Genomic DNA, 72,089 nt, shown 5'->3' on the forward strand with positions numbered 1-72,089 from the left:
ACTTTCCTCTCCCCTCCATCTCTTTCTCTCTGACTATCACTAGCTCTCACCCTCTCTCCATCTCTCTTCTGGGGAAGACTGAATCTCTCAGTCTGCATGTCCTAAATGGATCTTGTCTTATTTAGCAGTATCAACCCCTCTCCTCTCTCCTGCAACTCTTCCCCAGAAATTAAGACAGTTTCCACTTTCTGAGCAAACACATACACACATGCACACACACCCGCTGAACACACACACACTTTGCATGGCTCCCCAGACAGAAACTACATGCCCAACTCTCAATTTAGCAGCCAGATTAACGCCTTTTACAATCCCTCCCTCTGCGCTCTCGCTCCCTCTTTCTCTCTCAAAACCACATCTGACTGACATCTCATTTTTACGGTCAAAATTGCCATCATCAAACGTCCACTTGTTACATCCGCTCTGTTCATCATTCAGCCTTCACTCATTCCCCTGTCCACCACAGTCCACCCCTCCTCTCCTATTTCCTCCTCATCCCTTCTTTCTCCCGGAGGACAGTTGTGAGCACACACACACATACTTCATCCTAATTACTTACACCCTACATTGTCTTGTCCTCTACACTTCAACTATCTGATGATTTGAATGATTGATTTTGATAGATTTTATTATTACAGTGTTATGCACCTTCAGGATGCCCAGCCAACATGGGGTTATAAAACACTGTATTTGCTGTAGATAAATACAATAATAACGTCTATATATGCACTCATACATACACTGCATTCAGAAAGTATTCAGACCCCTTGACGTTTTCCACATTTTGTTACGTAACAGCCTTATTCTTAAATGGATTAAATGCATTTTTTTCCTCATCAATCTACACACAATGCCCTTAACGATAAAAAGAAAACTGGTTTTTATACATTTTTGCAAATGTATAAAAAATGTAAACAGAAATACCTTATTTACATAAGTATTCAGACTCTTTGCTATGAGACTCGAAATTGAGCTCAGGTGCATCCTGCTTCCATTGATCATCCTTGAGATGTTTCTACAACTTGATTGGAGTCCACCTGTGGTAAATTCAATTGATTGGACATGATTTGGAAAGGTGCACTACTGTCTATATAAGGTCCCACAGTTGACAGTGCTTGTCAAAGCAAAAACCAAGCCATGAGGTCGAAGGAATTGTCCGTAGAGCTCCGAGACAGGATTGTGTCGAGGCACAGGTTCTGGGGAAGGGTACCGAAACATTTCTGCAGCATTGAAGGTCCTCAAGAACACAGTGGCCTCCATCATTCTTAAATGGAAGAAGTTCGGAACCACCAAGACTCTTCCTAGAGCTGGCTGCCCGGCCAAACTGAGCAATCAGGGGAGAAGGGCCTTGGTCAGGGAGGTGACTAAGAATGAGATGGTCACTCTGACATACGTAGGTCCAGGGTTCCTCTGTGGAGATGGGAGACCCTTCCAGAAGGACAACCATCTCTGCAGCACTCCACCAATCGGGCCTTTATGGTAGAGTGGCCAGACGGAAGCCACTCCTCAATAAAAGGCACATGACAGCTCGCTTGGAGTTTGTCAAAAGGCACCTAAAGACTCTCAGACCAGGAGAAACAAGATTCTCTGGTCTGATGAAACCAAGATTGAACTCTTTGACCTGAATGCCAAGCTGAAATCTGGAAGAAACCTGCAGGGTAGCCTAGTGGTTAGAGTGTTTGGCTAGTAACTGAAAGGTTGCAAGTTCAAATCCCCGAGCTGACAAGGTACAAATCTGTCGTTCTGCTCCCTGAACAAGGCAGTTAACCCACTGTTCCTAGGCTGTCATTGAAAATAAGAATTTGTTATTAAATGACTTGCCTAGTTAAATAAATAAAATAAAAATCCCTATGATGAATTATGGTGGTGAAGGCATCATGCTGTGAGGATGTTTCGCAGCAGGGACTGGGAGAATAGTTGGGATTGAGGGAAAGATGAATGGAGCAAAGTACAGAGAGAACCTTGATGAAAACCTGCTCCAAAGCTCTCAGGACCTCAGACTGGGGCAAAGGTTCACCTTCCAACAGGACAACAACCCCAAGCACACAGCCAAGACAATGCAGGAGTGGCTTCAAGACAAGTCTCTGAATGTACTTGAATGGCCCAGCCAGAGCCCGGATTTGAACCCAATCGAACATCTCTGGAGAGACATGAAAATATCTGTACAGTGACGCTCCCCATCCAACCTGACAGAGCTTTAAAGGATCTGCTGAGAAGAATGGGAGAAACTCCCCAAATACAGGTGTGTCATAACCAAGAAGACTCGAGGCTGTAATCGCTGCCAAAGATGCTTCAACAAAGTACTGAGTAAAGGGTCTGAATACTTATGCAAACATTTCTAAAAACCTGTTTTTGCTTTGGCATTATGGGGTATTGTGTGTAGATTGATGAGGGGAAAAAAACGATTTAATACATTTTTCAATAAGGCTGTAACGTAACAAAATGTTGAAAAAGTCAAGGGGTCTGAATACATTCTGAATGCACTGTATATATAAACATATGTTCATACGACAGTGAAAAACAATTGAGAGAAAAAAATTATAATAATTCAATTAACTTATCTTGTTGTATCTTCCACGCTTGGGAGATCAGATTTACAACCAGGAATACTTATTTCCTAAATATCCATTCAAGTTTTTCTTCAGCTCTAATCCAGAATCGTTCCTGATTCACTTTGCAACACTTTATCAAACAGAATCGCTCTCAAATCATCATTTAAAGTACAATAAAATACCTCCCTTAAATCACAGACGTTACATGGTCGCTCTTCTTCATCTATGGCATTGAACCACCTACTTTAATTGCCAGAGGCAGTATCCCGGTTCTCAACTGGGCACACAAGGACCTATGGTTTCTGGTTAGGTGGGAGGTGACATAAGGTTCTGGATCATAGCTGTTTATGATCTTGTTGTTAGTTCAGAGTTTTGGTTTTAGCCATATGTCAGTTGACCACTTGTCTTTGTAGCGTAGGGTTAACTTGTGTTTGATCATATTGACATTGCATACTAACTTGTTTCCAAATATACAGTGGGGAAAACAAGTATTTGATACACTGCCAATTTTGCAGGTTTTCCTACTTACAAAGCATGTAGAGGTCTGTAATTTTTATCATAGGTACACTTCAACTGTGAGAGACGGAATCTAAAAAATCCAGAAAATCACATTGTATGATTTTTAAGTAATTAATTTGCATTTTATTGCATGATTTTATTGTATTTGATACTGTCACGTCCTGACCAGTATAAGGGTTATTTGTTATTGTAGTTTGGTCAGGACGTGGCAGAGGGTATTTTGTTTATGTGGTTCGGGGTGGTGATTTATGTAGTAGGGTGTTTGATTTATTATTTCTGGGTTTTTGGGGTTATGTTCTATGTTTGTATTTCTATGTGGTCTCTAGTCTTTTGTATTTCTATGTCTAGTTTATTGGGGTTGGACTCTCAATTGGAGGCAGGTGTTTTCTAGTTGCCTCTGATTGAGAGTCCTATATATGGGTATGTGTTTGGTTAAGTGTTTGTGGGAGATTGTTTCTTGTTTTGCATGTGTGAGCCTGACAAGACTGTTTTGTTGTTCGTGCGTTCTTTGTTTGTTATTTTGGTGTTCTCTTGATTTAAAATAAATACAAGATGAGCATCCACATTCCTGCTGCGCTTTGGTCCTCTATTCCCGACGACAACCGTTACAGATACATCAGAAAAGCAGAACTTAATATTTGGTACAGAAACCTTTGTTTGCAATTACAGAGATCGTACGTTTCCTGTAGTTCTTGACCAGGTTTGCACACACTGCAGCAGGGATTTTGGCCCACTCCTCCATACAGACCTTCTCCAGATCCTTCAGGTTTCGGGGCTGTCGCTGGGCAATACGGACTTTCAGCTCCCTCCAAAGATTTTCTATTGGGTTCAGGTCTGGAGACTGGCTAGGCCACTCCAGGACCTTGAGATGCTTCTTACGGAGCCACTCCTTAGTTGCCCTGGCTGTGTGTTTCAGGTCGTTGTCATGCTGGAAGACCCAGCCACGACCCATCTTCAATGCTCTTACTAAGGGAAGGAGGTTGTTGGCCAAGATCTCGCGATACATGGCCCCATCCATCCTCCCCTCAATACGGTGCAGTCGTCCTGTCCCCTTTGCAGAAAAGCATCCCCAAAGAATGATGTTTCCACCTCCATGCTTCACGGTTGTGATGGTGTTCTTGGGGTTGTACTCATCCTTCTTCTTCCTCCAAACACGGCGAGTGGAGTTTCGACCAAAAAGCTCTATTTTTGTCTCATCAGACCACATGACCTTCTCCCATTCCTCCTCTGGATCATCCAGATGGTCATTGGCAAACTTCAGATGGGCCTGGACATGCGCTGGCTTGAGCAGGGGGACCTTGCGTGCGCTGCAGGATTTTAATCCATGACGGTGTAGTGTTACTAATGGTTTTCTTTGAGACTGTGGTCCCAGCTCTCTTCAGGTCATTGACCAGGTCCTGCCGTGTAGTTCTGGGCTGATACCTCACCTTCCTCATGATCATTGATGCCCCACGAGGTGAGATCTTGCATGGAGCCCCAGACCAAGGGTGATTGACCGTCATCTTGAACTTCTTCCATTTTCTAATAATTGCGCCAACAGTTGTTGCCTTCTCACCAAGCTGCTTGCCTATTGTCCTGTAGCCCATCCCAGCCTTGTGCAGGTCTACAATTTTATCCCTGATGTCCTTACACAGCTCTCTGGTCTTGGCCATTGTGGAAAGGTTGGAGTCTGTTTGATTGAGTGTGTGGACAGGTGTCTTTTATACAGGTAACGAGTTCAAACAGGTGCAGTTAATACAGGTAATGAGTGGAGAACAGGAGGGCTTCTTAAAGAAAAAACAGGTCTGTGAGAGCCGGAATTCTTACTGGTTGGTAGGTGATCAAATACTTATGTCATGCAATAAAATGCAAATTAATTACTTAAAAATCATACAATGTGATTTTCTGGAGTTTTTAGATTCCGTCTCTTACAGTTGAAGTTTACCTATGATAAAAATTACAGACCTCTACATGCTTTGTAAGTAGGAAAACCTGCAAAATCGGCAGTGTATCAAATACTTGTTCTCCCCACTGTATGTTGTAGATCAGCTTCCTGAAATATAACACTGAGTTCCTTTGTCCAAGGGTAGCTGGGTTTTGGCCTCTTGGGCAGTAACGTCATGTTTTTAAACTACAAATTAATAAAATAATAATTTCTGCTATTGAGCGAGAGTAGTGCCTCTCTGTGTTGATGGATGGTTGTAAGGCCAGGCCTCGTGTGGGTTGTATTCTCTCTATCTGATAGAGTGGAGAGTGAAACAGAGAAATCTGAGTTTAGTGAGTATGGTCTTTCACACACACCTCCGCCCACAGAGCTATGGGGGGATGATGCTCCTATAGGAAGAACTGATGAGGGAATTATCAGGTAGGAGAATAATTAATATGAACATTCATCAGCAAACCGCTTTAATCAAACTGTGTGTGGAGGTGTTTGTTTTCCCATTATTCTGTTAATATAGGTAAGGTCCTCTCCTCGCTCTCTATCTAGAGAAGACAGCATAACCAGTAGTGGAGAGAGTTGGCCTGGGCACAGACATGGTTAGTAAACTGTTACTTGTGAGAAGAAAGGAGAATATTCACATACTGATGCATATACTCAACCAAATAGGATATCCGTTAAACAGGAGCAGAGTGGTCTGTACTGTGCTGTACTCACAAAGGCCGATTGTGTGTGTTTGGCCCAGTGAAAATCACCAGTGTTCATGCAGCGTAGAGTCAGATAAATATAGAGAAAGAGAGAGAAAGAGGGGGAATGAGTACTTTACCATCATTTGGCGTGCCCCGCACATTCAGTGCAGATGGTGCAGAGTGCAGACATAGCTCATAAGATTAGGGTTAAGTTTAGGCATTATCTCCAAAATCTTCAAGGCCATGTTTCACTTTAAAAACCCCAAAACAATAATGAGCAGTGCATATACAGTGACAAGAAAAAGTATGTGAACCCTTTGGAATTACCTGGATTTCTACATAAACTGGTCATAAAATTTGATCTGATCTTCACCTAATCACAACAATAGACAAACACAATCTACTTAAATTAATAACTTTTTCTTGTCTATATTGAATACATCATTTAAACATTCACAGTGTAGGCTGGAAAAGTTATGTGAACCCCTAGGCTAATGACTTCTCCTAAAGCTAATTGGAATCAAGAGTCGGCTAACCTGGAGTCCAATCAATGAGACGAGATTGGAGATGTTGGTCAGAGCTACCCTGCCCTATAAAAAATACTCGCAAAATTTGAGTTTGCTATTCACAAGAAGCATTGCCTGATGTGAACCATGCCTCGAAAAAAAGAGATCTCAGAAGACCTAAGATTAAGAATTGTTTACATGCATAAAGCTGGAAAGGGTTACAAAAGTATCTCTAAAAGCCTTGATGTTCATCAGTCCATGGTAAGACAAATTGTCTATACAGTTAGAAAGTTCAGCATTGTTGCTACTCTCCCTAGGAGTGGCCGTCCTGCAAAGATGCCTGCAAGAGCACAGTGCAGAATGCTCAATGTGGTTAAGAAGAATCCTACAGTGTCAGCTGAAGACTTACAGAAATCTCTGGAACATGCTAATATCTATGTTGACGAGTCTACGAGTCTACGATACATAAAACACTAACAAGAATGGTGTTCATGGGAGGACACCACAGAAGAAGCCACTGCTGTCCAAAAAAAACAATTCTGCAAAACTGTAGTTCACAAAAGAGAACCTGAATGTTTCACAGAGCTACTGGCAAAATATTCTGTGTACAGATGAAACTAAAGTTCAGATGTTTGGAAGGAACACACGATACTATGTGTGGAGAAAAAAAAAGACACAGCACACCAGCATAAAAACCTCATTCCAACTGTAAAGTATGGTGGAGGGAGCATCATGGTTTGGGGCTGCTTTGCTGATGATGGAAAAATGTATTCCCAAGTTTATCAAGGCATTTTGCAGGAGAATGTAAGGCTATCTGTCCGCCAATGGAAGCTCAACAGAAGTTGGGTGATGCAACAGGACAATGACTCAAAACACAGAAGTAAATCAACAACAGAAGGGCTTCAACAGAAGACAATACGCCTTCTGGAGTGGCCCAGTCAGAGTCCTGACCTCAACCCAATTTGAGATGCTGTGGCATGACCTATAGAGTGGTTCACACCAGACATCCCAATAATATTTCTGGACTGAAACAGTTTTGTAAAGAGGAATGGTCAGCCGAGGATGGCTAAAGTTAGTTAAGTTACCGAGTGAGTGTATTTGATAACTGCCTGAGTTTTACACTTAGCTCATTAGCTAGATAATTAACTAACTGCAATTATCATAAACAATTATTATTGTCACGTTCATTTGTAGAAACGGACCAAGGCACAGCATATGTTGAGTTCCACATCATTTATTAATAGTGAAACTTAAGCAAAGACAAAACAAACAATAAATGAATAAACGAACCGTGACTACAGAGATGCTACATGCACTAACTCAAAACAATATCCCATAACCCACAGGTGGAAAAAATTCTACTTATGTAACGGCCGTCGTTGAAGAGAGTAGACCAAGGCGCAGCGTGGTTAGTGCTCATCATTAATTTATTGAAGATAGAACACTTTAAACAAAAAAACAAGAAACCGACAGCCAAACAGTTATGTCAGGAGCAAAACACTTAACAGAAATTAACTACCCACAAACCTCAAAGGAAAACAGGCTGCCTAAGTATGACTCCCAATCAGCGACAACGATGTACAGCTGTCCCTGATTGAGAGCCATACCAGGCCAAAACAAAGAAATACAAAGCATAGAAAAAAGGACATAGAATGCCCACCCAAATCACACCCTGACCAAACCTAAATAGAGACATAAAAAAGGCTCTCTCAGGTCAGGGCGTGACAACTTAAGTATGATCCCCAATTAGAGACAACAATAGCCAGCTGCCTCTAATTGGGAATCATACCAAACACCCAAACATAGAAAAACTAAACTAGAACCCCACATAGAAAATAATAACTAGAAAAAAAACCCGGTCACGCCCTGACCTACTCTACCATAGAAAATAAGAGCTCTCTATGGTCAGCGGATCCGCTCATCCCGCAGATCCGCCAGCATCGGTGGCGGCTCTGGTGCGGGACGAAGAACCCGCTCATCCCGCAGATCCATCAGCATCAGGGGCGGCTCTGGTGCGGGACGAAGAACCCGCTCATCCCACGGATCCGCCAGCTTTGGTGGCAGCTCTGGTGCGGGCCGAAGAACCCGCTCATCCTGCGGGTCCAGCCATGGACCCAGGCTGAACACTGTGCCTGGACTGGGCACCAACGCAGAAGAAGACTCTGGCCTTGAAGCTGGAGGTCCCGAACCGTTGACCATCTCAGGAGGTTCCGGACCGTGGGCCATCTCAGGAGGTTCCTGACCGTGGACCGTCTCAGGAGGTTCCGGACCATGGGCCATCTCTTGAGGTTCCGGACCGTGGGCCGACTCAGGAGGTTCCGGACCGTGGACCGTCTCAGGAGGTTCCGGACTGTGGACCGTCTCAGGAGGTTCCGGACTGTGGACCGTCTCAGGAGGTTCCAGACTGTGGACCGTCGTTGGAGGTTCCGGACTGTGGACCGTCGTTGGAGGTTCCGGACTGTGGACCGTCGTTGGAGGTTCTGGACTGGGAACAGTCGCCGGAAGCTCTGGACTGGGAACTGTCGCCGGAAGCTCTGGACTGGGAACTGTCACCGGAAGCTCTGGACTGAGAACTGTCGCCGGACGCTCTGGACTGAGAACTGTCGCCGGACGCTCTGGATTGGGAACTGTCGCCAGAAGCTTGGTGCGTGGGGCCGGCACTGGTGGTACCGGGCTGGTGACACGCACCTCAGGGCGAGTGCGAGGAGCAGGCACAGGACGTGCTGGACTGGGGAAGCGCACTGGAGGCTTGATGCGTGGGGCCAGTACAGGTGGCACCGGACTAGTGACACGCACATCAGGGCGAGTGCGGGGAGGAGGCACAGGATGTACAGGACTGGGAAGGCGCACTGGAGGCCTGGTGCATGGAACTGGAACAGAACGCACTGGGCTATGAAGGCGCACTGGAGACCTGTTGCGTAGAACCGGTACAGGTGGCGCCAGACTGGTGACACGCACTTTAGGGCGAGTGCGGGGAGCAGGCACAGGACGTACCTGATTGGGAACACGCATTTCAGGGAGAGTGCGAGGAGCAGGCACACAATGTACCTGACTGGGAAGGCGCACTTGAGGGAGAGTGTGAGGAGCAGGCACAGGACGTACCGGACTGGGAACACGTACTTCAGGGAGAGTGCGAGGAACAGGCACATGACGTACCGGACTGGGGAGGCGCACTTGAGGCCAGAAGCGTGGAACCGGCACAGGTTGCACCAGGCTGCTAACCGGATCCTCTGGTCGGATGTTGAGCAGAACACACTTGCACAACATCTCTCTCATCTCACTCTCTCCCAACTTCGCCATTGCCTCCCTGACAGTCTCTGGCTCCTTCCTCTGCTCAGTCGCCAACTCCATGTGCCCCCCCCCCAAAAAAACTTGGGGTTGTCCTTGGGCTTTTTGTAGCCGCGAACCCTGTCGTCGTCGCTGTCGTCCATTATCTCCTTCCGATGTCCAGAAATCCTTCACCTGGTGAACACGCTGCTTGGTCCTGGTTTGATAGGATATTCTGTCACGTTCATTTGTAGAAACGGACCAAGGCGCAGCGCATGCTGAGTTCCACATAATTTATTAATAGTGAAACTTAAGCAAAGACAAAACAAACAATAAATGAATAAACGAACCGTGACTACAGAGATGCTACATGCACTAACTCAAAACAAAATCCCATAACCCACAGGTGGAAAAAAATGCTACTTAAGTATGATCCCCAATTAGAGACAACCATAGCCAGCTGCCTCTAATTGGGAATCATACCAAACACCCAAACATAGAAAAACTAAACTAGAACCCCACATAGAAAATAATAACTAGAAGAAAAAAAAACTGTCACGCCCTGACCTACTCTACAATAGAAAATAAGAGCTCTCTATGGTCAGGACGTGACAATTATCTAGCTAGCTACAGTAGCTAAATACTGTATCTGTCAGATGTAAAGAAAGCAGGATCATGGCATGTCAGAAACAATGCATGTTGGCTAGCTAGCTAATGCATACAGATGTAACTCAGAGGTGAAGTCTACTTTCAGAACTAAGCAATAGAGTAGAATTAATAGGGTTGTCATTTAGCTAGCTAGCTACCTAGGCTAATCACTCTATTTGAAGTAGTTTGGCTGCAAAATTAGCTCGGCCTCACAGGCTGCATCTGGCTAAGCTAGCAGCTAACTAAGGAGTCAATTAAGGAGTATGTTGTTGTCATAATGGAATAAGTTGTGATTGGAATTGTTTGTGAAATTATACGTGGTGCCATAATATAATAGTTTAGCTATGAATTCACATGGATGCCATGTAATTTGTCTTAAAATGTTGTGCATATTTTTTTATCAGCTCTATTGGGTTTCCACTAGTCGCCACAGTGACAAAGTCAAAATTGGCCAAATCTTACAAATTTATGAAAACAAACTTTTGCTTTTTGGTCTTAATTTAAGGTTAGGTATAAGGTTATCAGTGTGGTTAGTTTAGGCTTTGGTTTGAGGAGTATTTCTGTCTGTAATAAAGCCCTTTTGTGGGGAAAAACTCATTCTGATTGGCTGGGCCTGACTCCCCAGTGGGTCGGGCCTGGCTCCCCAGTGTGTCAGCCTGGCTCCCAAGTGGGTGGGCCTATGACCTCCCAGTCCCACCCATGGCTGTGCCCCTGCCCTGTCATGGAAAATCCATAGATTAGGGCCAAATTTATTTATTTAAATTGACTGATTTCCTTATATGAACTGTAACTCAGCAAAATCTTAGAAATTGTTGCATGTTGCATTTATATTCTTGTTCAGTACAAATATGACAGGATTTGATTAGAGCTTTGATCAGTATGAAAATTCTAACCTGAAGCTACTTGAGCCTGATGAGCCATCTATTAAATTTGAATCTTTACAATTGAAATACAAGGTGACCCCCGAAAGCCAGGTGGAGATGGGTAAATTAGACGCGCATTCAGTCTTTATATTACTGTAGCATAGGCTATGCTGCAGCAAATGTAGGCCTACCTGTCACAAGAAAAAAAGTTGATAGGTCTACATGCATTGTAAATTGCACTCCTAACTCAAATCAAGATTTTATTGGTGTTTAGCAGATGTTATTGCGGGTGTAGCGAAATGCTTGTGCTTCTAGTTCCGACAATATCTAACAAGTAATATCTAACAATTTCACAACATATAACCAATACACACAAATCTAATTAAAGAATGGAATTAAGAATATATAAATATATGGACAAACATTGTCAGAGAGGCATACACTAAAATACAGTAGAATAATATAGAATACAGTGTATACAGTGCCTTGCAAAAGTATTCACACCCCCTGGCGTTTTTCTATTTTGTTGCATTACAACCTCTAATTTAAATGGATTTTTATTTGGATTTCATGTAATGGACATACACAAAATAGTCCAAATTGGTGAAGTGAAATGAAAAAAATTACTTATTTAAAAAAATTCTAATAAATAAAAAACTGAAATGTGGTGCGTGCATATGTATTCACCCCTTTGCTATGAAGCCCCTAAATAAGATCTGGTGCAACCAATTACCTTCAGAAGTCACATAATTAGTTAAATAAAGTCCACCTGTGTGCAATCTAAGTGTCACATGATCTGTCACATGATCTCAGTATATATTCACCTGTTCTGAAAGGCCCCAGAGTCAGCAACACCACTAAGCAAGCAGCACTATGAAGACCAAGGAGCGCTACAAACAGGTCAGTTACAAAGTTGTGAAGAAGTACAGATCAGGGTTGGGTTATAAAAAAATATCAGAAACTTTGAACATCTCACGGAGCACCATTAAATCCATTATTAAAAAATGGAAAGAATATGGCACCACAACAAACCTGCCAACAGAGGGCCGCCCACCAAAACTCACAGACCAGGCAAGGAGGGCATTAATCAGAGGCAACAAAGAGACCAAAGATAACCCTGAAGGAGCTGCAAAGCTCCACAGCGGAGATTGGAGTATCTGTCCATAGGACCACTCTAAGCTGTACACTCCACATAGCTGGGCTTTACGGAAGAGTGGCCAGAAAAAAATAAGCAAACACGTTTGTTGTTCACCAAAAGGCATGTGGGAGACTCCCCAAACATATGGAAGAAGGTACTCTGGTCAGATGAGACTAAAATGTAACTTTTTGGCCATCAAGGAAAACGCTATGTCTGGCGCAAACCCAACACCTCTCATCACCCTGAGAACACCATCCCCACAGTGAAGCATGGTTGTGGCAGCATCATGCTGTGGGGATGTTTTTCATCGGCAGGGACTGGGAAACTGGTCAGATTTCAAGGAATGATGGATGGTGCTAAATACAGGTAAATTCTTGAGGGGAAACCTGTTTCAGCCTTCCAGAGATTTGAGACTGGGATGGAGGTTCACCTTCCAACAGAACCATGACCCTAAGCATACTGCTAAAACAACACTTGACTGGTTTAAGGGGAAATATTTAAATGTCTTGGAATGGCCTAGTCAAAGCCTAGACCTCAATCCAATTGAGAATCTGTGGTATGACTTAAAGATTGCTGTACACCAGCAGAACCCATCCAACTTGAAGAACGGGCAAAAATCCAAGTGGCTAGATGTGCCAAGCTTATAGAGACATACCCCAAGAGACTTGCAGCTGTAATGGCTGCAAAAGGTGGCTCTACAAAGTATTGACTTTGGGGGGGTGAATAGTTATGCACGCTCAAGTTTTCAGGTTTTTGTCTTATTTATTGTTTGTTTCATCAATATAAATATTTTGCATCTTGAAAGTGGTAGGCATGTTGTGTAAATCAAATGATACAAACCCCCCAAAAATCCATTTTAATTCCAGGTTGTAAGGCAACAAAATAGGAAAAATGCCAAGGGTGGTGAGTACTTTTGCAAGCCACTGTACATATGAGATGGGCTGTCTGTCCCCACCCTGAGCATTGATGCAGAGGCCGTAGAGAAGCCAGATTTAGACATCGCATATAATATAACAGTTCCATTTCACGGCATGCTGTTCATATAAATAATTTATTATAATTTACCAGTTTCTCGCAGTTATTTATCCCTGGAAAAGAGAGTGGTTTTGGGCAGTAAATCTCGGTAACCAGGTTCCCGCCATTCAAACCCAGAGGAAAATGGAGCACTCCGTGCCAGTAAGTCATATGGTTTTTTCCTTTACATTGTATTATACCATTTCAAGAGCCAACACTACAATCATATAAGAAGTGAAGAAGCCCTATGCACCATACAAATGTCTACCTCTAGAGTAACTCCCTGTCAGAGAGACTGTCATTAGAGGGTTAGGCAGGAGACCCTGGGCCAGTGGTAGGTCAGGGATGAGGGCTCTCACTCACTACCTCTATCCATCTCTCTCCAGCTGCTACAGAGACAGACTGGTCCAAGGACCTCCAGAGCCTTCTGACCAACTACCTGCGATCTCTCCAGAGCACAGAGAAGTAAGTTCCACTCATAATAGTATACTTGATGCTCTATGTAAACCTCCTTCACTGTGGCTGTCTGCTTGTGTGATACTGGCATATTATCCAGGGCCAATGGTTGGATTGGATTTATTGTACTCACTCCAACTCATGCTCTCTCCTCCCTGTACGTCTCCCAGACTTTGATCAAAACAAACATGTGTCCATCCCCCTTTCCTCATGTTGGTCTTAAATATGCAGACAAATACACTTAGAGCGTATGATTTAAAAGGTCTAAAATCAATGCAAGTCTCATGTCCAGAGTGAATACATGTGTATTAATGTATATCATACAGGTGTCTCAACTAAAGAATAGGACAAAGTGAATATAAGTCGATGCTTGCGTCCATAGCAGTTTGTATTAATTTGAGTGGTTACATACAATACATGTTGACAGAGAGAATGTTGCTGTACTCCCAGGTAAGGCCCTTGCTTCCGGAACCACTGAAGACCCCAGTATTCAGTCAGGAAGCTAGAAGATGTGTGTCACCATCCAAGCCCATGTCACAACTTGCAGTGGCCTGATAGGGGGACGACAAATACAGTATGTACCTTTCACCAAAGCCATGTTCACTACACATGTTGCTGAACAATTCAACCATTTTGTTAGTGTCATTGATATTGTAGTGTAGGTACACGTTTGAATGTCTCTCAGCCTATCACACAGTGTTATTCAGATTAGTTGATGTATGTGATGATGCTAAGGGAGAGTTTTTGGAGAAGTGCTTGTGTGCTTCGGGTTAGTGCTGGGGTCAACTGTGTTCATCCAAATAAATGACAACTTGATTATTTTATAGGAAATTATCAGCCTAAACTGTTTATGCTAGTCAACAAACTACATGTGAGTTTTTGTGGCCTTACAGGCTCTTTACAATATGGAAATTCGCATACAAATATTCAGTTCATAAGTATTGACTGTAATACCTCTAGGGTCCTGTGGTGAAAGACTGCTGTGCAATAGCTTTCTTCCCGGGCCTTTATTCACAAAGCGTCTTCAGAGTAGGATTAGTGATCTAGGACCAACTCCCCCTTGTCAATGTAATCATTCATTGTTATATAAAAGGCAAAACTGATCCTAAAATCAGTACTCATACTCTAAGATGCTTTGTGAATATGGGCCCTGGTCTGTCTGCATGCTGCTTTCTAATGATCAAACTCCGTCTTCATCTGAAATGCAACACCAAAAACATAAATAAGAACTAGCCTAGTCAGTAAGTTAGTTACCTTATGAAACACTAATGTAGATGTGCACAAGCCTATTCAGCCAAATTATACAAAAACAACAGCCTATTTGCAGTGAAATCCAGAGGGGTGTTTTTCTTGCCAACTTTTTCAGTCACCAGCGCATCAATAAACAGGCAGGGGAACGAAGTAGTTTGACAAAAAGTGTTCACAGTAGTCAGTATCATACCTAGCAAATATATATAGTTGTTATTTTCTAGAAGCCTAGCTACAGTCCACTTAGCTAGCTATGGTGGTGAACTCAGACTGATGGTGGGAGTTAGGTAACGTTAGCTACATTTCCCCCAACAGTTTAAATCTAGCTAGTGGGATTTTTAACAACTTTATCAATCAGATGGATAGCTTAGCAAATATAGCTATTTGTTTCCCCTCACATCTAAAGCTGCCTGATACAGCTTGACAGCTTCAGAGTCTTCACCTGAATGAATGTCACAGGCAAAATCACATGCTGCGTCATGCACTTGAGGGGGTGTTGCTTACATGCGCATTTGTTTCTTTAGCAGCCCCCCCCCCAACAATAGTATTTATTTTGTATTGCCATCTACAAGGGGTGTATATTCTATTTATATTGGCAACTTTTACTTGCAACATGGCCTTTAAGGTTAGGCATGAACTGTGAATGGTTAAGGTAAGGGTTAGGATAGGGTTAAAACAAAAACAACTTTCTATGGCTGGATTTGAATTTGCAAACTTTGGAATCAGAGGCAGATGCTTACACCCAGGACCCAGCTATATCCCAGTCCACAATATCCTAGTAACACCTAGGGGAGAGAAATGGCTGCTTCCATTATGGCACTTTGTTTCCGTGGAGTGGAAGCTTATTATCTTGATATGCATTATTTTATTCCCTTCATAAAACACTGATGGAGAAAAGCGTGTTACCTATTCTTTGTGCTCCATCTTGGAATAGCTATTCACAGCTCCCTCATTCCATTACAGAAGATATAACACTAAGTTAAAACCCCACAAAACACTTAATTCTCTTCACTGCTAATTAAATGATTGTCTGAAATCTGATAAAGCCCATTGGAACAGAGGTTTGGTCCTTCCCCATTAGGAGAGAGACTAGGATTTAACAGATGGCATTAAATTGGGATTCTTACAGTGCATTTGGAAAGCATTCAGACCCCTTCACTTTTCCACATTTTGTTACGTTACAACCTTATTCTAAAATTGATTAAATCAGTCTATAATGACAAAGCAAAAACGGATTTTATTTTTGCAAATGTATTAAAACTTCTTCAGCCTACCATCCCGTTAGCGGGATCATTTTCCAGCGAAAACTCCTAGCGACATTAGCATAACGAAATTCAATATATATTTTTTTTCAAATATAGGGCTGTCTCATATCGTTTTATAGATACACCTCTCTTGAATCGACCCTCGTTGTCCGATTTCAAAAAGGTTTTACAGGAAAAGCACAATATTAGATTATGTTAGAGGAGTACATTGTAAAAGTCGCATCATATGAATTTTCCGAGCAAGCACACCCATCACATATAACCAAAAAACAGCTAAATGCAGCACTAACCTTTTACAAACTTCATCAGATGACACACCTAGGACATCATGTTACACACAGCATGCAATCTTTTGTTCAATAAAGGTCATATTTCTATATAAAAACAGCATTTTACATCGGCACCTGAGGTTGACTAACTATTTTCCCATATAATGCGTCCCGGGAAACAGTGCTACAATTTTATAAATTACTATTCGAAAACGATTTTTTTAATATATATTGTCAATCTAAGATTTATAGATGAATATCTCTTGAAAACACCTGTCAAAACAGATTTTAAATTAACTTTACAGGGTAATCACACTTTGAGATCAAATGGGATGCGATACCCAGAAATTGAGCTCGAAAACCTAGCTCGGCGCCATCTTTGAACATTTGAGCAAGTAACATCTGATATTGTATAATATCGCCAATAATCCCTCACCTTTAGTTGTCTTCATCAGAAAACACTTCCCGATGTCCCAGGTCCATGACAAATGTATTTTCGGTCGAAAAAGTCCATGCTTTATGTTCCATTAGCTTCCTGTCGTTAGCGCGTCCTAAGGCTGTAATCAAATGTTGTTCCGTGCGCGGCACCTGTCTAACGCAAAATGACTGTTTACGGTTAGTTAGGTTCGTTCAAACATGTCAAACGTTGTATAAAATAATCGTCAGGGCCTGTTTCAACAAGAGAGCCAATCAGATTCGAGTGGGACGATGTCATTGTGTTTCAAAAGGCTTCCAAAGGTGGGGGCAGACACGGCCGCCGACGTCACAATGCTCATGGCCCTACTACTCTGACCAATTGCCACATCGTCTCTTTCACTGAGTTTCTACCGCAGAACCCTCAAAACACTTTGTAAAGACTGGGGACATCTAGTGGAAGCACTGGAAAGTGCTAAATTTTCATTTTTTTACGTTGTGATTTATAGGTAAGGCTGTGAAGTCGAGTCCACAATTCAGATTTCCACTTCCTGGTTCAATCGGTCTCGGGGTTTTGACTGCCATACGAGTTCTGTTATACTCACAGACACCATTCAAACAGTTTTAGAAAATTTAGGGTGTTTTCTATCCATATAAAATAAGTATATGCATGTCTTAGCTTCTGACTTTGATTAGTAGGCCGTTGAAAATGGGAACGATTTTTTTCCAAAATGCGCTGTGGCGCCCCCTATCCTAGGGTAAATCCAACAGGTTAACTAAAAAAACATAAGTATTCAGACCCTTTACTCAGTACTTCCTTGAAGCACCTTTGGCAGCGAATACAGCCTCGAGTCTTCTTGCGTATGACGCTTGTAACGATGTACACTGACAGTCGGGAAGCAAGTTCAGGGAGTGAATACATTTAATAAATAAATGAACAAAACAAGAAACACAAACAGCGCACCGACATGAAACAGCAACAATGACGACTGGGGAAGAAACCAAAGGGAGTGACATATAAAGGACAGGTAATCGAGGAGGTGATGGAGTCCAGGTGAGTGTCATTAAGCGCGTAATGCTGGTGACAGGTGTGCGCCCTAACGAGCAGCCTGGTGACCTAGAGGCCAGAGAGGGAGCACACGTGACAACGCTACATGCTTGACACACCTGTACTTTTAAGATGACGCCGAAGAGGATGGCTGATGTTTTACGTGCCTGTAACCAATTTTGTAACCTATTTTGTTAGTTTTTTTTGCGTTGTTTGTAACTTTTTTTAAACTTATTTTGTGCATAATGTTGCTGCTACTGTCTCTTTTGACCGAAAATAACTTCTGGACATCAGAACTGGGATTACTCTCCACGAACTAGAAAAAGCTTTTTCCTTTAACGAGTCCGATGAGAAAGATATACTGCTCTCCCAGGAACAAGCCCATATCCCCGTCATTTGCGTGAAGAAAAGACGGAGGAAAAGAGGACGCAGATCGGGCTGCCTTTTGAGAATCCGTAGGCTAGTGAGTAAACTCCCACTGCCATCAATTCTACTTGCTAACATGCAATCATTGGAAAATAAAATTGATGACCTATGATTACGATTATCCTATCAACAGGACATTAAGAACTGTAATATCTTATGTTTCACCGAGATGTGGCTGAACGACGACACAGATAATATAGTGCTGGAGGGATTTTCAATGCACTGGAAGAACAGAGAAGCTACGAGGGGTGAAGGTGTGTCTTTTTGTCAATAACAGCTGGTGCGCGATGTCTAATATTAAAGAAGTCTAGAGGTATTGCTCGCCTGAGGTAGAGTACCTTATGATAAGCTGTAGACCACACTATCTACCAAGAGAGTTCTCATCTATATTATTCGTAGCTGTCTATTTACCACCACAGATTGATGCTGGCACTAAGACCGCACTCAACCAACTATATAAGGCCATAAGCAAAGAAGAAAATGCTCACCCAGAAGCGGTGCTCCTAGTGGCTGGGGATTTTATTGCAGGAAAACTTAAATCAGTTTTACCAAATTTTTACCAGCATGTCACATGTGCAACCAGAGGAAAGAAAACTCTAGACCACCTTTACTCCACACACAGAGATGCATACAAAGCTCTCCCCCACCCTCCATCTGGCAAATCTGACCATAATTCTATCCTTCTGATTCCTGTTTACAAGCTAAAACTAAAGCAGGAAGTACCAGTGACTCGCTCAATACAGAAGTGGTCAGATGACGCGGATGCTACGCTACAGGACTGTTTTGCTAGCACAGACTGGAATATGTTCTGGGATTCATCCGATGGCATTGAGGAGTGTACCACCTCAGTCATCAGCTTCATCAAAAAGTGCATCGACTACATCGTCCCCACAGTGACCGTAAGTACATATCCCAACCAGAAGCAATGGATTACAGGCAACATCCGCATCGAGCTAAAGGCTAGAGCTGCCGCTTTCAAGGAGCGGGACACTAATCCGGATGCCTATAAGAAATCTAAAAGTTTGTAGAAATATGTCAAAATTTGTTTATAATCAATCCTCAGGTTGTTTTTGTCATAAATAATCGATCATATTTCAACCGGACAATAGCTTCGTCAATAGAAAAGGAAAAACAAGAAAGGCACGCTCCCGGTCACGCGCAGGACTCATGTCTGGAAATTTCCACTGTTCTCTCATTGAAAGTGGTGTTTCTCCCTCATGTTTAAGAGTAAAAGCCTGAAAAAATGCCTAAAGACTGGCCACATGTAGTGGAAGCCATAGGGATCGTGAACTAGGTCATAAGTCTTTGTATGGTGGATAGGTTTTCAATGGACAAACAGGCATTTCAAAATAATAGCACTTCCTGGATGGATTTTCCTCAGGTTTTCGCCTGCCATATCAGTTTTGTTATACTCACAGACATTATTTTAACAGTTTTGGAAAGTTTAGAGTGTTTTCTATCCAAATCTACCAATTATATGCATATCCTAGCTTCTGGACCTGAGTAGCAGACAGTTTACTTTGGGCATGCTTTTCATCCACAATTCCGAATGCTGCCCCCTACCCTAGTGAGGTTAAACAGGCCAATATTCACAAAGCCGCGTGGCCAGATGGATTACCAGGACGTGTACTCAAAGCATGTGTGGCTCAACTGGCAAGTGTCTTCATTGACATGTTCAACCTCTCCCTGACTGAGTCTGGAATACCTACATGTTTCAAGCAGACCACCATAGTCCCTGTGCCCAAGGAAGCAAAGGTAACCTGCCTAAATGATTACTGCCCCGTAGCACTCACGTCGGTAGCCATGAATTGCTTTGAAAGGCTGGTCATGGCTCACATCATCAGCATCCTCCGGGATAACCTAGACCCACTCCTATTCGCATTCCGCCCCAACAGGTCCACAGATGACGCAATCTCAATCGCACTCCACACTGCTCTTTCCCACCTGGACAAAAGGAACACTTATGTGAGAATGCTGTTCATTGACTACAGCTCAGTGTTCAACACCATAGTGCCCACCAAGCTCATCACTAAGTTAAGGACCCTGGGACTAAAGACCTATCTCTGCAACTGGATCCTGGACTTCCTGACGGGCCTACCCAGGTGGTAAGGGTACCACGACTGCATGGCCAAACACGACTCCAACACCATCATTAAGTTTGCTGATGACACAACAATGATAGGCCTAATCACCAACAATGATGAGACAGCCTATAGGGAGGAGGTCAGAGAACTGGCAGTGTGGTGCCAGGACAACAACCTCTCCATCAGTGTGAGCAAGACAACGGAGATGATTTTGGACTACAGGAAAAGGCTGGCCGAACAGGCCCCCATTACCATCAACGGGGCTGTAGTGGAGAGAGTTTCTTGGTGTCCACATCACCAATGATCTATCATGGTCCAAACACACCAAGACAGTCGTGAAGAGGGCACAAAAACAAAAAATTCCCCATTCAAGAGACTGAGAACATTTGGCATGTCTCCCCAGATCCTCAAAAAGTTCTACAGCTGCACCATCGAGAGCATCCTGACAGGTTGCATCACCTCCTGGTATGACAACTGCTCGGCATCTGACAGTAAGACGCTACAGAGGGTAGTATGTACGGCCCAGTACATCACTGGGGCCAAGCTTCCTGCAATCCAGGACCTATATAATAGGCGGTGTCAGAGGAAAGCCCATAAAATTGTCAGAGACTCCAGTCACCCAAGTCATAGACTGTTTTCTCTGCTACCGCATGGCAAGCAGTACCGGAGCGCCAAGTCTAGGACCAAAAGGCTCCTTAACAGCTTCTACCCCCAAGCCATAACTGAACAATTAATCAAATGGCCACCGGACTATTACATTGACCCCCCCCCCCCCCTCCATTTGTTTTGTACACTGCTGCTACTCTCTGTTTAGTATCTAAGCATAGTCACTTCACCCCTACCTACATGTACAAATGACCTCTAACCTGTACCCCTGCACACTGACTCAGTACCGGTACCCCTGTATATAGCCTTGTTATTGTTATTGTGTTACTTGTTATTGTTTTTTACTTTAGTTTATTTGGTAAATATGTTTTTAACACTTCCTGAACTGCACTGTTGGTTAAGGGCTTGTAAGTAAGCATTTCACGGTAAGGTCTACACTTGTTGTATTCGGCGCATGTGACAAATAAAGTTTGATTTGATTTGGGAAGTTTCTCACATTCTCTTCTGCAGATCTGCTCAAGCTCTGTCAGGTTGGATGGGGAGCGTCACTGCACAGCTTTTTTCAGGTCTCTCCAGAGATGTTCGATCGGGTTCAAGTCCGGGCTCTGGCTGGGCCACTCAAGGTCATTCAGAGACTTGTCCCAAAGCCACTCCTGCGCTGCCTTGGCTGGGGTCGTTGTCCTGTTGGAAGGTGAACCTTCACCCCAGTCTGAGGTCCTGAGCTCTCTGGAGCAGGTTTTCATCAAGGATCTCTCTGTACTTTGCTCCGTTCATTTTTCCATTGATCCTGACTAGTCTCCTAGCCCCTGGCACTGAAAAACATCCCCACAGCATGATGCTGCCACCACCATGCTTCACCGTATGGATGGTATTGACCAGGTAATGAGCATTGCATGGTTTCCATCAGATGTGACGCTTGGTATTCAGGCCAAAGAGTTCAATCTTGGTTTCATAAGACCAGAGAATCTTGTTTCTTATGGTCTGAGAGTCCTCAGTTTGACTGAGCGGCCAGGTCTAAGAAGAGTCTTGGTGGTTCCAAACTTCTTTCATTTAAGAATGATGGAGGCCATTGTGTTCTTGAGGACCTTCAATGCTGCAGAAAATGTTTGATACCCTTCACCAGATCTGTGCCTCGACACAATCCTGTCTTGGAGCTCAAAGGACAATATCTTCGACCTCATTTCTTGGTTCTTGCTCTGACATGCACTGTCAACTGTGGGACCTTATATAGACAGGTGTGTACCTTTCCAAATAATTTCCAATCAATGGAATTTACCACAGGCGGACTCCAATCAAGTTCTACACGCATCTCAAGAATGATCAATTTTACATTTACATTTTAGTCATTTAGCAGACGCTCTTATCCAGAGCAACTTACAGAAGTGAATGCATACATTTCATACATGGCCCCCCGTGGGAATCGAACCCACAACCCTGGCGTTGCAAACACCATGCGTTGCAAACACCATGCGTTGCAAACACCATGCTCTACCAACTGAGCTACAGGGAATCAATGGAAACAGGATGCACCTGATCTCAATTGTGAGTCTCATAGCAAAGGGATTGAATACTTATGTAAATAACAGAAATACCTTATCTAAAAACCTGTTTTCGCTTTGTCGTTATGGTAATGTGTGTAGATTGATGAGATGTATTTATTTTTTAATCAATTTTAGAATAAGGCTGTAATGTAACAAAATGTGGAAAAGTGAAGGGGTCTGAATACTTTCTGAATGCACTGTATTTGAAGCCTACTTATTATTGGGACTATAACAAGTAATTATGAAGCAGAAGCTCTGCAATGGTGGATTCCTTACGTTTAGTTAAACCCTAAATCAGCAGTTGAAACAATAACAAGCATGCCCCCCCCCAAAAAAAAACCAGAGGGATGGGGTTTGGAGAAATGTAACCAGTCTCAAATTCATAGACAGACCAAATTATAGTTATAACTATGTTCTGAAGCTATATAGTGTTTGTTTACATTTATTTTGTTTACAAACATTCTGGGGTGGATTGGGCTGGTCAATGCCAGATGGGCTGGTCAAAATTGACACACAAAAATATATTTTTTTATATAAAAAATTCAACTATGAGAAAGGTGACATGTCATTCTGCTCTATAATGAGCCTTTGGCTGATCAGTGGGGAACAGCCGGCCACCCTACCAAGATGTGCCGGCACGGTTTTCTGATAGGCTGAACTGAGGTCACGCAAACACACATTCAAACACAAATGTGGCATGAGCAAAAAGACCTGCTCTGACTCTGTCATCAGTTAGACAGCCAAGACCATGGATCATTAGAATCAGAAAGGGTGCCTATAAACGTAGAAAGCGCCCTTTTTACATTGTCACCTTAGTCAAAACGTCGGCTAAAACCATGATTTGGTCAAACAAGTGCATTATCCTCATCCTGAAATGAAAGTGTCTGCCCCGCCCCTGTGCCTGTGCCCTCGCTGGGACCTGCTACTGTGATGAGCGAGCCACCGTCCTCTCCCCCCATGAGCTCAAGAGACAAATGCATTCTGATTGTATATCATTTCAAAATACAATTGTGGGTAAACATCGCTTTGGAAGTTTGTCCTTGTCTTTGTCAAAGAGAGCAGGATCTCATCTTTCTGTAGGTATAATTTTTATTTCTCAACTCAATATTCAGCTCAATAGCAACTATTTGATATGGCTTTGAGATATGGAGCGACGTGCGCGAAATGCGAACCAGCCATCATTGCGAGGGCATAGGCCTATAGGTAGCCCACAACTAAAAAGTTTTTTTTTAGGACATTACATTTACTGTTGGATGAATACATGGCTACTAGCAGTGGGTATTATATTTAGAGTTAGCGATCTAGTTAATGTGTTTTGAGTTTCCACTTCCTCAGGTGCTAACCCCAAATTAATTAGCCCAACATATTAGTTAGGGCACATTAAGATGTATGTAATTCATGATTAGCCTACACTACTCATGATTTGGGTCAGACCAAATCATGGGCTGGTGCCACTAACTGTAAAAGTTAATGGCACCAGAGAGACCAGGGGGAAATGAGTTTGTGGCTCGTGCAGCGATGTGGGCTGGTGTGGATAAAATGCCAGGGCCGAATTCTTGTCCCAGTCCTCCCCCTGCAAACATTGGAGTAAAACAAGCTTATATTTTAGGTTCTGATGTGGTGGACAGTTGAACTAAGCTCATGAGGCATTAATATGTTATATTCTTCAAGAATCAATTTGTACATAAACTCAGCAAAAAAGAAATGTCCTCCCACTGTCAACTGTGTTTATTTTCAGCAAACTTAACATGTGTAAATATTTGTATGAACATGACAATATTCAACAACTGAGACATAAACTGAACAGGTTCCACAGACATGTGACTAACAGAAATGGAATAATGTGTCCCTGAACAAAGGGGGAGGGGGTCAAAATTAAAAGTAACAGTCGGTTTGGTGTGGCCACCAGCTGCATTAAGTACTGCAGTGCATCTCCTCCTCATGGACTGCACCAAATTTGCCAGTTCTTGCTGTGAGATGTTAACCCACTCTTCCACCAAGGCATTATTCAAGTTCCCAGACATTTCTGGGGAGAATGGCCGTAACCCTACCCTCCGATCCAACGGGTTCCAGACGTGGTCAATGGGATTGAGATCCGGGCTCTTCGCTGGCCATGGCAGAACACTGACATTCCTGTCTTGCAGGAAATCATGCACAGAACGAGCAGTATGGTTGGTGGCATTGTCATGCTGGAGGGTCCTGTCAGGATGAGGCTGCAGGAAGGGTACCACATGAGGGAGGAGGATGTCTTCCCTGTAACGCACAGCGTTGAGATTGCCTGCAATGACAACAAGCTCAGTCCGATGATTCTGTGACATACCGCCACAGACCATGACGGACCCTCCACCTCCAAATCAATCCCGCTCCAGAGTACAGGCCTTTGTGTAATGCTCATTCTTTCGACGATAAATGCGAATCCGAACATCACCCCTGGTGAGACTAAACCGCGACTCTTCAGTGAAGAGTACTTTTTGCCAGTCCTGTCTGGTCCAGCGACGGTGGGTTTGTGCCCATAGGCAACGTTGTTGTAGGTGATGTCTGGTGAGGATCTGCCTTACAACAGGCCTACAAGCCCTTAGTCCAGCCTCTCTCAGCCTATTGCGGACAGTCTGAGCGCTGATGGAGGAATTGTGCGTTCCTGGTGTAACTTGTTGCCATCCTGTACCTGTCCGGCAGGTGTGATGTTCGGATGCACTGATCCTGTGCAGGTGTTGTTACACGTGGTCTGCCACTGTGAGGACAATCGGCTGTCCGTCCTGTCTCCCTGTAGCGCTGTCTCACAGTACGGACATTGCAATTTATTGCCCTGGCCACATCTGCAGTCCTCATGCCTCCTTGCAGCATGCCTCAGGCGTGTTCACACAGATGAGCAGGGACCCTGGGCATCTTTCTATTGGTGTTTTTCAGTCAGTAGAAAGGCCTCTTTAGTGTCCTAAGTTTTCATAACTGTGACCTTAATTGCCTACCGTCTGTAAGCTGTTAGTGTCTTAACAACCGTTCCACAGGTGCATGTACATTAATTGTTTATGGTTCATTGAAAAGCATGGGAAACAGTGTTTAAACCTTTTACAATGAAGATCTGTGAAGTTATTTGGATTTTTTCGATTTATCTTTGAAAGACAGGGTCCTAAAAAAGGGACGTTTCTTTTTTTGCTGAGTTTATAATTACGTCCAAAAATGGATGTAGCAACTTCAGTTTGCCCCTTTTAATGTGGGTTTATTGAAGTTACACTGAGTTTTCTGCCTTAATAAAGGGTACTTCAAAATCAACACACAGATAGTTTTTTCAGATGACTCATCCGTGATTGGCTACACCCCCACCCCACACACCATCTCAAAATAAATTGGTAACTTTTGGGTGGCTCAACCCGTTGGAACGTTGTCAAGGAGGGCAGTTACATGTGTTAGCAAAGAAGAGGTCCTGAGTTCCAGCCAGTTATGAGCCGAATCAGGGGGAAGTGATACTGGCTAAGCAAGCAAGTCCGTAACATAAGCTTACTTCAAAATAAAAAGGAGTTCCATATGACATGGAACATAAGTCATACAATCAGGAGAGCCTGGTAATGGATATAATCATTAATAGGTCACACTAACAGTACATCACAGGCCAGCCCTGAATGGAACACTGGGTACTTTTACCCAGGATACATTAGTGTTCTCCTGGGGTGAAAGGTCACATCATCTCTCATTAACACTATGGGTATTTGGGTTAAACCTGCCCAGAGTTTCTGATAAACATAGCTTCTGAGAGGACACCGATTAGACAGGCTACATTTTAGACAGTCCGATTACCCTTCTATTGGAGCAGGTCCAAACTGAATCAGTGAAGTGAAACAACAGTGAAACAACTGGATACTGTTGATTGCAGGCTAGAGAAAATACCATGGCCTAGGCCCTAGCAGATCTATAGGACTATCTATGGCTTTTTAGAAAACAATTCGAAAACAAGGAAATCTTACATTATAACTTTGTGTGGTCCATGCATTATCAGCAACATTATGAATAGGCTAATGCACATTATTGGAAACAAATAATAAAATGCCCACTAATGCATTAAAACAAAATGTGCATTATTACTAATGTATTCAATACTGCGTAGTACAAAACAACTTGGATAAAGAAATATAATTTTGATCATATGAGCATGTTATTGTCTAAATGACATGTGCTTAAAAATGTGTTTGACTGTTTCATAGCCTCACTTAATTGACAGAGATTCACCGCAATTACACTTTCTAGTTCTTCTATTGACTAATAATGACTATGTGTTTACACAGCGGCCGCAGCAGCAGCAGCAGCAGAGTGGAATTAGAAGGGACACCTCTCCTCTGATATTTATTCAACCCATCAGAGACTCCTCCTCAGAGAGCCTACTCTGTTTTGTGTTTTAATGAATAAAACATCCTCTGTGTTTAGCGCTAAGTCCCCATGAACAGTCACAGGGACCAGGAGAATATCTACTTGTGTTGAGGCACAGGGGACTTGGTGCTGTGCTGCTGGAGGTGTTGGATTTCTAGATGTTGCTTTCCCGTGTGACATGCTCTACAGAGAGATGTGTTATTTACTCTCATCTCCTCCGAGGATAACCCTCTTCATGGTTTGTTCTTATGTGCCACCACTCCTGCGGTATAGAGGGAGGAAGGAGGGAGGAAGGAGGGAGGGAGGAAGGAGGGAGGAAGGAGGGAGGAAGGAGGGAGGAAGGTGGGGGGGAGAAGCCTACTATGTCTGTTCTGTTCATTAGAAGGGAAACAGGCTCTATTGAAGATTACTCCATATTGGAGCTAAGAGGCAGAGAAGTATTTGATGGAGTGTGTTATAAAGAGCTTATAGTGAACGTGACATATATAACACTAAAGTCCTAGTCCTACAGTATGACCATGCACCATCTTCAGTGTGTTCTTACCTTGTTTTTCGTCTTTCTTATTTTAAAATCAGAAATGTATGCTCTCACATACAGCGGCTCGAAAATGTGCATTATTTATGCAGATCCCTCTATATGTTTTATCATTGTACAAAGTATCAAAAAGCAGAGGGGATCGTAACACGTGTCGTAACTACTGACTGACCTAGGCCTACTGTCTCATTCCAAAGGGTGGCGCTGTTGGGTTTGCTAACAGCCACTCACTCACATAGCCGGTCCCATGCTTTTATAACCATACCGACAACACGAGTCCACGTTCAATGACTTCACTGATCAAGAACTGCTACAAGAGAATAGGCGCGTTCCCTTCCCAGCTGTTGCTGACGCCTGCCAGATCTTACAACGCCTTGATAGGTATTGCACGTATCAGCTAACCACATCATATGTTATAGCAATCTGTCAGTCGGTGACACAGCCGATGACGTGGCACGTAACCATTGGTTGATGCATGCAACGTCTGAGCAGGGGAACGCGACCCAAATTGAAGTGGTATCAGAAGAACGTAGTAAACATAATTGAGCATGTCCATTAGGTCAGAGCCTATTAAATAGCTCTGAATTAGGTTTTTATACACGCATAGACTGAGTGAAATGAGGCCACTTTGGCTGGTAAATGTTCCACGGTAAGCGAAGTGTTTACCTTCATCTACCTCCATCTTTCTACAATGAAATAGTTACACTCAACACTAATGCTGTTACTACTACTTAACTAACCTTCTTCGATATGTTATAAGCAATTGGATAACCTACGTTTTAGGCCCTAGAACCCCAATGTTTTAAAAACATAGCCTATGCCTTTTTGTTATTATGCTGACAAAATGGTATCGTAGGCTATATCTATACCCTATTCATAAGGTATCTAATATACTATTAACTTGCTTTTTATATGTAGCTTCACTCGCTTATATAGCCTATGTAGGTAGCCCAACTTTATTCAAACAAATGGGATGAACATATTTACCATTCATTTTAAGTCGTTATAACCAATAGGCTATGTGAAGTTTCTTTGTTTTGTTTTTACTGTCTTTATTCTGCATTCCAGAGAGGGCTCCCAGAGTTTCCAAAATGTTGGATGTTCTACTATTATGCCTATTATGCTAATTACCCCTCAAAGCGAGATAGCTCATTGGCTGTGAGTACAACTTTTATATTTGAGCCCAGAGCCCTGATGTTAGGACGCCTATAAAATTCAGCAAGGCGTTTGAATTCGTCTGCAGGGATTGATGGCTTTAAAAAAACACTCTCTCCGTCAAGCCTGGAGTGGAGTTGTTTTTCTTTCCTTCTCTACAAGGCAAGAATTTGCCTGTGACCCGACACGTGAACCTCCTTCAACTTGGCGCACTAATCCTAAAATAAGGCATGAAGTGTTAAATGTTAGAAACACACAGAACTGCGCTCAGACAAGGAGAAAGAGAGGGAGAAAACGGAGGAGAGAGAGACGCACGAGCTGCTCTGGTGCGTCTGTGCAGAGACTGCATAAAGAGAGAGAAAAAAATAACAAAAAAAAACGTGCGCTGCGCAATTAGGCTACAAACCCTTGTGTTTTTTCTCTCCATTTTTTGGAAGATAAAATAAATAAAGAAATCAAGCTGGCTCAGTGTATGTCACAGCAGCCCGCTTTGACAGGTGCTGCTCAGCCCCTTTGGAGGACTGCTTTCAGCAGCAGCAGGATGGCATCAGAACTGGCAATGAGCAACTCCGACCTGCCCACCAGTCCCCTGGCCATGGAATATGTTAATGACTTCGATCTGATGAAGTTTGAAGTGAAAAAGGAGCCGGTGGAGCCGGATCGTAGCATCAGCCAGTGCAGCCGCTTGATCGCCGGGGGATCCTTGTCTTCCACCCCGATGAGCACGCCTTGCAGCTCGGTTCCCCCTTCCCCAAGCTTTTCGGCGCCCAGCCCGGGCTCCGGGAGCGAGCAGAAGGCTCACCTGGAGGATTTCTACTGGATGAGCGGCTACCAACAGCAGCTGAATCCCGAAGCGCTGGGCTTCAGCCCCGAAGACGCGGTAGAGGCGCTGATCAGCAGCAGCCACCATCTCCAGTCCTTCGATGGCTATGCTAGAGGGCAGCAGTTCGCCAGTGTGGCCGGGGCAGGAGGCGGCATGGCCGGGGAGGAGATGGGCTCAGCAGCCGCTGTGGTATCCGCTGTTATCGCTGCAGCGGCAGCGCAGAACGGAGGTCCCCATCACCATCACCACCACCACCACCACGCCGGGGGACACCACCCCTCCACCGGCGTCCCGTCCAACGCCAGTTCGGCAGGCAGCCACCAGCACATAGGACACCTGGACCTGGACGACCGGTTTTCGGACGACCAGCTGGTGACCATGTCAGTACGGGAGCTGAACCGACAACTGCGCGGGGTCAGCAAGGAGGAGGTGATCCGGCTGAAACAGAAGAGGAGGACCCTAAAGAACAGAGGCTATGCCCAGTCCTGCCGCTACAAGCGGGTCCAGCAGAGACATGTTCTGGAGGGCGAGAAGACGCAGCTGATCCAGCAGGTGGACCACCTCAAGGCGGAGATATCGCGGCTGGCCAGGGAGCGGGACGCATACAAGGACAAGTACGAGAAGCTTATCACCAACGGCTGCAGGGAAAACGGACCCGACAACACCCCATCGTCCCCAGAGTTTTTCATGTGAGTTTTACGGCGTCAAAAATAGTAAAACTGTTTAAAAGAGGAAAATAAATTGTCTTACATTTTGTCAGATGTGTAAAGTTTCTGTGCGTAAAGTTGTGGCATGGCAAAGATACAAATAACACCTTTTGGGTTTTTTTTTACAGTTTGTTGCGATATTTTATGAGAATGGGGTTAGGTAGTTAAATATCCTCTATGCATCTCATTCGTTTTACCGTCGTTATTTTGTAGCTATTTTAAGAAGTACAAAGAAAACATGTGTGCGGTTTGTTTCGTTTGACATCTCCCGCAAAAGTGTACAATAATCATTACGTATCTGTGCATCCAAATCTTTCTCAATAGGCTTTCATTTAGGGCCTACAGTAAATGTAGTCAAATTGAACTGAAAGGTAACTTCAATATTTAGATGTTTCAGCCTGTCTTCTTTGTATAATTTGCCACATTCTCATATTATCAATGTTGTTCATGTTTTGAGCATTCAAACAGTAGCCTATGGGGTATTTAATTCAGGGGGATTTAATTCAACTCTTACACTAGGTACGTTAACCTACTGGGTTTCTGTTCTACCTGATAATGAATTGCACCCACCTGGCGTCCCAGGTCTAAATAAATCCCTGATTAGAGGGGCACAATGAAAAAGGCAGTGGAACTGGCTTCGAGGTCTAGGGTTGAATTGAGGGGTTAGGGTTAGGGTTATAACCTATCCTAAACCAACCATGTGGGCCATGTCCGGTATTTGCTGTTCTTTTACTATTGTTGTGAAGATTTCGTGGAACCCGTTTTATACATTGTATAGTTTAAACTCATCACTTTGTTGGTGATTTGGGCCAAAACGTTTGAGGGACTTCATCATCGTCTTAACTCACCTCTCCTCCTCTCCTCACGTCTCGCCGTACCGTCTGACATCGAGCATCATTCTCTATACACACAAACCTGCTGACGCATTACCTTTCACTTGTCAGGCTCGGCTTATACAGTATGTCTGGAGAAGACAGACAGGACATTGGAATTATATCGTCTCTGGAATGGAGTGCGTTGTGTTCTATACCGTCTTGCTTCAGTGTGTGTAGCCCACTATATTTTTTAATTTATAGGCATTTTGTACTTCTGGATTCCTGTGGATTCCTTTATAATTCCAAAGAGCATATTTTTAGTTCAGTAAATATTCAGACAATATAATGTTATCTCGTCACACAACAGGTTGCTTTTTCTTTTTGAATATTGTAAGAATATTTTGATTAAATATAAGCCTACTTTTATATCAGTTTTGTCCAAATGCACTAAATGGTTTTCTTTCTTCTTTTCTTATCTTGTCTTTGATAAATGCATGCTCTTAAATCAGGTGAAGTTTCAGTTTGACTTTATCTAAAGTGTTATCACGATTCACCAATAAGAGGAGGAGAAATCCCTAATCTGAAGGTGTCCTATGAATATTATGGAATTGTTGGAACTATTGCACGCATGTTACCCGCAACGCCGTGGGTCTTAACCGATCAGAAAACGATTGGGAACTAAAATTGGAAAATATTAATGTGATGTTCAATAACTTAATGTTGCTGTATAAAATGTCACCACATATTGTTTGGACAAAACAGTCCGCGACTATTATCTTGAGCTACATGTTTAAAATGGAATATCTACATTTCCACCATTCATCAATAAATGTTTATGAATGGAAACTTAGCTTTCATTTATGTTATTATTCATGAATGTTCAAATTATTGTAATGCTGACTTTATCACCGGTTTTATTAGCCTAATATTGTCGTGGATAAGGCTAAATTAGGCCTAATTGTCAGGGTAAAATTAAATTCATAATAGCGTTCGGAAATAGGTTTAATTGCTGTGTTTTCGTTTTAGACCTGTCTTGTAATCTCAATAGGCCTAGATGTTTTGCCTCACGTTTTGCTGTAGGCTATACTGTACCCACATCTTAGGAGGACAATATAGGCCTAAAGGAAAACAAATGTTTGTTGCTTAGAAAAGCCTACATTCACTTTATGATTTTCTAGAAGCTGTAGGCCTAATAACGTTTTGTGTTTATCTCTTCTATGTTGTGCATCTTCCGCTGTGTTGTGCAGAAATAATTTCACCTGTTGCTTGTTTTCTCAAGAGAAATACAACAGTCCGAAATAAATATTCCACTTTATTTAGACTACTAGGCTACACATGCTGATTGTTTTAGCACACTTCACATGACGCCGGACGCAGGTCCCCATTCCAGGTCCACTTTTGTTAATCATTATTTTGGAGCACACTTTTGCTCTGTGCTCGGTAGCAGTCTAAAAAGTCGACTCTGAACCCTTCAACTCAAAAGTTTAATTCTAAATATGGCATGGAGATAACTGGCATATTTTATTTAGTTCAATAAAAACGGACCCTATTTGCCTCAGGTCAATTGAAAGGGAATTAGTCTAGCCTACTTGATGCGCAGAGGGTAGCCTACAACTACATTTAACATGTCATTTTTTTCTGAAATCCTATTTTGAGAATGCAAATCGCTCATTGTTTTCTTATGGTGTAGAAAAGGGAAATGATGGTATCGGACGGTGAACGGTCCCCTGGAAATGGTTGGTTCCATTTCATGACATTTAGCAGACGCTCTTATCCAGAAGAGTAATTGGGATTAAGATCCTTGCTCATCGACAGATTTTTCCAGCCAGGTCACCAGTGATAACTAGCTAGTTGGGGAGTCGAACCGGCGACGTTTCGGTTATTGGCCCCACGCGCTTAACCGCTAGGCTACCTGCCGCCCCATGACCAGTCTTCTATTTCTTCGTTCGATACTGGAATTTTAAATAGACTACCAAATGAGGTAAATGGGAAAAAGCCCCTCTTGAAAAATAAATACTTTCATGATGAATATCTCGAAATTCATAACATACCAAATGCCTCTGTAGCAACATGTCAATTGTTGGTCCCATGTTTCATGAGATGAAATAAAATATCTCAGAAAATTTCCATATGCACAAAAAGCTTATTTCTCTCAAATGTTGTGCACAAAATTGTTTACATGCCTGTCAGTGAGCATTTCTCCTTTGCCAAGATAATCCATCCACCTGACAGGTGTGGCATATCAATAAACTGATTAAACAGCATGATCATTACACAGGTGCACCTTGTGTTGGGGACAGTAAAAGGCCTCTCTAAAATGTGCAGTTTTGTCACACAACACAATGCCACAGATGTCTCAAGTTGAGGGAGGATACAATAGGCATGCTGACTGTAGGAATGTCCACAAGAGCTGTTGCCAGAGAATTGAATGTTCTGAAACAAAGCTGAAAATGTCCCAGTTGGCCTGCATAATCACCAGACATGTCACCCATTGAGCATGTTTGGGATGTTCTGGATCTATGTGTATGACAGCATGTTCCAGTTGCCGCCAATATCCAGAAACTTCAAAAGCCATCGAAGATGAGTGAGCTAACATTCCACAGGCCACAATCAACAGCCGAATCAACTCTCTGCGAAGGAGATGTGTCACGCTGCCTTTTTTAAGGTATCTGTGACCAACAGATGCATATTGGTATTCCCAGTCATGTGAAATCCATTAATTAGGGCCTAATTTATTTATTTCAATTGTCTGATTTCCTTATATGATCTGTAACTCAGTAAAATCGTATAAATTGTTGCATGTTGCGTTTATATTTTTATTCAGTATAGTTACAGTGCCTCCTAAAGACATTATTGACATGGGGAAAAGAGGGCATTGATGCTGATGATTGATGTAAATCTGCTAGTTAGCTAGCTCAATTTCTTTTACTGATTGTAATTTACCTCTCTGTCGTTCTCTCTGCTGCGCGTATCAGCCAAGCAGACCAAATATTGATGATGATGATGGAGGCTAAATCAAGTGTTATCAAGTGTTAATTAGTGGTATGCTGCTGTGGCAGTACTGATAATATTTAAACTAGGTATCTAGCTACACACACTCGGCCGGTAACTGCATCTCTCAAGCCATGCATGTTTGGTGACCCGGAGCGTGAAATCTTCGTACAGGGCAGACTTGAAAAAGATGCAACGGGGCGCGACTCGCGAGTGAGCTCCGTACAGGGCAAGATCAACAGGGCAAGATCAACAGGGCAAGATCAACAGGCGCAACCAAGGGACAGGATGGAGGTGGCGAACTTGAAGACGACTTGCGGGCAGTGGGTTCCGAACAACAATGACAACAAATGTTTAAAAATAAATTATCCCACCACCCAAAAAGACACTTTCAATACTGGAATGGCAAAGGGACATGTGCTCTGCACAGATAGAGCCTTATCGGTGCACGTGCCTGACAATGTTACAGCTGCACAGGACAGTTTTTTAAAAGGGAGAATCTAGCATGTGGCGCATGTGTCTGTTTCCAGGGGCGGATTGGCCATCTGGAAATTCTGGCAAATGCCAGATGGGCTGGACCATTTTTGAGTTGGGTGGGCTGGTAAAAATGTACACATAAACATATATTTTTAATATAAAAAATAAAACAATGAGAAGGGTGACATGATCATACTAATCTACACTGAGTGCACAAAACATTAGGAACACCTTCCTAATATTGAGTTGCACCATCTTTTACCCTCAGAACCGCCTCAATTCATCAGGGCATGGACTACAAGGTGTCGAAAGCGTTCCACAGGAATGCTGTCCCATGTTGACTCCAATTCTTCCCACACTTGTCTCAAGTTGGCTGGATTGAGACATGGGTGTGTATGTGTGCCATTCAGATGGTGAATGGGAAAGACAAAAGATGCCTTTGAATGGGTTTGGTAATAGGTGTTCAGTTTGAGTGTGTTAAGAACTGCAGCGCTGCTGGGTTTTTCACATTCAACAGTTTCCTGTGTGTATCAAGAATGGTCCACCACCCAAAGGATATCCACCTAATTTAACACAAATGTGGGAAGCATTGGAGTCATCAGGGGCCAGCATCCCTGTGGAACGCTTTCGTCACCTTGTAGAATTCATGGCCAGATGAATTTAGGCTGTTCCAAAGGCAAAAAGGAGTGCAACTCAATATTAGGAAAGTGTTCCTAATGTTTTGTACACTCAGTGTATAGGCAAGGTGCGAACTTGGTGCTAAGCCCCTATAGCAGAGTCTGTGTTTTGTTTATCTATTGAAGTAAGTGTGTGTGTGTGTGTGTGTGTGTGTGTGTGTGTGTGTGTGTGTGTGTGTGTGTGTGTGTGTGTGTGTTCTGTCAATTTTTTTACAACATAAAGAAATGTCCTGCACAAGCTAATTTAAACATTGTATGAATGTCATCAGAACTGAGCATATTTTGTGCTTTGGGAACCTGTCTCTTGTAATGTACCCACACTTTTCCTACAACCTAATTAAATGTTCTGGGAACCTTTAAAGAACTCAGAAAGGCTGTTCCGTCAACATTCTTGCAGCATCGAAGGAATGTCTTGTGCACCCTGATACAAACATCAGGGTGCACAACTGGACAATTTTATTGTTTTGGGAACCTATCTGTAATTATATCCCCACAATGTTCCCAAAACCTAAATACATGTTTTAAGAACTTTTAATGAACATACAAATGTGTTCTGGGAATGTTCTTGTAACATCAGGTGAATGTTTTTTGCAACCTAAAAGAACATTGTATAATCAAAAGCACAACTGTACAGTTCATCTTCTGTGATGTCCCCACAATGTTCCCATCAGACTGTTTCCACAACCTAATGAAACATTCTGGGCACCTTTTTAAAGAACAGATGAAATGTGTTCTGGGAACGTTCTTGCAACATCAGGTGAATGTTTTCTACTGACATTGTATAATTATCAACACGACTGGACAGTTTTTGTGTTATGAGAACATTTGCCGCAACCTAACGAGTGTTCAGGGAACTTTCACACAACTAATTCTGGTTTGCTGGGAAAATGTTAGTTAGGAGAACATCCAAATATAAAATAAAACACTAACTAGAACTTAATGGGAATCTTAGCTAATGTTCTTGAAATGTTCCCGGGTTTGCTAGGATTATATTAGGATTCATTTAATCAGCATGAAGTGTAATTCCATTCTCTGTCCCACCTTATTGACTCGTGAACTACAATCATTTCTACTATGCCCAATGATTGGATTATTACAGATAATGCAGTTGTTTCCTGTCATAATATTGGACTTTCTCTCTGAGGTCAACAATGGGAAATCACTTTGAAATGTTTTGTTATTGACATTTGAATCATTATTATGTACTTCACTTTAATGCCTTTATTAATGGCAGAAGGGATGTCTGTGTATTTTGTGTGTGTGTGCGTGCATGTATGTGTGCGTGCGTGTGTGTAAGTACACGCGCATGTGCTGGTGTGTGACTAAGTGCGTGTGTTAGAACGTCAATATCCAGCATTGTGTCTTTTATTTGACCTTGCGGTGAGAGTCTATACAGGCATCCATTAATCCAGTCTGTTTATCTATTTAGTGTTAAGTGTAGACAATATGCATGAGCAGATCACTTTCTCCCTTTATTACAATGCATTGAATTCAGTATACGCATTGTTATGAAGAAATCTGAGATCACCTGAACGACCAGTTTTTCAAGTTAAATTCCTCTGCTTGCATATTCATGGTCTTGCTTTACGTAACAGTAACAGAGCAAAAGTTGAATCCACCTCCTCATTTAGGTTATTTTTGCTGCAATAATTTCTGTATGCAGTATGAAAGCTGCTTCTGTTTAAATAATTTATGCTATTATTAACACATAGACACACACAGTATTTAATTGGTGTAAACCTGGACGAGAGAGAGTTTCCTTCCACCAAGTCACATTGAGATTGACTTTGTAATTTAAACCTAACCTAGCTTAATCTTAGCTCTGGAGAACCTAAGGCCATACATACATACAGTAGGGTTCTCATTTAAATAATTGACCACAGTGGGGTTAATGTGTACAGCTGTCCCGATGCTCTGTTGAACTGTTAATAATCACCGTGTGCAAGACGTTATGGGGTGATACTTTCATATCACCCCAAAATGATTTTACAAATCCAAAATATGAACTTACTGTGCAGCGTTTTAATGCAGATTCCCTCTGAGGTGTTTTATGTTGCACTTCCTGAGCTCATGTGAACTTGGAAAGGATCAAAATAAACCTGTTGGCTCGAAGCTGTATTATACCAACAATCTCAGTGGAAATCTGTGGTAAAACAGCGTATCTTTTGTAATTTTAAAGTTATTTTTGGATGATAATTAAGTTGAGTGTTCAAGGTTTCCAAAACCGTATCGCAATCAATGATCAATTGTTTCTAGATAGAGCATTTCACACTTCACCAAATCACCTCAGCTAATCAAATTGGACATGGAAGGGCTAACCTAACCTATGACCTGACCCAGTACCTTACGTATTACTGCCCCCCCCTCCCAGTTGCAAGAAGTGACATCCCAAAAAACACAGAAAACTGAACAACCCAAATGGCTCCTTGCCTCCCATGCATGCTTTCTGTCCCTAACACTGAAACTGAAACTAAATCATATTTAAAAAATGTTTTTATAAAATGAGTGGTTTATTTTTACGTTGGTAACCAGTTTATAATAGCAATAAGGCACCTCTGGAGTTTGTGATATATGGCCAATATACCATGGCTAAGGGCTGTATCCAGGCACTCTGTGTTGCGTTGTGCATAAGAGCAGCCCTTAGCCGTGGTATATTGTCCATACACCACACCTCCTCGGGCATTATTGCTTAAGTATCCAACTAAATAAAACCTTGCAAATTAGGTCTCTCCCCTCTCTCTCTCTGAGCCAGTCTAACAGACATTGATCTCCAGCCAGACAATGTGACTCAGTGTTGTACAGCTCTTCCTCTGTCTCTCTCCTCCTTTCTCCTCTCCTACTCTCTCCTTTATCTGTACCTGGGAAAGACCCTGACCTCACACACTTGTGCCATGTCCTAGCCTTCTCGGTGTGTTTGTGTTTCCTTGAAATGCTGCCAGCAGGCATATCCCATACCAGTGTGTGCAGGCACATGTTTGTTCACATGTTGTTCTTGATTATATCTACCTATGGCTTATTCATCACCGAGATCTGAAAATAAACATTTGTTTCCACGGCTCTGGTCAGCTTCACACTGATCAGCACACATTACCACATAACAGGACTTAGTAGGCTACTGCACCTCTAGTCTATAGAGCAAGTGTTCAGGTTGTGGGTTGTTCCCATCTTGCTCTCTCGCTCTCTCTCTCTTTTTCTCTTTCTTTCCCTTAATCACCTTCTTCTCCTTTTTACAGAAGTTCAGTGCGTGTTTTAGTGAAACAATGTTCTGCCCTTTTTTACTGTGTTTTAATCCTTCCGTTTATTATCACTATCCTCAGGACGTCGAGAAAGTTCCTCCATCTGTGATAGTGACCCCTGAACCCTGCACATGACCCTTGACCTGGAGTCTGAGGTAATGTCAGCCATCTCATTCCTTCTCCTCTTCAGTTCACTGCTCGCCATAGTTTTTTATTGTTTGTTTATTGTTGCTATTTGTAATACTTGTTAAACAAATACAGGTATTTAGCATTTTATGTTAAATTGTACATTTATACTGAAGGATATACACTGAGTGTACAAAACATTGCTCTTTCCATGACATAGCTAAGATCCCTTATTGATGTCACCTGTTAAACCCACTTCAATCAGTGTAAATGAAGGGGAGGAGACAGGTTAAATAATTATTTTGAAGCCTTGAGACAATTGAGACATGGATTATGTATGTATGCCATTCAGAAGGATAATGGGCAAGACAAAATATTCACTGGTTTGAGTATGTCAAGAACTGAAACGCTGCTGGGTTTTTCCCGCTCAACAGTTTCCCATGTGTATCAAGAATGGTCCACCAGCCAATTTGACACAACTGTGGGAAGCATTGGAGTCAACATGGGCCAGCATGACTAAGGTAACCTGCCTAAATGACTACCGACCCAGAGCACTCATGTCTGTAGCCATGAAGTGCTTTGAAAGGCTGGTCATGGCTCACATCAACACCATTATCCCAGAAACCCTAGACCCACTCCAATGTGCATACCGCCCCAACAGATCCACAGATCAACAACTAAACACCTCCCTCTGCAACTGGATCCTGGACTTCCTGATGGGCCACCCCCAGGTGGTAAGGGTAGGGAACAACACATCCGAGACGCTGATCCTCAACACGGGGGCCCTCAGAGGTGCGTGCTCAGTCCCCTCCTGTACTCCCTGTTCACTCATGACTGCATGGCCAGGCACGACTCAGGCACGATCATCAGGCACGATCATCAAATTTGCCGATGACGCAACAGTGGTAGGCCTGATCACTGACAACGATGAGACAGCCTATAGGGAGGAGGTCAGAGACCTGACCGTGTGGTGCAAGAACAAGAACCTCTCCCTCAACGTGATCAAGACAAAGGAGATGATTGTGGACTACAGGAAAAGGAGGACCGAGCACGCCCCCATTCTCATCGACGGGGCTGTAGTGGAGTAGGTTGAGAACTTCAAGTTCCTTGGTGTCCACATCTCCAACAAACGATCATGGTCCAAACACACCAAGACAGTCGTGAAGAGGGCACGACAAAGCCTATTTCACCTCAGGAGACTGAAAAGATTTGGCATGGGTCCTCAGATCCTCAAAAGGTTCTACAGCTGCACCATCGAGAGCATCCTGACTGGTTGCATCACTGCCTGGTATGGCAACTGCTCGGCCTCCAACCGCAAGGCATCACAGAGGGTAGTGCGTATGGCCTAGTACATGACTGGGGCCAAGCTTCCTGCCATCCAGGACCTATATACTAGGCGGTGTCAGAGTAAGGCCCTAAAAATTGTCAAATACTCCAGCCACCCTAGTCATAGACTGTTCTCTCTGCTACCGCACGGCAAGCGGTACCGGAGCGCTAAGTCTAGGTCCAAAAGGCTTCTTAACAGCTTCTACCCCCAAGCCATAAGACTCCTGAACAGCTAATCAAAGGACTACCCAGACCCCTCTTTTACGCTGCTGCTACTCTCTGTTTATTATCTATGCATAGTCACTTTAACTCTACATATTACCTCAATTACCCCGACTAACCGGTGCCCCCGCACATTGACTCTGTACCGGTACCCCCTGTATATAGCCTCGCTATTCTTATTTTAGTGCTACTGTTTAATACGTTTTTACCTTTTATTTTCTATTTTTTACTTAACACTTGTTTTTTTTATTTTCTTAGAACTTTTAAAGCATTGTTGGTTAAGGGCTTGTAAGTAAACATTTCACTGTAAGGTCTACACCTGTTGAATTCAGCGCATGTGACAAATAACATATGATTGGATTTGATCCATGTGGAACGCTTTTGACACCTTGAAGTCCATGCCCCGACAAATTGAGGCTATTCTGAGGGCAAAGGAGGTTCAACTCAATATTAGGAAGCTGTTCCTAATGTTTTGTACACTCAGTGTACATATGAATGGTATTTACATTTTGTATTATCATCATTGACCATAAAGATCGTTGAAAAAATATTTACCAAATAATTGCCAGTTTGTCTTGTAAAATGGTTTCACTATTTGACTAAATTATTTTGCACATTTTAATAGGGGTTACATTTGCTGATTTATTTGGAGATTTTATAGTAATTGTTCACAATCTTCAGAGTGATAGAAACACACTTCCTCACCTCAGAACCTTTTCTGTGTTGATTTGTTTCGATTTTAGCTGATTTTACCACAGTATGTAACCCTCTGAATGTGTCTCTATACAGTGAGCTAGTCCAGGCGATAGGCTGGCCTCTGTTTTCTGTACCTCTGGTGAAGCTGTGTGTTGACAGTCTGTGTGTTCTGGTTTTGCTGGAAGCCAGGGCTAGCTGTATGGGAGAGTGAGGTAAGTTGAGCCAATGGGGGTAAGTTGAGCCACCCTTCTTTCTAGGAAACCATACACAAAATTAATAATTTGACTAAATATTTAGGAAGAGGTCTTCATTTCATGGAGTCTGTGAAGGATGAAAACACATGAAAAAAAGTGGTAAGCAGGTTAGGTCCAAAAAAGTAGATAATTTAAAGATGTTTCTATACATCAGTTGGGGTCTCTATAAGCTTCCATATGAGGTCATAAACCTGACATGAAAGTGTATCCTTGTAGCTGTCTGGGCTATTATAGTCAAAATGTTTGCCTTGGGGTAAGTTGATCCAATGGCCATGGGGTTAGTTGAGCCAATGGCAAGTAGAGCAAATTGAAGTGTTTTCTTCCCAGGTGTAATGCAAGGCATTATTGCTGGGATTTGAGGTAACAACAGGGCCTATGTTAAAAGTATTTTTAAAAGTACAAAGGGTTTTTTAGGTGTGAAGCCTGTGTTATAATATGCTTAAAATGATTAAAAGACAAAAAAGTGATTGTGATTGTGTTGAATTGTGTTTGGGAAATAAAGATAGACATGGTTTTAAAAAGGTAGTGGTAATATTTCATTCAGTAAAAACATTTGTAGGCGGCTTAACTTAACCTGCCCCACAGCTCAACTCACCCCATACCTTCCACTTTTTTTGGAGGAGCTATGTTCTGAAAATATTTACATAAAATCTGATTATTTCCAGGGATACACAACATCCTGAAATATATGTAGATATTTTTGGTCGAAAGAATACTATATTTTACCTGATGGAGTGATGCTGAATGTAAAAAATGGCTCAACTCACCCCACTCTCCCCTACAGGCGCCGTACAGCTTAGCTAAATTCAAGAGGACATCTTTCTTGTTGGGATGTCTTTCACCCTCTATATATTGTGATTAATTAAAACACAAATCTCCTAATAAAACCCTCAGATCTCAATTTGCAGAGATATATGAGGATTTTCGATATGGACAGTGACTGTACATTAGATATTCTTTGAGGATTGTTACAGCATGTTTTTGACAGGCTTTTGTCTCTGTGGCTTGTGTCTGTGACAGGATGCAGTTCTCTGTCTGGTGTCTTACAGTTCTGGCTGGAAAGTGACATGCCCTCTCTCGCGCCCTAGTGCTCATAGGATAGGGTCACGACCTTTCACCTCTCAGCTGACCCTCGAACCTGCGTCTCAGTCTCCTGTCTCCATGGATCACATTGACAGATAGATGGACGGGTGGGAGTATGGGAAGAGTGAGGGACCGAGGGACAGACGGAGGGATGGAGGGAGAGAGGCAGGAATGGAGGGATGGAGGGAGAGAGGGACAGACGGAGGGATGGAGGGAGAGAGGCAGGGATGGAGGGATGGAGGGACCGAGGGACAGACGGAGGGATGGAGGGAGAGAGGCAGGGATGGAGGGATGGAGGGACCGAGGGACAGACGGAGGGATGGAGGGAGAGAGGCAGGGATGGAGGGACCGAGGGACAGACGGAGGGATGGAGGGAGAGAGGCAGGGATGGAGGGATGGAGGGACCGAGGGACAGACAGAGGGATGGAGGGAGAGAGGCAGGGATGGAGGGATGGAGGGACCAAGGGACAGACGGAGGGATGGAGGGAGAGAGGGACAGACGGAGGGATGGAGGGAGAGAGGGACAGACGGAGGGATGGAGGGAGAGAGGCAGGGATGGAGGGATGGAGGGACCGAGGGACAGACGGAGGGATGGAGGGAGAGAGGGACAGACGGAGGGATGGAGGGAGAGAGGGACAGACGGAGGGATGGAGGGAGAGAGGGACAGACGGAGGGATGGAGTGAGAGAGGCAGGGATGGAGGAACCTCACTATCGTGGCAGACAAGCAGGCATTGAAGGATGAAATGTGGAAGAAGCAATGGTGGGTAAGAGGGAGGACTAAGGGAAGGAAATAATTAGGGATGAAGGGATCTGGCAGTGGGTGCAGCCAGACAGACAGGCAGTCAAGCAGGCAGGCAGGCAGATAGGGAGAGCGGAGGCAGAAAGTGACCTTACTGTTGTCCCAGTAGGATCGAAGAGCTTATTTAAAGGCCTGGTCAATGTGGGGTATCACCCTCACATAGAACTGAGTCTGAGACAGCACCCTCACAGCCTGACAACTCGTCACCACTGTAATACAATGTCCTCATACACACCAACAGACACAGTGTGTGTGTCCACTTTGGTGAAATAACTCTCTGAAAACCCCATGAAAATCTGGACAAAGACAGATTCAACATCAGCGTCACAGTTGCTCTGTGTATGTTAAGTGTATTCTCTAAGGAACTGTGTGGCAGTGACAGGGTTGACGTAATTCAGTGAAATATTACGAAGCAGTGAGTGTGTGTGTATGTATGTGTGTGCGTGCATGTGCGTGTGTGTGTATGTATGTGTGTGCGTGTGGCTGCGACATTAGGACACCTGCATACTTCAGCATTTTCTGCCTGTCAGGAATTCTGAGGTCACTGGTTGGGGGAAAGGGGAGGTGGGAATGGAGGAAGAGAGAGAGGGGGAGAGGAAGGAGAGAGGGGGAGAGGAAGGAGAGAGGGCGAGCTTTAGAAGCAGGCTTAAGCTATAGAGCACATTACTCGTCGTGTGTGTGTGTGTGTGTGCGCGTGCGTGCGTGCATGCGTGTGTGTGTGTGTGTGTGTGTGTGTGTGCGTGCGTGTGTGTTTGTGTGCGTGTTTGTGTGCGTGTGTGTTTGCGTGCGTGTGTGTGTTTGTGTGCGTGTTTGTGTGCGTGTGTGTTTGTGTGCGTGTGTGTGTGTTTGTGTGCGTGTGTGTGTGTTTGTGTGCGTGTGTGTGGTGCCTCCCAAGCTGCCAGCAGGCAGGTCAGGTTATTAGAGGACACAGACACAGCAACGTGTGTGTAAGTGAGGAGGGACTGTGTGTATATACAGTATGTATTTTTCTTCATTAATGCAGTATTTGTCTTTGTCTCCTTGGACAGTAAGATCCATGCATATACATTATACATAATATCTCAGAGCAATGCCATAAGCCAAGCTTTTTAACATCGCCCCTCTTCTCCTTTCAAATGATGTTAATGTGCAATGCTGTGTCTCTCTCCTCCCATGTTTCTAATTGTTTGAGTAAGGAGCCCAAATATAGTTGTTTTATTCAGATGTATCTTAATTAGTCTTCGGTACAGTGTGTGCAGCGTACATGAGTGTTGCGTGATGTGTGTGTTGAGGAGGAGGGGGGAGTCACCTCAGAGACACTGTTGTCTTCAGGTAGTGAATGTGTGTTCACAGCTTGATTAAGTGAGATGCAGTGATTAGTTGTGAGTTAGTGTATTGTATTTCCCCTGAACTATCATAGTTCTTAGCCTTAGGGTCTTCCTTTAGCCGTCAGTGTACCCTCGTCTTCCTCCCTCTCTCCTCTTTTCTTCTATGTTCGTACTCTCCTCCAACATACACACTGACACAGCCACACGTCTCCTCCTGCTTCCTCTCTTCTCTTTTCCTCCCTCGCCTCTCTTCCCTGCAGTGTCTCCCCAGCACTAGCTTGTTAGCTTTGCACACCGTGTCTAGTTAAACTCCAGCAGCCCTGTATTAGCGTTGATGCTATAGAGATGTTAACATGGCACAATACCAACACTCCTAAGGATATACACAGTCCTGCAGGAAGAATCCATCTAGCTGCAAATACACACCCTGGCTCCAATGCTAATGATTTATTAAAAAACCCAACTACCGGTTCAACAGCTACACAATGCAAAACTTTATCCAAATTGATCATCAACTCTGTACTATTGAGCATGGATCCCAGTACTCAGGAAGTCCTAGCTGTACTGTATGTATGCTTGCGCGTATGCACATACCTGCACCGAAAAATCTTTCACCTTGGCATATAGTGCATCTATATCATTGTGTGTTTATGTGTGTGTGTGTGTGTGTGTGTGTGTGTGTGTGTGTGTGTGTGTGTGTGTGTGTGTGTGTGTCTCCTATCCCTCTTCATAGAAATGTATTTTCTAGTCTCTGTACATCCATATCCAAGCTGCAGCCGTCCATCCCCTCTTTCTGACACTGTTTATTCCCCTCTCTGAGAACCAGCACAGGGCACACACACACGCACACACACACACTCACACACACACTCACACACACGCACATCCTTCTCCTGTTTGTTATCTTGATAAATAACCAGGCTGCAGGGAAACTGCTGAATTCTATCTTTCTCCCTCTATTTCCTGACATCCATTTTAAGTTCTGCAAGGGAACTAACTAACACACAGAGATAAATAACAAAAGGCCAGTGCTGAACACACTCTGCTGTTCACACACACACACACACACACACACACACACACACACACACACACACACACACACACACACACACACACACACACACACACACACACACACACACACACACACACATTCCTCCTCCATGGATCTGCCCTCATCACCTTTGTGCCATACATAATGGCTCTGATAATCAGATGCATGTCCCGCAGTGTGCACATGGCTGGGTTTTCTGATATGATCACATACTATATATCGCTTGGTTCTTTTTTGTATTGACCCATCTCTCTCTCTCTCTCTCACACACACACACTCACACTCACTCACACTCACACACACACACACACACACACACACACGCACACACACACCCTCTGCGTGGTATATAAAACAGAAGTCTTCCTATCCGATACGACACCCCATGTATTATTTTAACAATGTGTGGTGCATGAAAAGGTCACTCCCTGAGAACTAACTCCATGTAAATGTAACAACATGATGTATGGACTACACACTGCAGACTCTTCTGTCACAGTCTCTGTGTTTTACAGTGTGGTATAAAGAGGGACTCATATACCCACTAGAGTTGGTGCGTCATGACTGTGTGTTTAGGATACAGTAGGACTTTGGCAGTACGGTTTATACAGTGTTTGAATGAAATGAGTAAGTGTTGTGTGTGTTTGTCCTGGATGTGTGTGTTGGTTACCCTCTTAAGCAGGGTTTTAGTTTTCCTGCTTTATTTATCACATGCTATCATGGCATGATCATGTGATCACCTGAACCACTGCCAGCATTAAGTACTATAAATCACTCATTCACAGGAAGAGAGAACAGAGAGAGAGAGAGGGATGGTGAGAGAAATGGGTGGTTAGGAGAATTTAATGTTCTCCCGTTATGTGTTCTTGATAACTGAATTATAGAGAGAGAGAGACAGAGAGAGACAGAGAGAGAGAGAGAATTCGACATACCAATTAGGATCTGCCTACAAATACTTGAATCAGTTATAGAACCCATTGCCCTTTATGGTTCTGAGGTCTGAGGTCCGCTCACCAACCAAGAATTCCCAAAATGGGACAATCACCAAATTGAGAGTCTGCATGCAGATTTCTGCAGAAAAATACTCTGTGTACAACGTAAAACACCAAATAATGCATACAGAGCAGAATTAGGCCGATACCCGCTAATGATCGAAATCCAGAAAAGAGATGGTCAATTCTACAACCACCTAAAAGGAAGCGATTCGCAAACCTTCCATAACAAAGCCATCACCTACAGAGAGATGAACCTGGAGAAGAGTCCCCTAAGCAAGCTGGTCCTGGGGCTCTGTTCACAAACACAAACACACCCCACAGAGCCCCAGGACAGCGGCACAATTAGACCCAACCAAATCATGAGAAAACTAAAAGATAATTACTTGACACATTGGAAAGAATGAACAAAAAAACTGAGCAAACTAGAATGCTATTTGGCCCTAAACAGAGAGTACACAGTGGCAGAATACCTGACCACTGTGACTGACCCAAAATTAAGGAAAGCTTTGACTGTGTACAGACTCAGTGAGCATAGCCTTGCTATTGAGAAAGGCCACCGTAGGCAGACCTGGCTCCCAAGAGAAGACAGGCTATGTACACACTGCCCACACAATTAGCTGAAAACTGAGCTGCACTTCCTAACCTCCTGCCAAATGTATGACCATATTAGAGACACATATTTTCCTCAGATTACACAGACCCAGAAAGAATTCAAAAAACAAATCCAATTTTGATAAACTCCCATATCTATTGGGTGAAATACCACAGTGTGCCATCACAGCAGCAAGATGTGTGACCTGTTGCCACAAGAAAAGGTCAACCAGTGAAGAATAAACACTATTATAAATACAACCCATATTTATGTTTCCTTTTGTACTTTAACTATTTGCACATCGTTACAACACTGTATATAGACATAATATGACATTTGTAATGTCTATTTTTTTTGAACTTTTGTGAGTGTAATGTTTACTGTTCATTTTTGTTTATTGCACTTTTGTTTATTATCTATTTCACTTACTTTGGCAATGTTAACATAAGTTTCCATGTCAATAAAGTCCCTCAAATTGAAATTTGAATTGAGAGAGAGAGAGAGAGAGTCGATGTAGACCACACAACTGATATATAGCCTCTGCGGCTGGCTCACTCTAACTATCCACCCAGATACACCACACTCTCTCTCTCTCTCTCGCTCTCTCACTCTCTCTCTCTCTCTCTCGCTCTCTCACTCTCTCTCTCTCTCTCTCTCTCTCTCTCTCTCTCTCTTCTCTCGCTCTCTCTCTGTCTCTGTCTGTCTGCGTGTCTGTCTGTCTGTCTGTCTGTCTGTCTGTCTGTCTGTCTGTCTGTCTGTCTGTCTGTCTGTCTGTCTGTCTGTCTCTCTCTCTCTCTCTCTCTCTCTCTCTCTCTGTCTCTGTCTGTCTGCGTGTCTGTCTGTCTGTCTGTCTGTCTGTCTGTCTGCCTGTCTCTCTCTCTCTCTCGCTCTCTCTCTCTCTCACTCTCTCTCTCTCTGTCTCGCTCTCTCACTCTCTCTCTCTCTCTCTCTCTCCGTCTGTCTGTCTGTCTGTCTGTCTGTCTGTCTGTCTGTCTGTCTGTCTGTCTGTCTGTCTGTCTGTCTGTCTGTCTGTCTGTCTGTCTGTCTCTCTCTCTCTCTCTCTGTCTCTGTCTGTCTGCGTGTCTGTCTGTCTGTCTGTCTGTCTGTCTGTCTGTCTGTCTGTCTGTCTGCCTGTCTCTCTCTCTCTCTCTCTCTCGCTCTGTCTGTCTGTCTGTCTGTCTGTCTGTCTGTCTGTCTGTCTGTCTGTCTGTCTGTCTGTCTGTCTGTCTGTCTGTCTCTCTCTCTCTCTCTCTCTCTCTCTCGCTCTGCTAGATTGACTTATCACTGACGCTTCTCCCTCTCCCCTCCTCAGCACATGCTAGAAGGATTCCTCCCTGTACACAGTAGAGAAGACCTACAGACTGAATAATGGCTCTTAACTGATGGCTCTCTTTTCTTCTGCTAGCATGCAATATTTTACAGCTATTGTACATTACTGTACGCTACTGTGTCTTTCTAAATAGCCTCTGGAATTTGTGATTGCATTTGTAGACCGTGAGTACATTTACATGCACACTAATATTTTGATATTAAACTGATTATGGCAGTAGGCCAAGTAAATCAAATCAAATCAAATTGTATTTGTCACATGCGCCGAATACAACAGGTGAAGAACTTACCGTGAAATGCTTACTTACAAGCCCTTAACCAACAATGCAGTTCAAGAAATAGAGTTAAGAAAATATTTACTAAATAAACGAAAGTTTAAAAAATCGAATCAATCAAACAAAAAGTAACACAAGAAATGTACATAACAATAACGAGTCTATATAAAGGGGGTGCCTGTACCATGTCAATGTGCGGGTGTTCAGGTTAGTTGAGATAATTTGTAAAGTGACTATGCATAGATAATAGACAGTGAGTAGCAGCAGTGTAAAAACAAAAGGGCTTTTGGTCCTAGACTTGACGCTCTGGTACCGCTGCCGTGCGGTAGCAGAGAGAACAGTCTATGACTAGGGTGACTGGAGTCTTTGACAATTTTTAGGGCCTTCCTCTGACACCGCCCAGACTATAGATCTTGGATATCAGGAAGCTTGGCCCCGGTGATGTACTCGGCCGCACGCACTACCCTCTGTAGCGTCTTACGGTCAGATGCCGAGCAGTTGCCATACCAGGCATTGATGCAACTGGTCAGGATGCTCTCGATGGTGCAGCTGTAGAACTTTTTTAGGATCTGGGGACCCATGACAAATCTTTTCAGTCTCCTGAGGGGGACAAGGTGTTGTCGTGCCCTCACCACAACTGTCTTGGTGTTTGGACTATGATAGTTTGTTGGTGATGTGGACACCAAGGAACTTGAAACACTCGACCTGCTCCACTTCAGTCCTGCCAATGTTAATTGGGGCCTGTTTGGCCCTCCTTTTCCTATAGTCCACGATCAGCTCCTTTGTTTTGCTTGCATTGAGAGAGAGGTTGTTGTCCTGGCACCACACTGCCAGGTCTCTGACCTCCTCCCTATAGGCTGTCTCATCGTTGTCGGCGATCAGGCCTACCACGGTTGTGTCATCTGCAAACTTAATGATGGTGTTGGAGTCGTGCCTGGCCACGCAGTTGTGGGTGAACAGGGAATACAGGAGGGGACTAAGCACGCACTCCTGAGGGACCCCAGTGTTGAGGATCAGCATGGCAGATGTGTTGTTGCCTACCCTTACCACCTGGGGGCGGCCCATCAGGAAGTCCAAGATCCAGTTGCAGAGGGAGGTGTTTAGTACCAGGGTCCTTATCTTAGTGATTAGCTTTGTGGGCACTGTGTATTTGAACGCTGAGCTGTAGTCAATGATTAGCATTCTCACAGAGGTGTTCCTTTTGTCCAGTTGGGAAAGGGCAGTGTGATTGAGATTGCGCCATCTGTGGATCTGTTGGGGCGGTATGCGAATTGGAGTGGGTCTAGGGTTTCTGGCGTGATGGTGCTGATGTGAACCATGACCAGCCTTTCAAAGCACTTCATGGCTACCACCGTGAGTGCTACGGTAATCATTTAGGAAGGTTACCTTTGATTTCTTGGGCACAGGGACTATGGTGGTCTATTTGAAACGTATTTACTCCAGACTCGGCCAGGGAGAGTTTGAAAATGTCAGTGAAGACACTTTCCAGTTGGTCCACCCATGCTTTGAGTACACGTGCTGGTAATCTGTCTGGCCCCGCGGCTTTGTGAATGTTGACCTGTTTGAAGGTCTTGCTCACATCGGCTACGGAGAGTGTGATCACACAGTCGTCCGGAACAGCTGGTGCTCACATGCACGCTTCAGTGTTGCTTGCCTGGGAGCGAGCATAAAAGGCATTTAGCTCGTCTGGTAGGCTCGCATCACTGGGCAGCTCGCGGCTGGGTTTACCTTTGTAGTCCATAATAGTTTTCAAGCCCTGCCACATCCGAGGATGGAAGATTCAATCTTAGTCCTGTATTGACGCTTTTCGTCTGAGGGCATAGCTGGATTTCTTATAAGCGTCCGGATTAGTGTCCCACTCCTTGAAACGGCAGCTCTAGCCTTTAGCTCGATGCGGATGTTGCCGGTAATCCATGGCTTCTGGTTGGGAAATGTACGTACGGTCATTGTGGGGACGACGTCGTTGATGCACTTATTGATAAAGCCGGTGACTGAAGTAGATGAATCTCGGAACATATTTCAGTCTGTGCTAGCAAAACAGTCCTGTAGTGTAGCATCCACGTCATCTGACCACTTCCGTATTAAGCGAGTTACTTGTACTTCCTGCTTTAGTTTTTACTTGTAAGCAGGAATCAGGAGGATAGAATTATGGTCAGATTTACCAAATGGAGGCTGAGGGGGAGCTTTGTATGCGTCTCTGTGTGTGGAGTAAAGGTGGTCTAGTTTTTTTCCCTCTGGTTGCACATGTGACATTCTGGTAGAAATGAGGTAAAATGGATTTAAGTTTGCCTGCATTAAAGTCCCCGGCCACTAGGAGTGCCTCTAGGAGCGAGCAATAACCAGCAGTTATTGACAAATAGACACACACCCCCGACACTCGTCTTACCAGACGTAGCTGCTCTGTGCTGCCGAAACACGGAGAAGTCAGCCAGCTCTATATTATCCGTGTCATCATTCAGCCAAGTCTCGGTGGAACATAAGATATTACAGTTTTTAGTATCCCGTTGGTAGGATAGTCTTAATCGTAGATCGTCCAGTTTGTTTTCCAATGATTGCACGTTGGCCAATTATGCAATAGTCAAACCTTACTCTGTTTATCGTAATTGGCGTAAGGTCAAAATTGAAGTAAGCTTACGCCAATTAAAACACCTGATTTTCTGAGCAATCTTTCTAATTATTAGGACAGCCTAATCAGAGGTCCAGCTGTGTATTTGATCTGTGCACGTGCCAGTACCAGCCAAACAAGCCTCCCTCTTTAGCGCCAGTGAAGTGAGTTCAGAACAACTGAAAGTATGCATCTTAGAAATAGTTTTCACATACAAACTGCATATGTCCCAACTCAGAATCATATAGGTGTCACAAAAATATCATGGCGCTGTGGTAGAATGTTTCTTTTGATTGGCGATTTTCTGCATTTGTCAAAGTCCAATCAGGTAGCCTGATTTCAGATGTGTCCATGTAAACAGGGTTATTAGGAAAGCATGTACACGTTTAAATCAAACTATTATATTAATCTGGCTATTCACAATAATTGTATTATTGTGTGCATGTACAGTAACCGTACTCAGTGAATTGATGTCATAAAGCTACTGTTCATTGCCGGCAGGCTGGCTGGCTGAACCAAGGCTGACCACTGCATTGCCTGTATCAGTTACCTCAGACCTGGCGTATCAGCAGGGCCAAGCAGGCAGAAAATATACAGAGAATCAGGCCACTGGTTTTTAAATGAGTGCAAACATTTTCATGACAGGAAAAAGGACAGGTTCTGGTGATGGAGAGGGGGAGGGGAGGAGAAAAGAGAGGAATGGAAAGGAGGGGGAAGGGAGGAGAGGAGGGGAGGGGAGGAGAAAATAGAGGAATGGAAAGGAGGGGGAAGGGAGGAGAGGAGGGGAGGAGGGGAGGGGAGGAGAGGAGAGGGGAGGGGAGGGGAGGGGAGGAGAGGAGAGGAGTCGAGAGGAGAGGAGGGGAGAGGAGGAGAAAAGAGAGGAATGGAAAGGAGGGGGAAGGGAGGAGAGGAGGGGAGGGGAGGAGAAAATAGAGGAATGGAAAGGAGGGGGAAGGGAGGAGAGGAGGGGAGGAGGGGAGGGGAGGGGAGGAGAAAAGAGAGGAATGGAAAGGAGGGGGAAGGGAGGAGAGGAGGGGAGGGGAGGAGAAAAGAGAGGAATGGAAAGGAGGGGGAAGGGAGGAGAGGAGGGGAGGTGGGAGAGAGAAGAGAGGAATGGAAAGGAGGGGGAAGGGAGGAGAGGAGGGGAGGGGAGGAGAGGAGGGGAGGGGAGGAGAGGAGGGGAGGGGAGGAGGGGAGGGGAGGAGAAAAGAGAGGAATGGAAAGGAGGGGGAAGGGAGGAGAGGAGGGGAGGAGGGGGAAGGGAGGAGGGGAGGAGAGGAGGGGAGAGGAGGAGAAAAGAGAGGAATGGAAAGGAGGGGGAAGGGAGGAGAGGAGGGGAGGGAGGAGAAAATAGAGGAATGGAAAGGAGGGGAAGGGAGGAGAGGAGGGGAGGTGGGGGAGAGAAGAGAGGAATGAAAAGGAGGGGGAAGGGAGGAGAGGAGGGGAGGGGAGGAGAAAAGAGAGGGATGGAAAGGAGGGGGAAGGGAGGAGAGGAGGGGAGGTGGGGGGAGAGAAGAGGGAACACACTCCTAATAGACCACAGCAAATCCTTTAATGCGTGCTCCGATTGAGCACATACACACACACCCTCACACAGTGTTTAACAGGCAGGTATTCCATGGAGAAGAGAGGGTTTTAATGATTGGGGAAGTGATTCCCAGCAGCTCTGCACTCTGGTTTCCCAGTCCTCCCCTCTGTCGATGTCTCTGATAATGATGTCAATGAGAACGGATGCAGGGAGGGATGGATGGAGGGAGGGCAGGAGGAGATGATTAGAAACACACTGCTAATCGCTAGGCCACAGAGGAATCTCTACATCAGAGAGAGAGAGATTCTGTGTGTGTTCTAAAGCACTAAAACGCTGAGTACTGGGTTTACTACTTTAACTGCTCCTGTTGTCACAGACACTTAGGGGTTAACTCTCCCTTTCCCTGTCTGCTTCACTCTCTCTGTTCTGCTCAAATCTTACATAAACAGGGCACTTTTCCTCCCCCTCTCTCTCCTTTCTCCCCTTCTCCCTTCCACTTTCCCTGGTCCTGTGCTTGCTCTACTGCTCTGGGTCAAGGTTGACACACATACAGCACAGAGAGAGAGGAGGCATGAGCGAGGTGGAGCGAGTGAGAGAGAGGTGTGTGGGCACTCACTTTGGCACACTGTGTGAACATACTGTACAGCAGGGTTCCCCAACTGGTGGCCCGTGTGTCGAATTTGGACCGCAGGTTAATTTATTTGGCCCCTCCCAAGTTTTCAGATAAAACAATTTTGTATTATTCTTTTTTAATTGTTAAACATTCAAGACTGTAAAAACACCAGTAAATTAGCTACAAGGGATTTTAATTTTGGGAATCTGTTCCAAAGTATTCCCACGCATAATAGAGAGAGATATGTGATCATATACCATTTTATTTATTCAGGTAAGTTGACTGAGAACACATTCTTATTTACAGCTACGACCTGGGGAATAGTTCCAGGTAAGAGGAGGAAGGATGAATGAGCCAATTGGAAATGGGGATGATTAGGTGGCCATGATGGTATGGGGGCCAAATTGGAAATTTAGCCAGGATACCAGGGTTAATAACCCTACTCTTATGATAAGTGCCATGGGATCTTTTGTGACCACAGAGAGTCAGGACACCTGTTTAACATCCCATCCGAAACACAGCACCCTATACAGGGCAATGTCCCAATCACTGTTCTGGGGCATTGGGATCTTTTTTTTTACCAGATGAAAGATTGCCTCCTACTGGCCTTCCAACACCACTTCCAGCAGCATCTGGTCTCCCATCCAGGGACTGACTAGGACCAACCCTGCTTAGCTTCAGAGGCAAGCCAGCAGTGGGATGCAGGGTGTACAAATGTAAGCAAGTTTTGAAATGTTTATGTTTTAAGTCAAATATTATATCTGTTTGGGCCTCTTACAGTCAATTTACAGTGTACAAATTATTTGTAATTATGTTACGGCCCCGTGACCATCCACTCAAGAAAAAAATCAGCCCGCGGCTAAATCTAGTTTATCTTTATTCAACTAGGCAAGTCCGTTAAGAACAACATTTTATTTACAATGATGGCCTACCCCAGCCAAACCCTAACAACGCTGGGCCAATTGTACACCGCCCTATGGGACTCCCAATCACAGCTGATTGTAATACAGCCTGGAATCAAACCAGGTTCTGTAGTGACGCCTCTAGCACAGAGATGCAGTGCCTTAGACCGCTGTGCCACTCGGGAGCGCCAATCAAGTTGATGATCCCTGCTGTACTGGCTCTGCAAACAAATCCTGGAGAGGGATCTCTCTTTATCTTTATCTGCCTGCCTGCCTCTCAATCTCTCTCTAAAAGTACAAACATGCACAGGTATATTTTAGAAAAGAAATGTTAGACACTTCCAGCAGGAGTAAATCCTACCTGCTCACAACAACACTTTATTTACGCTGAAAAGCTACAAATCAGAGAAAAAAACAGTTTTATTTGTTTACATTGATTTACATTATTTTCTGTCTTTCACATTTGCTTGTACTGTATCTGTTCTAGTGTTCCATGAGTTCCATTCCCTCAGTACTCTCCAGTGATTGGCTGTTAGATTTAAGTGCGCTGACCTGCTGTCAGGGTTAGACTGGCTGGACAAATCAGAATCTTGACAGGAGACAGACAGGAGAACACCTGCGAGACAACTCACCCCCCATCCCACCTGTCTCACCCCATACCTCACCTTCTATCTCACCTGTCTCACCCCCTACCTCACCCCCTATCCCACCTGTCTCACCCCCTACCTCACCCCCTATCCCACCTGTCTCACCCCATACCTCACCTTCTATCTCACCTGTCTCACCCCATACCTCACCCCCTATCCCACCTGTCTCACCCCCTACCTCACCCCCTATCCCACCTGTCTCACCCCATACCTCACCTTCTATCTCACCTGTCTCACCCCATACCTCACCCCCTATCCCACCTGTCTCACCCCATACCTCACCTTCTATCTCACCTGTCTCACCCCCTACCTCAACTATCCTACACCATACCTCACCCCCTATCCCACCTGTCTCACCCCATACCTCACCTTCTATCTCACCTGTCTCACCCCATACCTCACCCCCTATCCCACCTGTCTCACCCCATACCTCAACTTCTATCTCACCTGTCTCACCCCATACCTCACCCCCTATCCCACCTGTCTCACCCCATACCTCACCTTCTATCTCACCCCATACCTCAACCCCTATCCCACCTGTCTCACCACATACCTCACCCACTATCCCACCTGTCTCACCCCATACCTTACCTTCTATCTCACCTGTCTCACCCCATACCTCAACTATCCTACACCATACCTCACCCCCTATCCCACCTGTCTCACCCCATACCTCACCTTCTATCTCACCTGTCTCACCCCATACCTCACCTTCTATCTCACCTGTCTCACCCAATACCTCAACTATCTCACACCATACCTCACCCCCTATCCCACCTGTCTCACCCCATACCTTAAATTCTATCTCACCTGTCTCATCCCATACCTCACCTTCTATCTCACCTGTCTCACCCCATACCTCACCTTCTATCTCACTTGTCTCACCCCATACCTCACCTTCTATCTCACCTGTCTCACCCCATACCTCACCTTCTATCTCACTTGTCTCACCCCATACCTCACCTTCTACCTCACCTGTAATCCGCTCCTTACAGGGCCACACAGCTAGTCAGAGGTGAGGTGTGTGTGTTACGTCTGAAGCTGAGGGAGTTTGTAGAGGAGGTTTAGTTTGCAGTATCACAGAAAGGTTGACTGACTGTGTAAAAACAAGCATATTTTATTTGTGCGATTTGATGTATTTTGTGGCAGTTATTTTAATAGTAATGAATGTTTTGCAGTGTAGTTTTATCATTAGTAAATAAAGGGGGCTGATAACACTGGACTGTTATTAGGGTTGGACCATATGGGGCTCACATCACACACACACACAGAAATGCACGCACGCACGCACGCACACACACACACACACGCACACACAGAAATGCACGCACGCACGCACACACACACACACACACACACACACACAGAAGAGCAGAGCGTGAAAGGTCAAGTCCACATTTCTACAATCCTAGAGAGGTCATAGAGGTCATGGAAAGGTCACCATGGGGTCAGAGGAGAGGTCATAGATCAGGCTGATCAGAACCAAAAGAGAAAGATGTCACCGTTTTAGTCTACGTTTCATTCATATCCTCTTGATGTTTTTCATGTAAACCTTCGTCAAGCATGTATTATTGGCAGTGAGGGCATTTTAATTTTATTGCATGTCAGCAGAGTTAAAGTTTGCAAAAATAAATTGAAACATTATTCTGATGATAGTTTCAGCATCAACATATGCAATCTGTAGAGGCTGTCCAAATAAAGCATGTTTTTTATATTTTGTATCTCGCCTCTCACATTGGGTTTTATGTAAATAGATAAGATGGTGTTTTATTCCCAATCAGAGGAATCTCCTGTCGCATCCCAGTCTCTACATAATAACCCCCAGAATCCCCCCCCCCCCCCACACACACACACTGCATACACTGCATATTGCAGACACTGCATATTTCCTCTCTCAGGGGGGAAAGGCTTTGATCAATGAAAATAAATACTTTTCTTCACATAATGAGCCGAACAGGGAGAGGGAGGAGGGTAGGGAAAGGGGTAAGGGGTAAAGAGAGGGGGATAGGGTAAAATACAGTAAGGAAGAAGGGTAAAAGCACGTATGTCCTACCAACAGGACATTAAAAATGGTAATATCTTCTGTTTCTCAGAGTCGTGGCTGAACGACGACATTATGAACATACAGCTGGCGGGTTATACACTCTATCGGCAGGACAGAACAGCAGCCTCTGGTAAGACACGGGGCGATGGCCTATGCAAATATGTGAACAACAGCTGGTGCACGATATCTAGGGAAGTCTTGAGGTTTTGCTCGCTTGAGGTAGAGTATCTCATGATAAGCTGTAGACCACACTATCTACTAAGAAAGTTTTCATCTGTATTTTTTGTAGCTGTCTACATACCACCACAGAATGATGCTGGCACTTAAACCATGCTCAATATGCTGTATACCGCCATAAACAAACAGGAAAACGCTCATCCAGAGAAGGCGCTCCTAGTGGCCGGGGACTTTAATGCAGGGAAACTAAATCAGTTTTACCTCATTTCTATCAGCATGTTAAATGTGCAACCAGAGGAAAATAAATTCTAGACCACCTTTACTCCACACACAGAGAATCATACAAAGCTCTCCCTCGCCCTCCATTTGGCAAATCTGACCATAATTCTATCCTCCTGATTCCTGCTTCCAGGCAAAATTTAAAGTAGGAAGCACCAAGAAGACTCGGTCTATAAATAAGTGGTCAAATGAAGCAGATGCTAAGCTACATGACTGTTTTACTAGCACAGACTGGAATATGTTCCGTGATTCATCCGATGGCATTGAGGAGTACATCACATCAGTCACCGGCTTTATCAATAAGTGCATCGAGGATGTCGTCCCAATAGTGACTGTACGTACATACAGTGACTTGCAAAAGTATTCAGCGTTTTTACTATTTTGTTGCATTACAACCTGTAATTTAAATAGATTTTTATTTGGATTTTAGGTAATGGACATACACAAAATAGTCCAAATTGGTGAAATGAAATGAAAAAAATAACTTGTTTAAAAGAAAATCTAAAAAGTTAAAATCGGAAAAGCGGTGTGTACATATGTATTCCCCCCCTTTGCTATGAAGCCCCTAAATAAGATCTGGTGCAACCAATTAACTTCAGAAGTCACATAATTAGTTAAATAAAGTCCACCTGTGTGCAATCTAAGTGTCACATGATTTGTCACATAATCTCAGTATATATATATATACACCTGTTCTGAAAGGCCCCAGAGTCTGCAACACCACTAAGCAAGGGGCACCACCAAGCAAGCGGCACTATGAAGACCAAGGAGCTCTCCAAACAGGTCAGGGACAAAGTTGTGGAGAAGTACAGATCAGGGTTAGGTTATAAAAAAGTATCAGAAACTTTGAACATCCGACGGAGCACCTTTAAATCCATAATTAAAAAATGTAGAGAATATGGCATCACAACAAACCTGCCAACAGAGGACCGCCCACAAAAACTGACGGACCAGGCAAGGAGGGCATTAATCAGAGAGGCAACAAAGAGACCAAAGATAATCCTGAAGGAGCTGCAAAGCTCCACAGCGGAGATTGGAGTATCTGCCCATAGGACCACTTTAAGCCGTACACTCTACAGAGCTGGGCTTTACGGAAGAGTGGCCAGAAAAAAGCCATTGCTTAAAGAAAAAAATAAGCAAACACATTTGGTGTTCGCCAAAAGGCAGGTGGGAGACTCCCCAAACATATGGAAGAAGGTACTCTGGTCAGATGAGACTAAAATTGAGCTTTTTGGCCATCAAGGAAAACGCTATGTCTGGCGCAAACCCAACACCTCTCATCACTGTGAGAACACCATCCCCACAGTGAAGCATGGTGGTGGCAGCATCAGAAGCCATGGATTACAGGCTAAATTCACACTGAGCTAAATAGTAGAGCTGCCGCTTTCAAGGACCGGGACTCTAACCCTGAAGCTTATAAGAAATCCCGCTATGCCCTCCGACGAACCATCAAACAGGCAAAGCGCCAATACAGGACTAAGATTGAATCGTACTACACCAGCTCCGACGCTCGTCAGATGTTGCAGACTACAAAGGGAAGCACAGCCGCGAGCTGCCCAGTGACACGAGCCTACCAGATGAGCTAAATAACTTCTATGCTCACTTCGAGGCAAGTAACACTGAAACATGTATGAGAGCATCAGCTGTTCCGGACGACTGTGTGATCACACTCTCCGCAGCCGATGTGAGTAAGACCTTCAAACAGGTCAACATTCACAAGGCCGCAGGGCCAGACGGATTACCAGGCCGTGTACTCCGAGCGTGCGCTGACCAACTGGCAAGTGTCTTCACTGACATTTTCAACCTCTCCCTGTCTGAGTCTGTAATACCAACATGTTTCAAGCAGACCACCATAGTCCCTGTGCCCAAGAACACTAAGGTAACCTGCCTAAATGACTACTGACCCGTAGCATGTCTGTAGCCATGAAATGCTTTGAAAGGCTAGTCATGGCTCACATCAACACCATTATCCCAGAAACCCTAGACCCACTCCAATTTGCATACCGCACCAACAGATCCACAGATGATGCAATCTCCATTGCACTCTCCATTGCCCTTTCATGCCTGGACAAAGGAACACCTCTGTGAGAATGCTATTCATTGACTACAGCTTAACGTTCAACAACATAGTGCCCTCAAAGCTCATCACTAAGATAAGGACCCTGGGACTAAACACCTCCCTCTGCAACTGGAGCCTGGACTTCCTGACGGGCCGCCCCCAGGTGGTAAGGGTAGGTAACAACACATCCGCCTCACTGATCCTCAACACGGGGTCCCTCAGGGGTGCGTGCTCAGCCCCCTCCTGTACTCCCTGTTTACTCATGATTACACGGCCAGGCACAACTCCAACATCATCATAACGTTTGCTGATGACTGAACAGTGGTAGGCCTGATCACCAACAATGATGAGACAGCCTATAGGGAGGAGGTCAGAGACCTGGCAGTGTGGTGCCAGGACAACAACCTCTCACTCAATGTGATGATTGTGGACAACAGGAAAAGGAGGACCGAGCACGCCCCCATTCTCATCGACAGGGATATAGTGGAGCAGGTTGAGAGCTTCAAGTTCCTTGGAGTCCACATCACCAACCAACTAACATGGTCCAACCACACCTAGACAATTGTGAAGAGGGCACGACAAACCTATTTCCCCTCAGGAGACTGAAAATATTTGGCATGGGTCCTTAGGTCCTCAAAAGGTTAATTATCAAAAAGAGATGAAAATACAGTAATTATCGGACATTGGAACAGGGCAGCATTTTATTTGTTTTTAATGTTGATGTGAGAGTGTGCGTGTGTGTGTGTCAGTGACGTCTGACTGAACACGGAGGTTATCGTTCAGGAAGCGGCAGCATGCATCTCTTATCAGCTGATCAGTAGCTAAAGCCAGACTAAAAAGATAAAAAGGACAGAAAGAGGGGAAAGAGAAAGAAAAGGCATTAAAGACGTAGGTGGTTTATAATGAGTTTAATTAAGAGAAAAACAACACATGATTTAGAGCAATGCCGTCGGGTGTACGCCAAATAAAAATGTGATTCACATTTAAAAAAATATACATTTTCAAACAGTACATTTTTATTTTTCAACGGGCTATTTATTTGAGTGAGGTTTTTTTCTTGCCTGAGTAGCCTCGTTTCAATGCCCAAAATTAAATGATGTCAAATACAGGTAACCTAGTCAAATAATTAACATCCAATCCCATTAACCGTTACTCTCTCGTTGGAACCCTTCACTCTTGCGCAGACATTTAGAAATGAAACATGACAATTTGAAAAATAAGCCACAGCAGTTTTTTGAGTGAGAATAAAGACGACTTTCGAGTAGTAAGACATGTATGAAAGCAACAGATACCATTAATAAGAAGGGGCTAGAAGAGTCGTATATGGTGAGCTACCGAGTGGCTAGGACAGGCAAGCCCCATACTACTGTGGAGGACTTAATTCTTCCTGCTGCCGCGGATATGGCTGGGACAATGCTGGGGGAAAAGGCCCAAAAAACTACACAGACAATGCCTTCATCAAACAACATTGTTTCATGACGCATCAGTGACATGGCAGGAGATGTTTTGAAACAATTACAGCTTCGCATACAGGCCAGTGAATTCTATGTGTTACAGCTGGATGAGTCAACAGATGTAGGGCCTGGCACAGCTCCTGGTATATGTCCATTACGTTTATGGGGGGTCAATTAAGGAAGACATCCTCTTCTGCAAACCACTGGAAACCAGGACAACATGAGAGGATATTTTTAAAGTACTGGACAGCTTTGTGACATCAAATGGACTTTGGTGGTCAAGATGTGTTGGTGTTTTTACTGATGGCGCAAAAGCCATGACAGGGAGACATAGTGGAGAGGTAACGCACGTGCAAGCAGTTGTTCCCGACGCCACTTGGGTACACTGCAGCATCCACCGAGAGGCTCTTGCTGCCAAGGGAATGCCTGACAGCTTGAAAGACGTTTTGGACACCACAGTGAAAATGGTTCACTTTTTTAAAGCAAGGCCCCTGAACTCTCGTGTATTTTCTGCATTATACAATGATATGGGCAGCGACCATGTAATGCTTTTATAACGTACACAAGTGCGCAGGTTATCAAGCGGCAAAGTATTGGCTTTTTTTTAAAATTGAGAGACGAGCTTAAAGTTGACTTTACTGACTATCATTTTCACTTGTCTGACCACTTGCATGATGACGAGTTTCTCACACAACTGGCCTATCTGGGTGATGTTTTTTCTCATCTGAATGATCTGAATCTAGGATTACAGGGACTCTCCGCAACTACATTCAATGTGTGGGACAAAATTGAGGCTATGATAAAGAAGTTGTAGCTTTTCTCTGTCTGCATTAACAAGGACAACACACAGGTGTATTGTATGATTTTTTTGTATGCAAATGAACTCAAGCTTACGGACAATGTCAAATGTGATATAGCGAAGCACCTGAGTGAGCTGGGTGTGCAATTACGCAGGTACTTTGCCGAAACGGACGACCCAAACAACTGGATTCATTAACCCTTTCATGCCCTGCCTCCAGTTCACTTACCGATATCTGAACAAGAGAGCCTCATCGAAATTGCAACAAGCGGTTCTGTGAAAATGTAATTTAATCAGAAGCCACTGCCAGATTTCTGAATAGGGCTTCGCTCAGAGTATCCTGCCTTGGGAAATCATGCTGTTAAGACACTGATGCCCTTTGTAGCCACGTACCTATGTGAGAGTGGATTCTCGCCCCTCACAAGCATGAAAACTAAATACAGGCACAGACTGTGTGTGGAAAATGATTTAAGACTGAGACTCTCCAATACAACCCAATATTGCAGAGTTATGTGCATCCTTTCAAGCACACCCTTCTCATTAACCTGTGGGGAGTTATTCACAATTTTTTATGAACAAATAAGGTTTTAAATGTGGCTAAATAAAGATGCCTAAATAAAGAGCAAAATGATTGATTATTATATTATTATTGGTGCCCTGGTCCTATAAGAGCTCTTTGTCACTTCCAACGAGCCGGGTTGTGACAAAAACTCACTCCTTCTTATGTTTAATAAATGTATTGCATAATGATGGCAAAAAACAACATTGGAGAGTGCGTTGACTCTGGTGCTAGAGGGGGTACGCAGCTGGAGGTTGAATGTTTGAAGGGGTACGGGACTATAAAAAGTTTGTAAACCACTGATTTAAAGGAAACAGGTTTTCATCCTTCTCTCGCCTTCTGTCCATTTCTCATTCCGCAAGGTCAGAGAAGCCCCTATCTTTTCCATTCTTTCTTTCTCTCTCTCCCTCGCTCTCTCATTCTCTCTTTCTCTCACCTCATCTCTCTCTGTCCCCTTGCTCTTCCAGACTCCATTTAGAAAACACTCCTAAACCTTAGACAGCTCTATAACTATACCTCTCTCCCCCCTTCATCCACAGCTAAATGACTGAACACTTATCTTATCTACTGCCTCCATAGTACAGCCTATCACAGCCAATGTCTCTGGTCCTACCACACACTGTAATGGCAGAGTGATGTCTTCTCATTTAGCTGTTTGACTACAGTACATCACAGCTCTGATATTTTGTGATGGAAAGCTGACAAACGACAGGTGTCCATTCATTCTGCTCTGTCATGCTACTTTTCCTCTCCAATCTGTGGCTAGCAAGAGCCTAAATCAGGGGATCTGTCTGTAGTCTGAGGGGGGCTTAAGTCCCCTAAATCAGACCCCCTGCCAGGCACTCAACAGGGGGGTACAGAAGGATGAGAGTAAAGACAGGAGGATGATAGGAGAGAAAGAAGAGCAGTGATGCTAAATCTCTCCACAACAACTCTATATCACTAGATACGTCCTCCCAGGATAGAGGACAGTGTACTGTACACACACTCACACATTGTTGATACATGTTACTGTAAGGTGAGCATGCTGTGTGCATCCTCTGTTACAGTAGGTAGTGCAGCGTGGACGTGGCTATTGATTCGAGTTTACAGTATGTAGATGGCTCTGCTTCCCTCTTCCCATGCAGTCCACAGCAGACACACAACGTAAGCCTGTAACTTTCACAGGGATGGAAAGATAAGTTAGCTGCCATATTTCACACTCTTATCCATTTGCTTATTGATTAGCTATATCAGCTGCGTCCCCTAAAGCACCTTGTTTGTTCTATTAGCATATGCCTTGGGTTTCCTTTGTTTGCAATTTTGATGGTGTGTGTAATGAACGTGTGTGTGTGAGAGGAGCAGTAATACTCTGTCTACCCTGAGGTCCCCTCAGCCTTGCAGGCCTCCTCTGTATAGGCCTCCTGACACATGCCTAAACGGAAAGCCAGGATCCACTAATTGGCCACTGTGTTATTGCGTGTGTGTGTGTGCGTGTGCGTGTGCGCGCGTGCGTGCGTGTGTGTGCGTGTGCGCGTGCGGGTGTGTGTGTATGAATGCTGGTGTAGAAAGCTGTTTGTGTCAGCAGTTCGGGGTGAGAGATGTTATCTTAGGGCAGACTGAGGGAGACAACACAACTAATATGGACATTCTTAAACAGTTCAAGTAGCCAATATAATCCTCACATTTTAAAAATGTTCATATTACAGTAATTCCAACGCATATTACAATGTTTTTAGACGGCCGTGCATTCTTAAATCCTCTATTTAAAATAATTGTAAATAAAAGTTTTGCCTTGTTTTATGACCTTGGTAATTATGCTGTTTAATTCTATTGTATCATAATTATGCTTCATTGTTTAGCGGTTTAGGGAGCCTTGTTAGCTCTAATTGGTTTGTTATCTCTCTGTGTTTATTAAATGCTCTATAATTGTTAATTACCATGTGAGGATTTCTAAGGATTTGTCTCCAGTATCAAAATAAATTAATTACAGAACAACAGCAATGATAACAGTGTGTGTGTGTGTGTGTGTGTGTGTGTGTGTGTGTGTGTGTGTGTGTGTGTGTGTGTGTTTGTTTAATTCTTGCAAATGACATTCATAGCTAAATGTATCTGCTCAGGATATCAGTGAAAAAGATGCTGTAGGGCTTGGTGTGTTAGACACACCTGAAACAGTCTGTTTCTCACTCTGAACACATCAATCTCATTCATACCTCAGGATAGTTCCCTCTATCTCTCTTCCTCCCTCTGTTTTTCTCTGTCATTTTTTACACACACCACACCCTGCATTCTCTCTATTATTTATCTTTCTCCATACTCTGTCTGTCTTCTTCCTCTTCCAGTCATCTCCCAGTGTATCCATACTGACTGACACTAGCCGTGTGAATCCAGCTGCTGAAGGCACACACACGCACACACACACACACACACACACACACACACACACACACACACACACACACACACACACACACACACACACACACACACACACACACACACACCACACACACACACACACACACACACACACACTCACACACACACTCACACACTCACACATTCACACTCTTTCTCCCTCTACATATGTCCAGTCCAGCTGTGGTCCTGTGGAAACTGTACAGTATGTTTGTCTGTTGTCTGTTTCCCATAGTTAAACTGATCGGTGAAGGTGCTCTTCAGTCTGTCTCTTCATGTGAGTGTGTCCTGATGTGAGATAAAAGTGTGTATTTTAATATAACTAACTATATAATATATTTAATGCCAAGATATACCTTGGTTTGGATGTTGTGACACACACACACACAAATATGGTATAGTTCTTACCAGGGTCCAGTATCTCTGAGATAGGGTAGTATATTTGTGGGACCAGAGGGACTAGGGTTTAACTATAGAGTGGCCTGTTGATAGACACCACCTAGCCAACACCTCTACTTTATTACAATTTAAACACAGGAAGCAGAATATCACCGCTCTGGGGGACTGGAGAAGGAAAACGTTAGCTACTTCCCACCGCCATAGAGGAGAGGTTCTGAAATGTTCCTCTACTGTAATTAAAGAGATTGAACGTGATTCTGAAAACTAGGTCTGTATTTTTAAAATCTTCCTTTTTGGACTTCACGTGTCCATATATGGCTGATACATGCATAATACTCTGTCTGTCATCTCTCCTGGTGGAGAAAGACACACAGTCCTTCATTTCAATGCTTCAAATATTTTGTCCATGTGAGTTGCGTGCTCGTCCCTTTCATAGTGAAAGCCACGTACAAATATGTAACATATTGTACAAATTGGAATTTGTAGCATATCATAGGAATTGCTGGACGTAACATATCATACTAAATGATGACTTTGTACACAATTATACAAAACCTCTGTAAGATCCCTTTAAATGAATGAAGAAAAAACATGAATTCACTGTTACTGTCTGGAAGAAGAGAAGCACTAGACATGGTGATACATTCAGTAAAATGTCAAAAGAATGACTAAATGTGGGCTCTCAAAAACATCGGTGTGCACATTGTATGTGTGTGTGTGTGTTTTGCCAGCATGTCTGAATGTGTGTGGGTGTGTGTATGTGTGTGTGTGTGTGTGTGTTTGTAGCTTTTTAAAGGAGCTAGATTACCACTGTAGTGAGCGATGCTGCTGATACAGAGAAGATGCTGTAATAGTTATCGCCTCGTATCTAGCATACAGAACCAGAGTCAACACACAGCAGGAAATACTGGTATGATGCTTTACCACCAGGAAACCCCATAGACCTGGAACTGAAAGTACACATGGAATCACAACTCACTACAGAAACAATAACGATATAAATATAGTGGGGGAAAAAAGCGACAGAGTGGGAGAGAGAGAGAGAGAGAGAGATAAGAAAGTCATAGAGAGAGATAGAGAGAGAGAGTCAGAGAGAGAGAGAGATTTAGAGAGGGAGTTGGAAGGCGATAGAGAAAGATAGAGGGAGAGCTAGAGAGAGTGAGAGAGCGAGCGAGAGAGAGGGAGAGAGAGAGAGAGAGAGCTAGAGAGAGGGAGAGAGAGAGAAAGAGAGCGAGAGAGAGAGGAAGAGAGAGAGATGGGTCAATATAAAAAGCAACCAAGCGATATATAGTATGTGATCATATCAGAAAACACAGCCAAGTGCACACTGCACTTACACACTACATCACGTTCACGCACACACACTCACACACAGGCACCGCACACACAGCGCTCACACACACATGGTGGCTGCAGTGGAGATTTGTTGGTTGTGTTGGTGCAGTGGACTGTAGCAGTGGAGCAGTAACAGTTTGATGGTAGGCTTTATGAGGACATTATATAATGTGTGTGACAGTTTACTCAGTGAGTGTCAGAAGGGGGAGATATGTGATGCTATGGGAACCAGTACTCCTCTGTGGCCCTACTGGACTGACTTACGACTAGCTCTGTGGTTGGCTACTGAATTAGCCCTCTGATTGGCTACTGAATTAGCCCTCTGATTGACTAATGAATTAGCCATCTGATTGGATACTGAAATAGCTATGTTTTTGGCAACTGAATTTTCTGTGTTTGGCTATAGAATGATCTCTCTGATCAAGTAATCGACTAACTCTGTGATTGGATATTGAACTAGCTCTGTGATTGGCTGTTGAAGGAGAGAAGCTGGATGAGAGGCTAAAGCCTCTACTATTACATTAATCCCACTAGAGCAGGGCTATACAGTACTGTAGACTAAAGAGACAGAGGCTGATCTCTGGAATGCTGTTTGCTGATAGATGCTGGGTGTGTTTTATCCTAGAATAAAGATGATGGATTGTGGTAATGATTGAGCTGGGCTGTGGCCATGACTGGACTGGCAGTCTCAGACTGACTGGGAGAGAGGAAGTTTCAGTCATTATTCTTTTCTGACCCTCTGGGGATCCCTGTGCTGACCTGGGGTTGTGTGTGTGTGTGTGACAGGCTTAGATCCTCATGTCAGGGACACTGGTGAGAGAGGCAGAATGAAACACGACAACCCTCTGTTCTGCTGCTGTTCTCTCTGTCTGTCACTCACTATCCCAGAGGAGGCTATAGGAAGACACACACACAGACACACAGAGAGAGAGACACAAACACACACACACATACACACAGAGAGAGAGAGAGAGAGAGAGAGAGAGAGAGAGAGAGAGAGAGAGAGAGAGAGAGAGAGAGAGAGAGAGAGAGAGAGCAGCTGAGGATGGAGTTGTCGACTCTCTTCTGATCCATCACCTCCCACCCCTCTGAAGGTGTACCGAGACACATGTCGCATGAATACAAAAATACACACATGTGCTCAGTTTCTGCAGAAGGCAGAGGAAGAGGCAGGTTGTAATATCAGTAGGCTATCTATTCTCTCCTCTGCTAGTTGATCCCAATCCTCTTTGGAAATAACAGCAGCAACACAAATCTGTGTGGCTGGCAGAGACAGATAGATAGGGCTGGGCTCTGTTTAATACCCTAATGTAAACCGGTAGCAATCAACCCTAACACAGCAGCACTCAGGGAACAATAAACTACACTCTCTATTCTCCCACCAGATAACAGCACTGTCTCTCTCTCTCTCTCTGTGTGTGTGTGTGTGTGTGTGTGTGTGTGTGTGTGTGTGTGTGTGTGTGTGTGTGTGTGTGTGTGTGAGAGAGGTACTGTACTGTTGTGTCTTTAGCAGACAGAGGACAATGCTGCATCCCAGATTGGTTAGATCCCAAGTGTTTGTTGTTCTACTTTAGAATGTGTCTTAAACCAGAGAGTGATGTAGACCCTGACCTCAGAGACTAACTCTACAGTATGTCTGATACGCTCCTTTATTCATCCCCCACTATCCCTGCTGATATCTCACTCTTATCCCTCTGCACCCCTTTGTTTACTTCTTCTCCTCATCCCTCCCTCCCTCCCTCTCCCCTGGTTCAGTGAACAAAGAGCAGAAAAACAGTCAAATAGAGCGAGGCTCAGATTGTCCAATCTAAAAAAACAGCAGTGACACAAATATCACAAATATCCCCACACCAGAGAAAGACCAGCCAGCAACAAAGGGGAGAGTATTGTATGCATGTGCGAGTTTGTGTTTATGGTGTATGAGTGCATGTATAGTAGTACTGTATCTACAATACAAAATCTATGTGTATGTGTGTATAGTGTAGCGTGCGTCTTACCTTTATTTCCTGTTGTCAACTTGTCATAATGGCCCTTATTGGTTATAATGGCCCCGTGTTTCCGCCATATAGATCCTGTGTTTCAGCCATATAGGCCCTGTGTTTCAGCCATTTAGACCCTGTGTTTCAGCCATATAGATCCTGTGTTTCAGCCATATAGATTCTGTGTTTCAGCCATATAGATTCTGTGTTTCAGCCATATAGACCCTGTGTTTCAGCCATTTAGACCCTGTGTTTCAGCCATATAGACCCTGTGTTTCAGCCATATAGATTCTGTCTTTCAGCCATTTAGACCCTGTGTTTCAGCCATATAGATCCTGTGTTTCAGCCATATAGATCCTGTGTTTCAGCCATTTAGACCCTGTGTTTCAGCCATATAGATCCTGTGTTTCAGCCATATAGATTCTGTGTTTCAGCCATTTAGACCCTGTGTTTCAGCCATATAGATCCTGTGTTTCAGCCATATAGACCCTGTGTTTCAGCCATATAGACTCTGTGTTTCAGTCATATAGACCATGAAGGCTTCTAGTAGCTCTCTGGCTCTATGTATTATCGGGCTTGCAGGGCTCAGTCGCAGGCATTGAGAGGGTGTGTTTGTCTAGTTTTTTTAATGATAATATTACCAGGATGGAGAGTTGTGAAGTCATTGGTTTTCCAGCTAAGGACCAGATTGGTTTGTAGCTGTACTGGGAATGGTGTTTGCTGTTTTTTATGAAACAGAAGCAGTGTTGCTAGTGTACATTAGGCTTCTGTATTCAGGTGAGATTTGGTATCTGCCTTTGTGACCAGGCAGTATGCAGTATACATTGCCCACTTTTATGGCAAGAGAGAGAGAGATAGAATATAAACAGTATTATTTCAGAGTCCCAGGCATTCAGAAGCTGTTGTGGTTCCAGAGGTGGTTTTATGGAGCAAAAACCAACTTTCTGATCTCTGGGTTGCTTTCTCACTGATTGATTGCTCTGGCCTAAGGCTGCTCTGAGTACGTTGCATCGTGCCTGAGTGTTTACCGGAATGTTGGGAGGATAAAATGTTTGCTATATGTTTGCTGTGTTTGATACCATTCCATTTATTCAATTCCAGCCATTACAATGAGTCCGTCCTCCTATAGCTTATCCCACTAGCCTCCTCTGGTGCGTTTCTATTGTGCCTGTAGGGTTGATTTTGACACACTACCAAACCATGGTGTTTGGCAGATGATAATCTGCTCACTCTGCAGATTGCAACTCAGATGATCTGTTTCGTAATAAACATAGGGATGGTGTGATACTTGTGTGTGGTGCATGGTGCGACAACGAGACAGACACACGCACACACACATGCCGTCTCTCACTAGACTAAGGGGGATAGGAACGTGTGATGAGCTTTCAGTGGGAGGCAGAGAAGAACAAGATAACTATTACACTTAAAGCAGCAGAGAGAACAGAAGAGAGTGATTTAATGTTCTTATTCTGGCCAAGAGAGATCAACAGCATAGTTTAGCTCATGATTAAGAGAGGCTTGTTCTGTAAAAGGTGTGTCTTGGAGAATTACGAGACAGAAGCGCGTGAGTGTGCGTGTGTGTGCGTGTGTGTGCGTGTGTGTGCGTTTGTATCTGTGCTGTCAGATGTATTTTTGTTATGTTTCTTAATTAGCTGACAAAGGTTACTAAAGGTCAAGGCGTGTCTCCGGTGCATGCAAATGTGGCACGACCACACTCAGACAGGTCATCACTGCCATACCATTACAGTTATACCAAATATCACTGATGTATTTAAACCACTCATATATAGACACTGTACTGCCATTCAAGTACCTGAACTAATATTAATACTGATGCATTTACCAAATTGCCACAGGAGAGGGGACACATGTACCCTCCCAATATTCAGAAGAGGTCGATTCGTCCCCCCCAATAATTTATGTAAAATAAAATGAAAATAAAAACAAATGGGATTGGGGGCCTCCTGCAGGTCGGGGGTCGACCTTAGGCACGAAAAATGGTCCAATTCCTCTTTCTCAATTTTCAAACAGAAATGGGGTGTGCCTTTGGTGGTTCATCAATGTGTCATTCTGGTCATGCGCGCCGTGGCCAACATAGCTAGTTCGTTAACTAAACTTGGCTAGCCAGTAACTCCTCCAGTATGTGTTGAAGTTATTTCACAGGAATCGTTTTTGGATGGAAGCTATAGAGATCGGTAAGAAATGTCACTTCTGTAGCCAAATATCTTATTCATCATTTTTGTTTTTAAGCATTAAATGACCTGATATGATGGTGCATTGATCAGTTATACAGTTTAAAGCCATTCGTTTTGCGTTTTTGCCAAAAGTCGACTTTTATAGTAACTGTCCAGTGTTTCCAGAGTTCTATGAAATACCTATAATTAATTACAGTATGAGTGAAATACTGTAGTTTTCCTTCCATTTATTGTATTAAGTAGGTTAAAAAGCAGATTTTTTGTGTTGCAGTGGTGTGGGCGTATACTGCTCATTAAAAATATTAATGCGAGTAGATCGCTGATTGGACAGCTCATCCTCCTCAGGAGGACAAAGTTGTTCTTAAAATTACCATCTCTAGTAAACACACACAATATCAAATCAAATCTATGTTTACTTGTCACATGCACAGGATACAGAAGATGTAAAAAAGGTACAGTGAAATGGTTACTTGCATAGTGGAGTCTTTTGTTTAAACATGTTGCTAGCTGGCTAAACAATGAACCATAATCCCAACTCATACTACCATGCACCATGCATGAATCTGCAGGTAGCTAAAGCTAACCAACTATGTTCAATGTTAGCTAGCTATCTAACATTAGGCTACAACTAGCAATGCAAATGATTTCCTGAGATATGAATGCTATTACTGCACCGATCATACATATAATGTTAGCTAGCGAGCCAGCAAGCTAAAGTTTGCTAGCTAGCTAACAGTACGCTTTAACTTGCAATGAAAACAACTATCTGACAAAATTAGAAACATCTAATATCTGAAAATGTAGCTCTTCTCCGTACACATGGATGAACGCTTCTTCCTCTCTGTCATGGACGCCATGGTTGCCATTAGTTTGAAGATGTCATCCGGAGAAAGGTGTATTATACAACAGCGTTCTGTGTTCTCTTTTCGACTCTCTCCGCATTTGGCAATCATATCTCTGCTTCCACCGGGCATTCCACTGATTTCAAAACTCGGTCAACTTCTTACATGACAACAACACTGTTGATCGCCTTTTCTTCCCCTCACTGTCATCAGAAGACTCTATAATGTATGGTTCAGTGAACATGTTTTTACCCTAAATCAGGGATTTCCACATTGTCGGATTCATTTTCAGAGTCAGAGAGAGTCAGCATGGCACAATCGTCCTCCAGAAAGTAGTCCATCACAACTTTTCCCACTGGTCTTTGTCGATAATGCCTGTTAGATTCAGGGCAGCAATGTTGAGATCAGACGCAACACTTTTTCAGTTCTTCATGGTATCTTAAAAAAAAGCTGCAGAAGAAAGGATTATCTACACATACTGAGCAGCACATGTTCTAGACAGAAGCGTGCTACATGGCAGACCAATCTGAACTGATCTTTTGGCATGTCCAGCCCATCCATTATCTCAGCCAATCATGGCTAGCGGGAAGGTTCCTGTATTTTTCCGTGGCTAAACCAACTAGGTTCATATTTTAAAACAATTATTCGTATTTACAGATGGCATACAATATTGTTATTAAGGCACAAGCCTAAAAACGCATTTTGATCAAATAAAATAAAATAAAAAAGGTTTGAATGCCTCTCCTGTGAAGTAGTGACGTGCAACATAAGCCTAGCTTCGTGAAACAGGTCACAAATGTGTAGAGTAGCAGGAAATGAGCTTTAAAACTGACAAATGTTCTCTCATCTTTATGGCAAAATGTGAAGAATAGCATGAGATGAGCTATAAAACAGCATATCTTTCTCTGTGCCCCATGGCAAAATGTGTTCAAATGCAGGAAGTTAGCAGTTTTCCTAAAACCAATCTG

At 43.7% G+C, this 72,089-nt stretch overlaps 1 protein-coding gene across 1 annotated transcript; it reads left to right on the top strand.

Annotated features, from left to right (window-relative positions):
- Window positions 1-28,614: 28,614 nt before the first annotated feature.
- Window positions 28,615-38,401, top strand: LOC115197270 (transcription factor Maf-like). The gene is made up of 2 exons (XM_029758644.1): window positions 28,615-30,032; window positions 38,328-38,401. Exons 1-2 carry the CDS (start codon window positions 28,993-28,995, stop codon window positions 38,353-38,355), a joined length of 1,068 nt encoding a protein of 355 aa, XP_029614504.1. The 5' UTR covers window positions 28,615-28,992; the 3' UTR covers window positions 38,356-38,401.
- Window positions 38,402-72,089: the final 33,688 nt, after the last annotated feature.

The sequence above is a fragment of the Salmo trutta genome, chromosome 7 (assembly GCF_901001165.1).
Source record: "Salmo trutta chromosome 7, fSalTru1.1, whole genome shotgun sequence".
Classification (NCBI taxonomy): Eukaryota; Metazoa; Chordata; class Actinopteri; order Salmoniformes; family Salmonidae; genus Salmo; species Salmo trutta.

Coding starts and splice junctions, on each gene's coding strand:
- LOC115197270 (XM_029758644.1), top strand. CDS start 28,993: ATGTCACAGCAGCCCGCTTTGACAGGTGCTGCTCAGCCCCTTTGGAGG. Junction 30,033..38,327: donor TCGTCCCCAGAGTTTTTCAT/GTGAGTTTTACG, acceptor CACTATCCTCAG/GACGTCGAGAAAGTTCCTCC.